Consider the following 72,089-nt stretch of genomic DNA (forward strand, 5'->3'; position numbering starts at 1 on the left):
GTTAGGATCATGAGGTTGCATGTGAAGTAGATTGATGAGGGTTTGTTTGTTTGTCAACCTAGCATAACTGCCCTTCCAATCCTGAGACCAGCAATGCAGCATCCGAAGTGTGGACATTTGGATGCTTATTAATAACCTTCCTAGAAATCGTTTTTAGTCTATTCAGTGTTCTTATTCTTCCGAGTCATTGGTTCTTCCAATATTTAATTTGAGATCTCTTGTATAATCCTTTTTAAGGTCCTTGTTGGCATCCTTGTAAGTTCATTGTTTTGACCTGCTTTCCCATCCATTAGTTTTAGCATATGTTTTAAACCTGACGGTTTGCGAAGTAGTTGGTTCATCTTTTTCTTTATAAGATTTAATTCGGTGCTTTCACTCAAGCACTTATTTATCTACCCTGTTACCTGTCCAATTACTCACTGGGTTCATTAAGTCCAACTGAGACTTACAAGGCTATTAGTATCTTGTTGATGAGCGAATAAAAGTTTGAAGATTAGAGTTTTTTAGGCTTTTATTTTGGATTTATTTTTATGTTTTTGAGCTTATTTTCATGCTTTATTAGTCCATGGTCATAGTATAGATGTTTGAGGGTAGTTTGGTAACTTTAGTACGTCTTTTTATTAAGTTTAATGAGGTTGAAAATTTAGAAGGGATAAAGTTATGAAAATTAGAGAATTTTTGTAATTTATCTTTAAGTTAAGGGTAGTTTAGGTCCTTCCCTTTAGGCTTTTGCTTTAGTATTTAAACACATTTTTATGCTATTTTGTGAGTGCTATCGGTATAAAATTTATAGAATCTTCTGGTTTCTTGTTTGAAAGTTTGTCCATTCAACTTGGTGTTACCATGAAAATCACTGGGGTGACTCCAAGTTAAATCTTTCATGTTTTTTCTCTCTTTAATGTTCTTTCTCTTTTCTTGATTTCTTTTAATTTCCTTGTTCTTGATTTTCTTGAATTCAAGAACTCTTGAATTCTTGATTGTTAAAACCCTTTTTTCTCAATCCTTAACCTACAAATTTTAACCTTTAACTATTTCCTTTACCATATAATCCTAAACTCTTAAACATAATTGCAAAATGCTATGTTTAAACCCCACAACGAAACCCTTATTGGTTCCATCCTAAACCCTTTGGGTAATCCTATCGTAGCACAAATCCTTAGCCTAAATCCCAAACCAGATTCCCAAAACCCCCATATTCATCTTATTCCCTCTTCATCTTGCATCACTTGTGTAGTCAGATTCTTCTACGTAGAGCTCACTGTTGCTTCCAAATTCCAATTCTCAAATTTATGCTCAAAGGGATGGAGTTTGCCTTGTTTGTGCTCCTGTTGTGATAGATCCATGCCTCCCTTGATGGAATTGTGATTTTATCCAACAGCCACACTTAAAATGCTAGATTAAAGCCCATACTATTATCTTCTTCTTCTTTTTATTTTTTTCGGTTTCTATTTCAGATATTAGCTTCGTAGATAAGGCAAGGATCTCTCCATGATGGAATGTTTTCATTATTGTTTTATAGTTCTTGATTTTATTGAATCGATCACCTTAAATATTATATGCTATTTCATCCATATACATATTATGAAATGTGAAAACAATAAGAAATACATGTATATGCTATTTCCCTAGGATCATACACATAAGAAACATGACTTCCAAAAATAAGGCTTCCGCTATGCAAATTTTATTTCATACTCTCCAACATGCGAATTTTATGTCACTCTTCAATATTCTACATAAACTCAGTTGCTTTTTAACACCATGATGCCTATCTACACAATTCCTTTGCAAAAGGATGCATGGTTGGCATAAAATATGGGAACTATGAGAGTAAAGTTCAAGCACAAGAGTCAACTTCTTAAAAATATAAATGTGAAATGAGAATTTATAATTATATATATTTGTTTATTATTAGATATCTTACTGTTCTTTCAAATGTGTGCATAGAAAATATCCTTGCTGAGAATATGCGGGGACCATGGATTTGGTCCATTATTATATCTAAGTGCCAAAGACTGTTAAAGTGTGAAACTAGATATATTTATCTTGCTTTTCTTTGAAATATTTATATTTTAAGAATATATATTAATTTTACTTATGACTTTATCTGTATATTATATTAATAAGAATCTCTATTTGTATTCTATATGTTATGATTGTCATGGTCAATGCCTTATCCCTAAAATATGGAGCTACCTAAATGGATCTTGTTCCTCCATTATAATCTTTCTAAAGCCATGTCTTCTGTTAATTACATGCTGTTCATATCAGATTTCATGATCTCAGTTCAAGTCTGCTTTAGTCTTCCTTTTGCTCCTCAGTGGGCACTTTTCTTTTAACTGGAGCTGTTATCAATCTCAATCGACTTTCCCTTAGTTTATCGCCTATTTGGGCTATTCTATCTTTTTCATGAACTTGATCATTTCTTATTTACTTTTCTTATTCTTTTCACTCATCCATCTCAGCCTTCTTGTCTTTGCTATGTTATGCTAAATTTATGAACATGTTTGTTGGTTACCCAACTTTTGGCTGCATAAAGCACAACAAGTCATACTGCCATCTTATAATTTTTTTTTCAATTTGATGTGGCGTTTCGTTCTCGAAATGTTTCATAAGCACAGTTTGACATTATCCCTTCATTTCTAATTTTTATATGCAATATCCTCACATTCTCTCCATTATGATGGATAATAGAACCCAGGTAATGATAATGGTTGCTTCAGGGGGTTTCTTGATCACTCATTTTTTTTCTAGCCATTCATCTCTGTGTCATTACCAAAGTGGCATCCCGTATGCTGTCTAGGTTCTACTTTTTCTCACCTGTTCTAGTCCCCTACATATACACACACACTCATCATGCGCCTCTGTTAGCTTCACTAACTACTATTTTTTGGCTGCTTCTTCTATTTTTATTTATTTTAGCATTTTATATCTTTTAAATTTTTTTTAATAAGTAATTAATTATTACAATTTTTGTTTCTTGTAATTTCTCAAGAATTTTAATATATCATTTTCCTTTGATGATTTTCTGAACCTCGTCGTTCCACCACCTTGTTTCCTTTTGTGTTTGCATGCATGCATGCAGAAGTATGTGTATGCATCCGTATACCAAACTGACATGCACACTATGTGCTTCCAACCTGTTGAACCTCTGCTTCTGTGTTGCATGTCTTCCAAGTTTTGTACTTATCAAGTTATCATTCTCTCGGGGAAGCAGTGCAGCATCATTTATGAAGAGTATTGCTATGGGTATGGGCTATCAAATGAGCTTGGTAATTTTGCTATGTTATTATTGAAGTTACTTCTTCCTTTTGTACTATCATGGCAGTCAATGTCTAGTGGTCAGATTACATTTCAATTCCATTTTTTAAACTCTCTTGATTTACCTATTTAATTGCTCTTATTCGGATCTTTGTTCAGTTGCTTGAATTACTCTAGTGGCTGCTTTTGTTGACTTTAGTTCAGTTTCAACAGTTAAACTGAGCTATCACTATACCTTCACCTTATGTCTGTCTGTTTTAGAGGTAAATTTGGTTGTCTAAGGGTTTTGCATTCCATTGATCCTAATATGATGCAGCTGTCTTTAGTTATATTTTGTTGCTCTTGCAAGCAACTGTCAGTAAAGGGCCCAGTAGTTACAATTATTGGCATGTATTGGCAACCTGTTATTAGTTTTTGAATGCCAACTCACTAGATTACGGTGTAGAAAGCTGTCATCTGTCTCTAGTTTTAAGTGTCAAGCTAATTAGATTAAGGCATAGGCAGTTGTTAGCTTCTGGTTAAGCTCATTCCATATGTTTAGATTGTCAAATAGTAAAGATAACCAAATGGATGTAACAGCTAATTTTAGTTTTACTGGCTTGAGTGAGCCTTTTTTATCCTTATGTTTTGTTTAGGTTCCTTTCTGGATTATTTTGTGGGGTTGTGGGGGTGATGAGGGGGAGGTTTATTAGGACAATATGAATGTTCAAGTCACGTCCTTCTAGAAGTACAGCAACAAGTAACAAGTGCAATAGTGCATCTTATTGATTGCATTGAGAATGGCTGCTGGTTTGACAAGACAGATTCATCAGTGAAGCCTCAGAATGGGTGTTATGGTCAAGTAAGTGTCTAGCTATCTAAACCTCTTGTATTGTATTACTTAAATTGCATCCCACTTATAGTTCTTCTATGCTTGCTTCAGTGCTTGTCAACGATCTCTTTGGATCTGTTATTACACCTCGAATCTGTAGATAATTTGTTGCTAGTGTCATCTTACCAATGCTGATTGTAAATGACCTCGTTCTAAATTAAGGCACTGGTTCATGATCAGAGAGTAGCGTTTCTGTCTTAGCACGGCCCTTGGATTAGTATTTCGTTTTGGCTGTCTTGAAGATTGTTTGGTTTATCTTGAGTAGAAGTCTATATTGTTGTCATCTGAATTGCATAAAAGATGAGTTGTATCATTATTATCCAAAAATAAAAAAAATGAAAAGAAAAAAGAAATGAGGTGTCATTTCTCAGTTTTTTATTCTTTGCCTAAATTCCATTTAGTTTGTAGTTGATAAATTGTTTGATGGTTTTTCTTTTTATTTAAGCTAGATCCGCTAAGTATTTTTTGTTTGATTTTTTTTTTTTTTTTCGGAAGAAGAAATTGTAGCTGCATGAACTTATGATAGGAAATCCACTCTGGATACTTTCCTGGTACTAAGAGAGAAATTAGCTTGTGATTGACTAGAGTAAATCACTTGATTGTTTGACCTTTTATTCTGCATTTCTTCTGCATTTTAAAATATACAGAGATACAAAAATAGAAACCAAAGCATGGAAAGGTTGGTGAAAAGATGAATGATTACCATACCAAATTTATAATTGGACATAGCAATCGTGTTATGGATTACTTTAAAAACCAGATGAGATTATCTTCTAGATTTGAGAAGGAAATATGAACTTCTTTTCCATCATGATATTGGGCAGAATACTGCCAGAGATTTGCTGATAATTGAGAGCAAGGGAAGGCAACATACCTATCCTAATCGTACGTTGTCTTCCTTAAGTACTACTTAATGAAGGTCGCTCGTTGACTATGCCCTAGATGACCGACGTCCCAAACAACACGCTTGATTGAATTCCCTGTCACTCTTTTTGTTAATTGTGGTCAATCCTGTCTTCCTAAACTTGGGCCCTCTGGATAGGACTCCCAAATTTAACATCGGCTTCTCTAATCTTGCTCCCTAGATTTTTTCTAGGCTCCAGATTCGATCTAAGGCCATCAAATTGTATATCGAAATCAAACTACAGGTCGATTTAGTCTCTCTCCTTACCCTTTTTCACATTGGCATAGGGTTACTATTAAGAGCCCCAATTTCTTGAAATCGCTTACATCCCCTTCATTGGAGTTCTCCGATCTCTCCCCAGTATTGAATTTTCTAGATTTGCACCCCCCCCCGGGTCTAGGACCAAGGCTGTGACAAATTTGGGGGTACAACTCAAAACCAATTGGCAATGAGCTTATAAGGAGAGAGACAAGGCAATGAGTGTCCGATGTGAGACTAAACTCAATAGGCTGGTCATATCCTACATACTTCATACTTCTTGTTCCTTAACTTATCATTGATTGACTAACGATTGTTGTCTGAGTCTAGTAGATTGGGATTGTCAGTCCTCAGAATTCTTACTGCAATTGTAGAACACATTGTAAGGTTCACGCCTTTTGATCACTATTTATGATGTGTTGATTGGGTTTCTTAATTACCTTGGATTGGTTTTTTAGCACATTTTAAGTGGAAATTAATGGTGGATTTCTTTGGTAAGAGTTGTCGACATAAATATCAATTTTTCTATTTTTTTCTTCTTACTTTAATAGACCAATGTTTATGATCCTTTATTCAAATTTTGAGTTGGGAGGCTCCCCTGGCTTTCGTCTCTTGACGTTAGTGTTGGCCTAGCAACAGTTCTTTTGCTGTTAGTGTTTTTTCTAATCTTTGTGTATTTCACTGCTCCACCGGAAATTTTTTCTATTCCTTAGTTTTCAACATGTCCAACATCGCTTATCTCTACCAATGCATAGGACATACATCTGTCCTAACATGTCCACTACACAAGACATAGTAGACTTTCCTTAGGGGCTATGCAGATGATCTTAGATTTAGAATTTTGCCAAACTTGACCTCTCAAATCTAAATTCTGATCTTCCATTGGATTAGGCAGAGTTAAGTTGATGAAGCTTTCTTGTATTCAATGTCAAGAAGTGATCTCACTAGTTTAGGCCCTTCTATTAGTGGTGTTGGGGAAATTGGTTTTGCGACAGAGACAAGGAGATAGTGGGTTCATAGAGCCTATTCGTGATTTGGAACTGCAATGCACTCCAAGAGGGAAGCCAGAGGCTGAGAGACAATCCATAATATTTTTTCGTAAGGTCTCATTGAGCTAGTAGTGTAGTGGACATGTTGGGACAGATGTATGTCCTATGCATTGGTGGAAGTAAGCGATAAGGGAGCAGGTACTGTTTCTACTCTAGGACTAGGTTGCCAAGGCTTTCTGGAGGGAAACATGGGTTGGTTTGTCGACTGAACTTTGATGGGGAGTTTGTTGAATGTAGCCATTGAAGTTAAGAGGAAGATTACTGTCAATCGATGAAACTCTAATTTTGTGTTGGAATGTTAGGGTATTAGATAATTAAGATGGAAATGTGGTGGTTAAAAGCTTGATTGTAAGTTGAGGAGCCACATTGTCATGCCTCGAAAAATTGGAGGATCATATCGATAGTAATCCATGGGGTAATAGAGATTACAGGTTGAATGACTTCTTGGGTTTGGGTACAACATGCATTATCCTCATTCTTTGAGAATAAGACTGTTGAACTACAAAATTTTAGTTGGGGCCTTTTCCATAATGGTTTTTTGCAGTTATGTAGGGTAACAATTCTAATGAGTCCTCAATAGTGTGCTCATCCCCACTAATGGGAATTTTCATTCTTAGTTTTGGAAAGAAGCTGGATGATGTGGTGGGTTATGGGACTTATTTGATGCATTGGTAAGATTTCAAAATGGGAATTTTCATACTCGATTTTGGGAAGAGCTGGATGATGTGGTGGGTTATGGGACTTCGTTTGGTGCATTGGTAGGATTTCAACATTTTTGTGTCTTCTAATGCTAAAAAACAACATATCTAGGTGTGTAAGCGTGAAAGACTTTTGGGAATTTGCTAATAGAAATCTTCTCAAGGATCTTTAGTTGGAAGTAGCAATGTTCATTTGGTAAAATATCGTAGAAAACATTATTATTTGAAGGCTGGATTGATTTCATATATCTAGAAACCGAGAGAAATATTTCTTCAATGTTTCTCATATACCAATTCCTAGACTGACATCAAACCATGTGCTTTTTCCTTTTTGACTAGGGGTGTATTTCTCTCCTTCCTTCTCCCTTTCAGTTGAGAATGTGACTTCAAATCCACAACATTGAAGGATGTGGAGTTATGAAATTCATTCTCTTTTGAGGGAATGCCTTGATATTCTTGTAAAAAATGAAAAAAAGAAAAGAAAAGAAAGGAAAAGAAAAGAAAAAGTGAATGCCTAGATACATGTTTCATAAACAACTTAAAGCTCTAAAGGAAAAAAATCCATGGAGATGGTTGAGTTATATTCTATGTTATACTCTTGAGTCATCTTCCTACTATTGGCGACGAGTTTATGGAGATGGTGTTAGACTTCCAAGTAGATGTTGACCTTAACTATTGTTCTAAAATAGCATCTTCATTTCCTTGATTCCAAAGAGGAAACATATTGGCGTGTAGATTTTAAACCATTAGTTGGTGGGGAGCATGTATAAGATCATTCATTGTCAAGCTTGGTACCAAAATTTGCTCTGTGCTCCCTTCAATGATTTCATTTGTCTTGGTGGATTTTGTTAAGAGTTGGACACGTTCTAGATTGGGTTCTACATTAATGAGTGCAGTGGTTCAAGGGTTCAGTATGGGATTCAGAGATAATGTGCTAAATTCCTATGGAGAAGCTAATGACCTTGTTATTCTTACTTGGGAGGATGGGCTTTTGCTTGAAATGGGTCATGTGGATTTTCAAAGATTGTGTTAGTTCTGCTTCCTTTTTATTTATGGTAAATATCTCTCCAAATTCAGGAGTTTCTAGGGGTTGAGAAAAATGAAATCCCCTCTTTCTGTTCATCTTTGTAATTTTAAGAGAAGCTTTGGGGATAATGGCATCACCAATTGTTGACATTGGCCCTTGTTCATTTTCGAAGGGGACGTTAATACTTGGATTTATTAGGTTCAATTTGCAGGTAATACCTTTGTTTAGTATTAGACATTTCTCACTCTCAAGTACTTGAGGGATCATTTGTTGCTATGAGATGATATCTAGTTTGAGCGTCAATTCAGCTTAAACCGAGTTATGACAACTTGGAGAAATTGGTGGGTATATTGAGATCCAGTATTCGTATTTACCCAATGACATATCTAGGCCAACTATCGTCTTAAGACTTTGTGTGACCCTTTTAAAGTGAGGTTTAAATGGATTGGCCACATGAAAATATAAAAGGCCATTTTTCCCAGTTTTTTTTCTTGAAAATTGACCAACCCCTAGGATCTCTAGAGCGAAGAAACATCCAAAGTTTGTAGAAAAGAAACCAACCAAAATTCTCTTTAAAGAAACCTCAGGAACTAAAATAACGAAAGAATTCCCCAAAAATTATTCAATTTCAAAGTACTACTTGGAAAGCCATTAGTTCCTTGTGAAATTAAATTTATGTTTCATGTGCTCCCTCCAAGGCTGACAACCCTATTTACAATCACAGACCACTTACCGCGGATACAACAGACTTTACATCATCTACATCTATTATTGCTGCATGAAGAAGATACCACGTCAATCGAGACCTTCAACTCATCATCTATGCGTTGCTTGACAATTGGGGTTTCTAAGATGAATCTTTTTTCACCATTCAATTGTATCTTCCATCAAACATTTCGTTGGATAGCTTATTTCTACTTCAATCCATACTAGTTTCTCCTTCCTCTTGCCTTTTTTTTTTTTCTTTTATAATTAAAAGGGACGAATCTGAGGGACATGAGGCTGAATCTCAGTGGATTTTGGTAGCAAGACCATTATGTCCTCTTGCCTTCTTCAACTTGCACCAAAATGCTCATAATTGACGCCTCCATTAATCTTCATTGTATATACCTAAACCTCTTTGTCGACTTTCCTTATTTTATATTTTATTGAGATTTTCCTAAGATTCCCTCAAGCGTACTCATTTATTTTTTACTTTATTGCTTAACCCTATGCTATCTAGTCCATCGTTTGCTCAGTTAAAATTTGGGTTTGCAATTCACCACTCTAGAACAAGCCCAGTTCTTGGGGGTAGTCAGAGACAAATCAATTTTTGGTTCTCTACTTTGGTTTGCTTGTGAAGATATATAATCATATGTAAGTAACAAGTGCATCTACAATGTTAAGAAGTTCTAACGACTGTAATGGTTGGTTTGCAAATTGGTTAGCTTGGGTTTGGTATATTCCACAAACCTGGTGCAAATGGTTTCTCAAACTGGTTCCTTCATACTCGTTCGCAGTTTGGTCTAGTAAGAACGAATCTGGTTACATAGGTTTAACCACTCATTCATCTCAACAGCCCTATCTCTGCTACTCATTTTATGGACATGCTTATTAACTATTGTAGATGCAGGTCTATAAATTATAGTTAGTCTTATTGTTGTACTGTAAAAAAAGTTCTTTTAATTTGACCTGTAAGTGACATAATACACTAAAAGCCCATCTTAAATTTAGCCACCTAATACAAATTCTTTGACATCCCCACCACTATCTTTATGGATTGAACCATAAAGATTTACTAGTAAAAAATCAAAATTTGTTGCTAATGAGTAATAATGTCAGTCAAGAATTGTTTGGACATTGTAAGAGATGTGACAGCACTAGTTGGAGTAGAAATACAAGAAAACCCCTTTATCAAGAATCAAAAAATTACAAAAGAGATAATATGATCCACACTCACGTACATGTGAGCTTGTACTCTAGAGACTTTGGACCTCTCAAATTTAGTGCTCACATGTTTAACATTCCTGCTTTGATATTGGATATTGATTCTGATCCTTGGGTGAGGTATACACATTGGATATTGGCTCATTTCTATACATATCTGTTCGCTTATGTAAGCAAATTGACTTTTTTCTCCATTTGTTTTAGCAATAACAGAAACTTATTCTCATGTATGGTTTGGAATTTTGATTGACAGAACAATTAGATTGGATGCATAATCTATCTTCATTATGTTCACATGTATATCTTACATTAAAATTCCCGGTACTTCCAGGGGATGTCTCATGCTCTGGTGCCCAATTCACTGCTTATCTCATTATGCTGGACTAATGTCAACTCCACGAGGTATTTACTCTTACCATTCATTTAATTTTTTTCATTAACTTCATACAATTTTCACTATTGAGATGCTGTTACTGTCACGTCATATATTGGATGAACAAAGTGAAATTTGGTTATGCCTTACAATGTTAGTTCAATGAATTGGCTCTCAAGTATTTAAGATATGGTCTGTTTTCAGGTTATGATCTCTTATACCTCCCTGGGAAGATTATCAGACCAGGGTGTGTAGGAAAGCTCGATTTCTACTTCGGGGTTCAGTTCGGTGCTAAAGTTTTCATTCTATCTGATGAGCTGTTTTTCTTGATCGTAATACGTTGGTCACTTTGGATGGATGACAAATGTATTTCAAGTTCTCTTGTAAATACCTCAGGTAAGTGTACAGGCTAAATTATTGTCTGTTTCTTTATATGATCAAATTCTTAAAGGTGGGAAGAATGCATGTTGTTAGTTACCCAGTTAGGTTCGATCATGTTGGCACACAATTATACAAATAGATGCACGCTTTAATAAAAATCTTTACTGTTATTATCTGCTCCTCATCCTAGTTATTGGATTGGTTTATTTTATTTTAAAAAAAGGTATAGATGTATTGATGTTAAAATAAATGATCTGACCATCTTAGTACCGTGCTATAATTGTCAAGCCCTCGGGCTTGCATGGTGATTCCCATCTGAATAATAGATCTTCAAAGAACACATTCCTAAATTCCTCAATCAGCTTGCACACACACACACACACAACAAAAAAAGGCTGAACTGATTGCTCCTTCCCATAAAAAAATTTCGTCTATTCTTCTTCCTAAGACCCCGATTGACAGGAAAACAAATTTGATGGCACATCCTCCTCTCTCCCTTGAGATGCCTGTGATTGACAACTTTCAAGCAAAGAACAAATCGAAAAGGGCAGACATCCAAAGTAACAAAGAGAAGAAATGAGACCACACAAAACAAGTAACATTGCAATGAATTAGATTGATGACTCCCCATACAACCTTCACATGGAATAAAAGCTGACTGAACTAATGCCATGAGCCATAATATCATCCACTAAAAGAAATATTCTAGAAAACGGACTGGATGTAGAAAGTTACCCATGACATTGGAAATTTCAACTAACTTGGAACCTGCATAAGGGATTTATTGAAAGATTAGACAAAAACACTGGTGATTTGGTAATATTTGACATTTAACCAGTGAATCCAATTACAATGAGCATCAAAGAGTCTTCTAAAACTGAAATCTAATGTTATCTTATCTCTGGATTGCATCATGAATTTTTCAATAGGTAGTAGAGTTGAAAGAGAGAGAGAGGTTTTAATTGATTAATTACTTAGCCCTAATTAGGCTTTAAATGGATGATTACACATATTGTAGTTAATCATAGTTGACAAATCAAATGTGATTAGTGGCAACATAAACAACTAATAAAATAGTGTTTTATTTCAACACTCCCCCTCAAGTTGATCCGTGGATATCGGCAACACCCAACTTGGACAAGATACCTTCAAACGCGATTTTGCTAACACCTTGGTAAGAATATCGGCAAGTTGTTGAGATATAGGAACAAAAAAGTACAAACCTACCCAGAAACAATCTTTTCTCTAATGAAATGTTGATCAACTCGATATGTTTCATTCTATCATAAGGGACTGGATTTGTTACTATGTTAATAGCTGATTTATTATCATAATATAGTGAAAAAAGGGTTATCACAGGAAGACATAAATCAGTTAGCAAGGTTTTGAGCCACAAGAACACACACTCCAAGTGTCATAGCTCTGTATTTTGACTCAGCACTGGATCGAGAAACCACATCTTGCTTCTTACTACGCTAAGTTACTAATTTGCCACCAACTTTAGTATAGTATCCAGAAGTGGACCATTTATCAATCATTGAACCAGTATAATCTACATCTGTCCATGTCTCAATGCGAAGATGACCATAATTACTGAAGAAAATACCTCGACCAGGATATCCCTTGAGATATCTAAGAATGCGATAGACAATAGTAAGGTGAGATGTGCGAGGGGAGTGCATAAACTGACTTATAGAACTAACAGTATAGGCAATATCAGGACAAGTCATAGACAAATAGATCAATTTTTCTACAAGATACTAATACTAGCCAATATTAGACAAACACTCTTCCTCAGAATCAGCCAACCTATGATTCTGCTCAATAGGAGTATCGGCTGGACGAGAACCAAGCTGACCGGAGTCACGTAGTAAATCAAGAACATATTTACACTGAGAGATAAATAAACTAGAATGGGACCATGCAATCTCAATGCCAAAAAAATAACAAAGATGCCCAAGGTCTTTAATCTCAAATTGACGTCCTAAGTAAGACTTTATCATGATAATGTCATCACAATCATCTTCAGTAAGGACAATATCATCCACATAAACAATTAGAGCGACGATTTTACCTTGGGAGTGACGAAGGAAAAGGATATGATCAACAGAACTCTGATGGAACTCAAATTGATGCATTACTTTAGTAAAACGCTTAAACCATGCGCGAAGAGATTGCTTCAGTCCATCGAGAGAACGACGAAGGCGACAGACATGTCTAGAAGAAGCAGATGCAAGAAAATCAGGAAGTTGGACCATATAGACTTCTTCCTGAAGATCACTATTAAGAAATGTGTTTTTGACATCTATCTGAACGAGGGACTACCCTTAGATAGTAGCAATAGAAAAGAGAACATGAATGGTGGTCATTTGACAATAGGAGCAAATGTTTCCTGGTAATCAATCTCATAAGTTTGAGCATATCCTTTGGCCACCAGACAGGCTTTATACCGAGCAATAGAACCATCAGAATTATGTTTAATGGTGAATATCCAACGACATCTCACAGCCTTCCTTCCAAGTGGAAAAGGAATAAATTCCCAAGAGTTTTCAAGAGTATTCAATTCATCAATCATAGTTGTTCGCCACTCAAGATGTGCAATAACATCTGCAACAATATTAGGAAGAGAAACAACAAAAATAAAAGAAAGAAAATTCTAATAGGAGGGTGAGTACGGAATCAGATACATATTTAGAAATAGGATAGGTATAAGTGTGCTTACCCTTACGAGTGGCAATAGGCTGATCATCACAAGGGTCAATAGGAGGCGGAATTGGATGTGAGAGAGTGAATTGGTCTGGCATAGAAGTGACGGCAGTATTGTGTGCTTACAAGGGAGGAGGAGGAATAAGCATGGGAAGAGGAAGTAATAAAGAAAAAGGGGTCATCATTAGGAGAATCTAGAGGAAATTACTTAGACTGACTCAATGTAGAATGAGGTATGCTCAAAGAAAGAGACATCCCAAGAAATGAAATGCCGTTGAAAGGGAAGATAACATCAGTATTCATTCTGGATAGAAGAATAACCCAAAAAATACATTTGACGGCTTTAGGATCAAGTTTAGTACAAGTTTAATCAAGAATTTGAACAAAACAAACGCACCCAAATACACGAGGAGGAAGTGGAAACAAAAGACAATCTGGATGAAGTTGAGAGGGGGAAGTGGCAAACTAAAGAACCCGAGAGGGTGTCTGATTGATAATGTTAACCGTAATAAGAATTGCATCGGCCTAATAGGATTGTAACACGTTCATGTCAATAGAAATGACACGAGCTAACTCCAAAATATGGTGATTTTTTCTTTCTGATCGGCCATTCTGCTGAGGAGTCTTAATATTGGACATTGATGCTCATTGTCAGACTCTAAATAAATCTTCAAGACTTCACTGTAAGTGTACTCGGTAGCATGATCAAAACGGGAAGTCTTGACAGTACGACCAAACTAAGTATGAACCATAACAAGAAATTGCTTGAAAATCCCATAAACTTAACTCTTATGTTTCATAAGATAAACCCGAGTGGTACGACTATGATCATCGATAAACAAAACAAAATAGCGAAAACCAAGAATGTATGTGACGGGGAAGGAGTCCTACACATCAAAGTGAATTAAGTCGAGAGGAGCAGGTACAGTAGTATTCACATTAATAGGTTAATGAGAACGAATATGTTTAGCTAACTGACAAGTTTCACAAGAAAAATCAATCAAATTTATATTATTAAATAAAGCAGCGAACATGTGTTTCAAATATCTAAAGGAAATATGGCCTTAATGTAAGTGCCAACGCATCACAAGGGCCTTATTAGATTGATTACTATTACTAAACTGAGAAATAGTATAAGAGTTAGGTGACACAGGTGTGTTCAAGAGATATAAGCCATTCACTTCACGCCCAGTGCCAATCGTCATCTTCAATTCCAGATCCTGAAAGACATAGTGAGAGGGAAAAAAAGTTACAATTCAAATGTTTGGTAATGCTACTAACAAAGATAAGATTAATAGTAAGTTGAGGAACATGCAATGTATTAGTTAAGGATAAATGTGTAACAGAAAAATAACCTTGACTAGCTATAAAAGGCAAAAAATCATCAGTAAGGTGAATCTTGCGATAACCAGAACAAACACTATAGGTTTTGAACAGGAAGGACATATTGGTCATGTTATCTGAGGCACCATAATCAATAATCTATGGTGAGGATGTGGTGGAAACATTATGTGCAGATGCAAAGGTACCTAAATGAGCGAAAGTAGAGATCGGTTGATACGAAGTCTCCATCTGATTGAAAAATTGTCAGAACTTGTCAAATTCAACCTGGGACATAGGTACCGAATTTCAAGAAAAGGTAGTAATTGAAGGAGGTGCATGATCAGTAGTCGACTGAGAGACTGCATGAGTTGAAGATCGGTGAGACTATTGATATTGTTGATTAGGTCGATCATGAAGTACATAGCAGTGGGCTTTTACATGACCCAACTTTCCATAATGATCGCACTTAGGTAGTTGGCATGTAGGTAGAGATCTACTAGGAGGCTGTGGAGAGGGCGTGCAAGCAAGCATAGTAGAGTGGTCTCTAGAAGAGTGAGGTAGTACAGCTGTGCGATGACTCTCATCCGTTAAGACATAAGAGCACGTAGTCTGTAGGGACGAAAAATTATCCATACCCAATAAATGATCTCTCGTATAGTCAAACTCATTCCGAAAATTAGCTAGAAACTGGAAAACTCGATTCTTATCTAGAATCGACATATATAATCCTTCATAAAAAAGGTCCTTCCAAACATAGGAATAGCAATAAAAGGTCAATTCTTCCCATTGAGCATGTAGTTGTGATATATATGTGGTGACTAAAGAGTCACCTTGCGCAAAGCGGGAAATCTCACTCTCTAAGTTGAGGATCTAAACATTGTTTTGACGTTGAGAGTAGATGCTTTTTGCGAAATCCCAAATTTGTTTTGCGGTCTTGGAGAACATAAAACCAACCGCAATGTGGTTGCATTGTTGTAACTAGCAAAGAACAAACCATAAAATCATTCACAAATCATTGGGGGTAAAAAGTATCAGTTGGTGCAGGTTGTTTGTCCGCCATTGTTAGGTGACCGATCTTTCCTTTTGTACCAATAAACATCTCAGCCGATCATGCCTAAAGTAAATAATTGTGACCATCTAATTTCAAGGTGATAATTTAGATGCTTGAAAACGGTCGAATGAGAGGGAATACCACCCAATTCATCACTATGATTGGTGACCGAGGAAGAAGATGTCCCGGAGGCCATCAAAAAATTGATGTGTTTTGGGTGGAAGAGAGTTTAAATAAGAAAATGAGAAGATTCACAAGGAGAAACTGATCGTAGCACCCTAAAACTGGCAATACCGATTGGAAGAGGTGTGGAAGGTGATCAAACACTCTTATAGGTGACACGAACAGCCATCAACTCAATTGTAGGGCACTAAGGAGCAGTTTTGCAATTGTTGTAAACCTCAAACAGGGGTTTAGTGGCTGTCACGTGCCCCAAAAATTCTCGAACAGCAGCTTCTTGTTGTTGCAACCATCAAACAGCAAGTCTGTTGTGAATGCAGCCCTTTAGGGTGGTTACAAGACCCTATCACATGATGCAATTAGGGTGTGGAGCACTAAAATAATTGAAGGCGAGGTTTTGGAGTTGTAGCAAGGTGGGTGAGGGGGGGGGGGGGGGGGGGGGGGGGTTGATACCAAGTTGAGAGAGAGAGAAGTTTTAATTGTAATTTAATTGTGTAATTACTTTACCCTAATTAGGCTTTAAATAGCTGATTACACAGACCGTAGTCAACCATAGTTGACAAATCAAATGTGAGAACAACTAAGAAAATAGTGTTTTATTTCAACAAGTAGTTTTTATTATATGATAAAATACAAAGCAGGAACCTGCATTTGCCAAGGGAGACATGCCACACCATTTATTCTCCCTAAAGCAGACTTTATTCCCCTTTTCAATCTTTTCTTTTTCTGATAACATTAACAAAACGGCGGGGGAGTTTTGTCAAGGAGATCACCCATCCAAATAAAAAAAACAAAAGAAAATTGCAATAATTACACCAATCTCAAGCATCACATATAACATTCAATTTAAACAAAAAAGTCCTTGAAAGATATTCCTCTGAATTCCTTGAAATTCTTTCTCCAAAAGAAGATACGCCCCCATTACAAATGAAGTTATTTTCTTTAAAAAATCATGTCGCTATGCCCCAACCATGTACCCCTATTTACAACAAATGTGGTCAATCTTGAAAGATATCTTTTTTTGAAATTTTGGTAAGATAGTAGTGATATCCTTCCATACTCCAATCCTGAATGACAATCTAACCTTGCAAATCCCACAATCTGGATTTGACTCTCCAAAATTGGCCTTACTGACCACCCTTATTCACGTACACTGGTTTTTCACCCCAAACCTTCATAGTCATTTTCTCAACTGAGCATTCATTTCATTTAATCTACATGGATGCTCAAATACCCTTGCTCTTTAGGCTTATTCATAGCTTTTTTCCTTGTGCTTCTAATCTTGTTTTGTCATTTAACTAACCATGTATCGTACTTCTAGTCAAGAAAGTTCACATCTTTTCGTATGATCTCCGTCAAATGACATTTTCGGTTTTCCTTTTTTAAAGAGTCCTTGACTTGTTCTAAATATGTTCCTCTCTGCTATTGTTATTGCTCTTTCAAATATATATATATAGTGTTCGGTTGCCAAAGTCCTGTCCTACATGAGCTAAAATTTTCTAAATGAGCTGATTTTATTTTTTTATTTAGATCTTCTCAAAAAATCAGCTAATTTTGGAACTTTAACCCCAGCTTATAAGTTGAAGAGTCGTGGACCATCAGTTTATGAACCACTTTTGATGGGATTTCAAAATGGGCTGATTTTTTGTGAGGATGATCTCTCACCATAAAGATCACCCGCACAAAATATCAGCTCATTCCGAAACTTTTAGCCCATATAAGATAACTTTGACTGTTGAACCCGACCCATATATATATATATATATATATAGGGGGCAGTTCATGGGACATACGTAAAAACAATGGTTTTTCAAAATATGGGTTAGAGGTTTTGGATTGAGCTGATTTTTTGCGAGGATGGTCACTATGATGAGAAGATCATCCTCACAAAAAATCAGCTCAATTTAATACTTCTAAATCCATCAAAAGTGATTTACAAATTATTAGTAAAAATTGACGGTCCACATTCTAAATCACTTTTAATGGGGTTAGAAATTTTAGATTGGACTGATTTTTTTTTTCCAGATGATCTTCCCATCATAGAGATCATCCTCACAAAAAATCAGCTCAATCCGAAACTTCTAACCCTTATTTTGAAATTTTATTGATGTTACATAGTTTTTTCATGTCCCTTGATCCGTTCCCATATATATAGCAAACGGATCAAGGGACACATGTAAAAATCATGTAACATTAATAAATTTTCAAAATAGGGGTTAGAAATTTCGGATTGAGCTGATTTTTTGTGAGGATGATCTCTATGATGGGAAGATCATCCGAAAAAACAAATCAGTCCAATCTGAAACTTCTAACCCCATTAAAAGTGATTTAGAATGTGGACCATTGATTTTTTGCCAATAATTTGTAAATCACTTTTGATGGATTTAGAAGTTTCAGATTGAGATGATTTTTTTGTGAGGATAATCTTCTCATCATAGTGACCATTCTCGCAAAAAAAGTCAGCTCAATCCAAAACCTCTAACCCATATTTTGAAAAACCATTGTTTTTACATATGTCTCATGAACCGCCCCTACCCACATATATATATATATGAGTAGGATCAAGAGCCAACCATTTGGTCAAAAAATCCGCCACATTCCGAAATTCCTAACCCATATTGGATAAAACACGTTTGCCAAATAGTTGGCTCTTGATCCTAATATATATATATATATATATTAGCCCATTTTGAAACTTCTAACCTCTGGTTACAAGTTGAGGAAGTGTGGGCTGTCAATTTGTAGACCACTCTTGATGGGGTTAGAAGTTTGAGATTATCCTTAAAAAAAATCAGCCCATTCCAAAACATCTATAACCCATATAAGATGAAACACATTGGCAAACTGTGTATATATATAGAAATAGCATTCCGTAGACAACGTTTGTCCTATATGACTTGAAAGTTTTGGATTGGACTGACTTTGTGAGGATCTCTATGATCATCCTCTAAAAAATTCAGTCCACTTTGAAACTTCTAACCCTATCAAAAGTGGTTTAGAATTGTGAATCGTAGATTTTTTAACTGTAATTTTATAAATTACTTTTGATGGGGTTAGAAGTTTCAGATTGGGTTGAGTATTTTTTTAGGATAATCTGCTCACCCTAGTAATCCTCATAAAAAAATCAGCCCAATCTCAATCCAAAACTTTTAAGCCATATAAAGACAAATTGTCTCCCAACGTTGTATGTAATACAAGACCATATATATATATATATATATATATATAGGGAAATGTTCAACACCCTACACTTTACCCTATGCTTTACCAAACGTGTTTTGTCCTACATGGGTTAGAAGTTTTGGAATTGGCTGATTTTTGGTGAGGATGATCTCTATGGTTAGAAGATCCTCCTCACCAAAAATCAGCCCATTCCGAAATTTCTAGTCCCGTGTTTACAAGTTAAAAAATCGTGGACCGTCCATTTTTTGTAAATCATTTTTTATGGGGTTAGAAGTTTTAGAATGGGTTGATTTTTGGTGAGGATGATCTTCTCACCAAAAATCAGCATATTCCAAAACTTCTAACCCATGTAGGACAAAAACTTCTAACCCATGTAGGACAAAACACGTAGGGTAAAGTGTAGGGTGTTGAACGGGACCTATATATATATAGGGAAATGTCAACACTCAACATTTTGCCCAACAATTTACCCAACACGTTTTGTCCTACATGGGTTAGAAGTTTTGGGATGGGCTGATTTTTTATGAGGATGATCTCAATTTACCCAACATGTTTTGTCCTACATGGGTTAGGTTAGAAGTTTTGGAATGAGGAGATCATCCTCATAATAAATCAGCCCATTCCAAAACTTCTAACCCCATGTTTACAAGTTGAAAAATCGTAGACCGTCTATTTTTTGTAAATCATTTGTGATGGGGTTAGAAGTTTTGGAATGAGCTGATTTTTGATGGGGATGATCTCCTCCTCACCAAAAATCAGTTTATTCCAAAACTTCTAACCCATGTAGGACAAAACATATTGGGCAAATTGTTGGGTGCCAAACAGGACCCATATATATATATATAATTTGAATCCGTGTACACACATATCTACTCATATATGTACAATGTGTTTTGTCTTAGGTGGGCTAAAAGTTTTTGATTGAACTGATTTTTAGTGAGGATGATCTCATCATAGAAATCATCCTCACCAAAAATCAGTTCAATGCAAAACTTTTAGCCACTACAACCAAACGCGTTGTAGATATGCTAGTGGATATGTGTGTACATGGAACCCGACCCCCATATATATATATATATATATATGGGTGACGTTCAATAGTCAATGTTAGGGAGTCAATTTTGTCTCATATTGCTTAAAAGTTACGGATTGAGCTGATTATCACAAAAAATCAGCCCAATCAGAAACTTTTATTTAAATCCATCAAAAGTAAACACATATTATTGATAAAAATTGACGCTCCACAATTCTAATTACTTTTGATGGGGTTAGAAGGTTTAAATTAGGATGTGGAGATCATTCTCACAAAGAATCAGCTCAATCTGAAACTTTAAACCCATGTAGGACAAATTGTTGGCTCTCTAACGCATTTGTTCTATATGACTTAAAAGTTTTGGATTAAGCTGATTTTTTGTGAGGATGATCTCTAAGGTGAGTAGATGATCCTCACAAAAAATCAGCCCAATTTGAAATTTTTAATCCATTAAAAGTGATTTACAAATTATTAATAAAAAATCGACGGTCCACAATGCCAAACCACTTTTGATGGGGTTAGAAGTTTCAGATTGGGCTGATTTTTTGTGAGGATCATCTCCTAATTATTTAGATCAGCCCAATCCGAACTTGGACTTAATCCATGACCTCGAAGGTGCCTTGAAATGTGTCAAACCAACCGAGCTATGTGTCTCTAAGACCCTATTTCAAATATAAAGTAAATACGAACTGGTTTCAACTTCTCATTACCCCTTCAAATTGTCACACTTGAACCAAGAATCACATTTCAAATCCTCAGTAGCCTTTTAGAGAAAGTTATGTCAGGCAGTCCAATGGCGAGGGGTTTTCAGTGTACAATCTATTACTAACTGTGTTTTCTTCCATCTTTAATTAAATTCAGGGTTTCTCCTATTCGTAGTTTGACTTAAAACTCTTACTGATACGCGTTTGGTCTATCTTGTATTCTGTCTTGCAGAAACCAAGTGCCATCCCTCACAATGGTTACTTGATTAATCAAAATCAAACTTGAACCAAAATTTATTATTGGAATTACAGGTCTTTGTTTCAGTACAATAACCAGAATTATTATTAAATATAGTAAGTTTTGGCCCTTCTAATATTGGTTCCTAAATTTAATTGGACCAAGACATATGATCAGAACCCCTCACACGATTCAGGCGCTTTTTGTTTGGTGTGCATGGTTGATGAAGACAGAATTTAGCAGATTTGGTCTTTTTTGGATCCACTCTTGTATTTTTTTTTAAAAATATTTTTAATTGAGAGATTCCATTGTCACACAAACATTTGCTAACGCCACCCCAATTCATATGTAAATGGGATTTTCCCCAAAACGTGTGCAACTTATATCCAAATTCCAGTTTTGGTACACTGTTCATTTTAATTCCAAAAACATGCATTGCGAGTGAATTCATCGTTTTTAAAAGTAATGAATCTGTCTCGTCATTTTTATAAGCAATGAAAATGAATTTGCCAGTATATCTACAAATTCGTATATGTTAAAAGTAACAAACTCACAAGTTTGTAGGTTATTAAAATGGCAAATTCATGTTTTGGGAGTTAAAATGAGCAATGTACTGAATTAGGATTTTTGTCATATTCAGTAGGGCTGCAACCTGTGCGGGTTGGAGGGTAAACTTGGGCTCAACCCAAGTAGCAAAACCCTCAAAGCTGAGCTTGATATTCCAAAGTCAGGTTGAGCTCAAGTTAGGTAATTTTATATTTTAGAAAAGGAATAAAACATAAAAAATAAAACCTATTGACCATTAATAGACATGTATATGCCCAAACAGAAAGAAAGGTCAGAACAATGTACACTTATTTTCCTTAGTTACTACAAATATATGTAAAAGGGAATAAATAAATATAAATAACAAAATTAAAAATATATAAATATTTATATGTTAGTATATAGCATCAGGTTTGGGTCGAGTTGGATTACTCAAACCTTCAACCCTAATTGAGGTCAGGTTGAGATTTTCCAACCTAAGCTCAATTCACGTTCTACATAACTCAGCCTAGGTTCACCCATCAATTGTGTTGAGTTCGGGCCAGCCCACCCTGGTTGCAGCTCTAATATTCAGGGTACGAAATGGAGATTTGTCCCGTTTAATTTTAATTCCATGTTTAATATATAACACAAAACTAATTACCCGACGATTGACAATCTGATAATTGGAATTGACAAGAAATAAATACTACATCAAAATTTTCATTTTTGTGCTGATTTCTATATTAGAAAAGAAAAAATGTGGTTTGGGACTAAGGCTGCCTTACTTGGCTAAATGCATGTGCAGTTTCACATATTTTTGTTTGATATTAATTTTATGGATGATCAATCGTATATTCTTTTGAAGTTTATAAGTTTGCATGTGTTTTAAGTAATAATTTTTCTAAGGATTATAAAAATGAGATCTCTAGTCTAGGCAATATTTAGGTTGGAGAAAATCATTGAAACAATTTCAGACATCACAAAATATTTGATATGTTTCAAGATCAATGTTTTGTTTTGGTCTTCAATGAACCAATCGTTTAAGAAACTATGCCCTGTAGTCAGACATTGTCGATGTAGGATCTACAAATCTCCATTTTGTCCATCTTATTGGATTAAATTGGCATAAATGATGGAAATCAGATGTGAACATAAAAGTACTTTTTTCGTAAGTCTGTCATTCTCGACCTGTACATAATTGGTGATAAGTAACTTGCCAATAACAACAACAATTAATTAAAGGGATAGAGTTAAACTTTCTGCTCCATTGACGCCTAACTATTTTTGAAGCATTGGTTTGGGTCTTAACATTTGGTATTAAAGCCAACTCACATCAAGGGTTTGAATCATGGGGAGGCGATTATGGAGGGAAAAAAAACAGAAGAAGAAAGGGCTTTTTTAAAGTATGGGATATGGAAGGGGTTCTAAAAAAATGGACTTTTCTATAATATGGGATATGAAAGGGGTTAAAAAAAAAAAGAGGGGGGGGGGGGGGGGGGGGGGCTCGGGGATATAGAAGGGTCCACTATAGTAGGCCACTGTGATTAGTCAACGAGCGACCTATGAAAAAGGTGAAAATGGTACTTATACTTGGAAAGGTCAAAGGGTTGGGGGGGCTCGTCATAAAGTGGGCTAAAGAGGGCGTCTGCCTTGAAGCAATGGGGTATGTTATGATCCTTAAGTTAAGACTTAAACCTTACGCTTCATTGATGCCTAATCGTTCTAAGAACAAAATAAAACGATGGAACTTATTAGAGATTCAAGTAATTTAGAACAACAGCATCAACATCTCGTTAAAATGTACTGCTACATCATCTAATCCATCTAATAAGATCCAAAGTTATAAGTGGTACCTACCAAATGGCAGAGCCTGTATTCCTACAATCTCATACAAAAGTTGGGATTGGGTCTGTAAAAAATTGGTTGGGCTAAACTATGAATTAGTGGGTGCAATTATAATCATGATTTTAAATCTTGTCTGACATGTCTAGTTATCCTCCACCAACGAGATGGATAGACAAGTCAAACATATCAGATGAGATTTAAAATCATAATTCATTTATCTCATTGTTGATCGAGACGATTCAAACGAATTGGAAAACTTGTCCGTGATGACTCAGTCTTGTTCATGGACGAAATGAGACGTCAAAACGAGTTTTTTTAACCATGATTATAATCTCAACAACTGAGAAATCAATAACTTTATAATCAACCCTGCAATTGTAGTAGTCATATCTTGGAATCTCTTATTTTGATCTTCGTGCTTCATAGTGTATCTTATGTGATATCTTCCTTTCTTAATACCTGACCCAATAGATTAAAAAATAAATAAAAAATTATTTTTCTATAATGCATCTCCCAATAATGGTTGGGAGATGTGAGCGATTTCACATCAAAATAGAATAAATTTCGGTCCACTGCAACTACCACCACATGGAGAGAAATTTATTAAATATATTCAAATCATATAAATCAAACCTTGATCAACATTAGGAATGCTCTTCGTATCATTGATAGTTCTTTTTTTTTTTTCAAATAATTTAAATCACACACACTTGACAACAATAAATTCAAATCTAGTACTGTATGATCACATCATACGTTGATGTAGGATTAGGATTTTCTTACGCTATTTTTTTTTCCATAAGCAAGCGAATTAGTGATTAGTCGATGGAGGTAGGTTTTGAACCTATGTTGTGATATTAGAACTCTTAAGCTTTAAATAACTTAGCAAGTTAGCATCTCCAGTACAAATAAAATATGATTATCTCTTTTGTGTATGTTAAACCGAACACAAGTTCAAATTTGGCTCATTCTAAACAAATACACACCAAATCCTAAACTTTTTTTTTTTTTTTTTCCAAAGTCCAAAGAGAACGACGGAAAATGCTGAAGTAACTGCGAAATTCACCACATTTCACACTGTTATGAGTCATAGATGTTTTTCATCAAGATACGACCGAAAATATCTACGGTTCTGTGCGTACCTTATCATCTGCACGGTGTGAACCGCAATGAATTTCGTAGTAACTCCAGCACGACTCTAGAACTATAGGTCATCCCTTCGAATTTAAGTCATTTTGAGGAATGGGGGTATAGATCATGATACCTATCTGATGTGATTGTATTAGGTTATGACATTTGGATTAAAAACTTCGAACTTGTTAGGATGGGGACCCAGTCTGCTAATAGAATACATTCGAGTACATGATATATGGTGTTTATAAGTAAAATTATTTGTTGAGGTCATAATAAGACAATAATCAACCAGGCCCATACACTGATTAAAAGAACACATGATCTGATATGACATCATATCATCTATGTGATAGGAAAAAATTCTACACTGCCATGTGTTGTTCTAAACAACATATTTTACAATTAAGGACCTCAAGTCTATAAGTAACTAGCAATCGAAGGTATGTATGCAATCTTTATGAATCTAAGCCAAAATTATGTCAAATTATCTTGATTGATCATAGGGATCACAAAGAGTTCAGTAGTCTAAGTGTTGTCTCCAAAAGAAAGGATGGAGTAGGAGGGATCGAATCATCGAAAGGACCCATGATGATTAAATATGATCTCATATATCAGTAAGGCTCTGAAATTTTTATGAATTATCTTGGGTTGAGTTGAGCGGTTTGGTGGGTAAACCCTAGCTCAACTTAAGTGGTAGAGCCCCCAACCCTAACTCAACTCAACCCAAGCATTCAACTTGATGTCGTCAATCCAAGCTCAACCCGAGCTTGAGATTCTACACTCGGGTTAAGTATGGATTAGTCTGAGTTAAGTAGTTTTGGATGGGTTGGGTTGGTTGAACAAGCTTCATTTTATTTTGATTAATTTTAAAAAAAAAAAATCTTAAAAAAGATATAAAAATAAATAAATATGTATAGTATATTTTATAGCCTCAGGTACAAAGGTTGAGATATTGTAATCCAAGCTCAACTCATGGTCTAGATAACTTGAACCAAGCTATCCCATTGAGCTTGAGCCAGCTCACCCAAGTTGCAGCCCTATAAGAAGTGGAACCCTTTTGGAATATTTGGTCAAACTTAAGGGTAACATTTAGATAATTACCCAAAATAACCAGGATTTATGAACATGTAGGTGTGGTATCACTAGTTAGGAATTCAAAGTGATTGACACTTCTACATAATGAAAGCAAAACATCTTTTGAGAAAATTGATAATAAGAAAAAACATTTTTCAAAGATGATACACTATGTGAAAATTGAAAATTTTAACAAGAATACTTAACACACCAAAGCCCAGAAAGCAAATTTTGATGGTTTATAGCAGTTAAAAATTTTTATGATCCTCAATTCAACGGCTTAGAGCCATCAAATTTCTCCCATCCTCCATTAATTTAACAGTTTTGGTCTGTCAAAAAAAAAAAATTATAATACAAATTTTGACACGTTGGTCCATCAAATTTTATGAAATTCGACGGTCTTAGGCCATCAAATATAGGCTTTTTTCCACGTTGTGATAATCCTCCTATTTGATGGAAACTCTATATACATTGTCAACATTAGTAAAATGCTCAGTGTGACATTCAATTGTGACCACTCAAGATTTTCAAGCAATTGAAAAAATATGTCTAATGTGTTTGAAAATTTGAAGTTTTAACACCATTGGTATAATTGGGTTGTTCAAAAAATGGTATGTTTTTTTTAATCTTTTCTTAACCCTTTTTTTTAAAGAAGTTTTTTAACTTGCCCCCCTTTGTTAACCATTTTTTTAAAGACTTGTCTATTTAAATGAATTTGTTGTCTCTCATTTGCAAGCACTTCAATCATACAAATCAATAGAAAAAATCTGTAATTTTCTTCCCATCAAGTTCTTCTTTGTCAAAGTGTTCTTGATATTTTGACGTTCGGTAGAGCATGATTAGATTATAGAAATCAATCACAAGAACTCTGATTCGATCCGTTATATCTTAGACTCAATTTTATCGTTAATCTATTACTGATCATGTTTAATGTGTTGGGAATAAGTATCGTTTTAGAGATGATGATATTTTATCGTGCCTCACATTGACTTTTTGCATTTCCTAATCTTTATTTCTTATTCGCTTTTCAAATTTTCCAACATAATGCACACATTCAAAAGTTTAATGCTTGGTGACCTACAATATTACATGTAAACCTCACCTATCCAAAAACATATAGTACATGTGAACCTTAATTCATCTATGAACATAACAAGAACATTTCATACCATCATATAATTATATGTGTAGAATATATAACTTGAACTTTTTTTATTTTTACGTTTTTTTATATGTTATGGATACCTTAAGAGAGATTCTATTGCAACACTAACTTTTGCTAACATCACCCCAATTTTAAATGAAAATTTTCTCAAAAGTGATCAACTTTTGACGAAATTTCGATTCTGGCTCACTGTTCATTTCAATTCCCAAAAGATGAAGAGTAGGATCGCATGTTTTTCAAAGTGACAATCTCACTAATTTAAAGTAGTGAAATTGCTGATTTCTTTTTTCAAAGTGACAATCTCATTGGTTATAAATGTGACGATCTTGTATGTTCACAATGATCTCGTTACTTTAAACCAACAATATCGTCATTCTGAAAAATCTGTGATCTGACTTTTTATGTTTTGAAGATTAAAATGAACAGTGAGCCCGAATTGTAATTTCATCATATTCAGCTCATGAAATGGTAAATCACCATATAATTAGCATACATCTTCGGGTGCCATTAGTAAAAGTTGGTAAGGCAATGGAAGCTCTCCAAAATAATCATGATAGAGAGTTACCATTTTAAGGTGTAGAGGTCACTGAGAATTATCATGAAAGCTTTTTCATATCCCATTAGGGCTCGTTTGGATAGAAAGTAACTTTGAGAAAAAATAATTTTTAGAAAATAGAAAATAATTTTCTTTTATCTTTAAAATATTAGGATTTTTATTTTATAAAAGTAATTTTGTAAATTAAATGCAAACAAACTTCATAACCTTTAAAAATAAAAAAATTACTTTTCTGTGTTTCCAAACAGGTTCCAAGTCAAGTGGTCAAGTGTCCAACTCGTTTCCCCCTCATCCCAAGCACCTCTCCATTGGATTACACGTGGCATTTTAAGGAGGTATTTCAAATTTTGGGATAAATGTCGGGGCGTGAAATAAATTCTAAAAAACCACGTGTCTAGTAATCTAAAGGGTTCCTTCAAAATTTGAAACGGGCTGCCCGCTTTGGAGTCAGACTCATCCCCAAGGCCAAGTGGGAACACTGTCACTGTAGAGAGAGAGAGAGAGAGAGAGAGAGAGAGAGATGCAGTCCTCTCTGTTTAACGTGAGAGGTGTGATTCAATTTGAAGCAAAACCAAACACAACCCATTCAAGAACTAAAACATTTCTCTCCAATTTCAAACCCTATTCTACTTTGATCTTCCCAACTCACTCTTCATCTCTACTCAGATCAACATCTCTAATACTACCCACTAAACACAATCTCTTTTGTAAAACTTCAACAAATTCAAACCCATCATCATCTCTCCCACTTCACTCCGCCAATTCAACTCCCACCACTAGTGGCAAAGACCGTAGTCTTCTCGGTTGGATCGAATTGGTGGGAGAAGTGTTATCTACAGCATTTCCAATATGGGTGGCATTGGGATGTCTTCTTGGCCTCATTAAACCAAATTCCTTCAATTGGATTCAACCCAAATGGACTATTATGGGTATTACACTCACTATGCTTGGTATGGGTATGACCCTTACTTTCGACGATCTTCGAGGCGCTCTAGCTATGCCCAAGGAGTTACTCTCTGGCTTCGTTCTACAATACTCGGTTTGCCCATACATTCTACTCTCTTGTTTTTTTTATGTCAATTGAGATTTAGTTACACTTTGCTTGACATTAAATTGATGTTTAGTTGGCTAAAATGATGAATGAGTATTACTTGTTTTTGAGATTGAACTATAGAACACTATTTAAAAAATCTGTTTTAGAAATTGCTTAAATGGTATAAGATGCTAGTAGGGAACTCCAAAAATTTGCTTGGATTGGTGTTTTTGGGCCCAACAATATTCTTTGTTGGTTAAGTTGAATGAATCTTGTTTTAGGGCGTGTTCGGACTTTGGGTACTGTTCTTTTGATGCCCTTGTCCAATTTTGTGTCTAGACTTAATCGCGTGATGGTAGACCATCGTTTATAGGAATCCAATATTTAAAAATAGTATCTAGAAGAACTGGAAAAGTGTAAACAAGAACAGATATAATTTGATCATTATGGGCAAATCCAAATCTTTGTAGATAGAGCCAATCATTAGTTCCCAACCATGGGGCGAGTGGAATTCAATATATAAATCAGTTGATAAAATGATAGAAAAAGCAGAATTAAGAATGACAATAGCGCAAAAGGTGGCAAAAGTGAGTTGAGTGTGGCCAACTTGCTGACCTCTACAACGCCAAATTTGCAAACACAAAATTGTGAAAGCGGTTTTTGATCCCAGGTCTGAGGTATCATCTCCATCTAAATAGCCAGATATAGCTCCCTATTCTCTTAAATATAGGCTTTTGAGTCTCCATTTTGTCCGTCTACGTCTTCAGCATTTGTCAATGACAATTGGGTGTTATGAACACATTTTTGAGCTCATAGTTCCATCCTCTCAAAACGACCTTTTGTTATTTCAACTAGCACATCATATGACGGTTTAATGGATTACAACATTACAACTGAACTACCGACACATGGTGACCATGCACAAGAAATTTTAGATGCAGATTTGACATTTCATCCACTCCCATGTATTATGAATAAGGACTAGATCTCATTGTAAGGGGGAGAGTAGGAGGACTTTTCTAACTTGTAACAACAGTCTTTGTACTGAAATTGGCCCTCAAAGCCCAGGGATGTAGTTGATGAATCTAATGACAAACCCTGTAAGAATTCAGCATGTCTTTTCTTCTTAAAGTTTTGTAATGCACATTGGATTATGGTTGTTCATTAAAGCCGGGAATTTGATCCAATAATTGTTTGTTATAAATTATCGTTATCGAGGTAAATCTCAAGGCATGAATGACTACTCAGATTTTTATCCCGATAGTGCTTATTGATATAAACCTGAACTTCTCAATCAATGGACCCCATGGAGACCTTTTTGTCATAAACAAGCTTTTTCAATTGATTTACCACCTAATAAGTGCATCTTTTCTCGAGTTCTCTGGCCTTTATATTTCTGGCAATCCAAACCATCGTTTGGATGGTTGGGATGATCCAGTAGGGCTGAATATAAGTCCATAAATCTTCTGGATCAGGCCACAATTTCGACTGTTTTGGTTGGTTAGAAATTAAGAATATTGGCCCCTTGAATCGGGGCTATAGTTGATATTAAAATGATGATAGTAAAGAGAAATGTTAGGCTTCAGTTTGTTTGGCCTAAATATGCATCTAAAAGAAAGCGTGACTGGTCGCAGATAATGCCATTATCGGGATTCTTTGTGAGCAAACTCTTAAAGCTTCCTTCCTGTTATGCAGCTGGTTTGATATTAGTTGGTTGCTACCCTGGAGGTATGTTTGTGTTTGTAATGTATTTACGTTTTTTATCCCATTTCTTCCCCCTTTTATTAGTTTTCTGGTTAATTATGGTGCAGGAACCGCAAGTAATATTGTCACATATATAGCTTGGTATGTGAATTCTAAAAAGTTTCATAATCCATTTTACTTACAATGTTACCAGAGAAATCCTAATGTGTTTGTTGCATTTCAGAGGAAATGTGGCTCTCTCGGTCTTGATGACAGCAGCAAGCACGCTATCTGCTGTGGTATTGAAACCATCACCACTTTTATCATATATTCTTCTTTTCAAGTAGCTCGGTTTTCTTCCATGGTTTTTGGAGGAGTCCTGATTTTCTGACACCCCCTCTCACACACACCCCTTGACGTGCCATGGGTTAGAACCATAGATTTTTTCCCTCGGGATACACAACTCCACATATTTATGGGGATGTACAGTTGTGTATCCCGAGGAAAGAATCTATGGTTCTAGCACATGCCACGTCATGGGGCATATGGGGGCGTCAGAAAATCATTAATCTTTTTCGAGAGCTTACATTGCCACACCAATTTTTTTGTAGTACTCCAAATGATGAAATTAAATGCGGTGTTTGGGGTGCGGATAACCATTCTTCCTATGAATAATGCATCCGGTTTTCATCTCTTCGTCTCCAAATAAGCTCTTCGATTTGAGATTCTACTCATGTGTGTAAAAAGATCTTTGAGCTCTAAAGGGACTAGTTATGAGAGTAATCATGGCTGCTGTCGGATGTCCATCGCAGCTGCTCCCTTCTTCTTTTTTATCCTTTTTTTCTTTTAGGACACCTTTTACAGTCTATATCCTTATTTGATGTTATCTACTTATATATAATTTCATTAATAGGTCAACCATAACAAAAAAATTGGTGTGGAAATATAAGCCCTCAGTTTAAATGACACTTTTAACTGTTTGGTTTGCTATTGCAGGTGATGACCCCTTTTCTCACAGCCAAACTTGCTGGGCAATTTGTCACAGTAGATGCGGCTGGCCTTCTTATCTCCACATTACAGGTTGGTGGGTTGTTTTTCCTTGGTACCCTTCCGTCTACATTTTTTCATGTTTGACATGTGCCATGCACAACAGGTCGTGCTTCTCCCTGTAGTGGTTGGTGCTCTACTAAACCAATATTGCCGAAGTGTGGTTAAGGTAGTGTCTCCTTTCATGCCACCCATTGCCGTGTTAACTGTAGCTGTTTTATGTGGTAATGCAATTGCCCAAAATGCTTCTGCGATCCTTATGTCCGGTCGACAAGTTGTTCTTGCTACATGTCTCCTCCATGCGTCTGGCTTTCTATTCGGTTATATACTTTCAAGGATGCTTGGGCTTGATGTGTCATCCTCGCGCACCATCTCCATTGAGGTTGGCATGCAGGTAAGTAACGCATTCCATCCAAGGGTGTGTATGTTAGAGAAAATGTTTTCCCGATAAAATGGATTTTGTAAGAAAATGCTTGATTGTAGCTGGGAAAATGGCAAAAAGGGAGGTGGTTTGGTCATTTCCCACTGACGAGAAAATCATTTTCCAAGAGGTTTCCAGTTGGAGAATATAGTATAACCCCAAGGAGTTGGCCTAGTGGCAAGCCGAGCCTTGATAAGCTCCCAAGGAAGGGTAGGTCAAGTGTTCGAAACCCCACGAAGCAATGAATTCCTTGGGACCGCCCTCCAGGGTCCGGTTGACCTTCGACTCAGCCAGTTGGACGCCATGTAGGACTTTCTGAGGGGGTGTTGCGTGTGACCGTGGGATTAGTCTCACCCGAAGAGTGGGGATACCCACTATAAGTGAGAAAAAAACAGGTCGGAGAATATTTTTCCCACCAAGACCGGATGTGAGTTTCCAATGGAAATGCATAATATAATACCTGCAAATAACATTTTTCCGCACAATCATAAATTCCCTAGGGGATTTTTTACCTCTGAATTTCTTCATTTTTACTTCAAGTATACTTGACTTTTAACGTCTACCTTTCAGAACTCGGTGCTTGGAGTGGTTCTTGCTGGTCAGCATTTCGGAAATCCCTTGACGGCAGTACCTTGTGCAGTTTCCAGTGTTTGCCACTCAATTTTCGGCAGTGTGCTAGCTGGAATCTGGAGATGCACTACACCGACCCATAAGCAGGATTAGCACCGAAACAAATTCATATACGTTCGATAAGGATTAGAATCGGTATGCTTGTGTTCTTGCTTCTCTAATTTTATTGCCCAAGCATTGGAGTAAATCATAATTGATTATTTCATCATTTGTTGTTGAAATTAAGAGGGATTTAGTTGTTCCTTTTCCTAACTTGAATTTTTTTTAATAAGAATTTTCATCAACAATGCCAGTTTTATAGTATGGATGGTTCACGATTTTGATTCATTTCAGCTCACATACGGCCTTGGTATCTATCTATATATTATAACCAAGCTGAGATGCCTGAGTTGCAATTTTTATGCTTAAAACAGTGCTGCCGTTTGACTATGTACTATTGTAGTTTAAATTTGTGTGTTTCAAATTGTTATTAAAGATTTGATTCTTCAAAAATCTAAGGTTGTGTTGTTTTCTGTCTATAAAAAGCACGTTTGAGAGTCAAAAATCTTGGTGCTCATATGGCTTTCGGATTCCCACAAAAGCTAGAAGCCAAAAGTGGGTTGGAGCCAGTTAATTCATCATAAATTTACCCAAAAATCAATAATCAAAAGCCAAACTTTACCTACACAAACCCACGTGAGAGAAGGGGCCCAAAAGATTTTGTCCAACAGCCAAGGCATCCCGGCCTCTTAAAGCCCCCGACAAATCCTCGGGCACCATCCCTCCCCCAACACATACCAAGTAATTTTTGGGATAAATCCTTGAGGATGGCTTCCAAGGAGCAATTCAACATCAAGACCTTTGTTTCTTGAGGCATGGTCCTGGTCATTGCTCCAACTTTCATTATCAAGCTTAGATTAAACCCATCTTCCCCTCTTGACCCAGACCCTATCTTTTGTGTACATCATTGTTACTCAAAAAAATAATAATAATAATAAATAACAATGTTCATAGGAATTTTTTATAATAATTTTATAGAATAATGCTGAAGTGACCTAAAGATTAGACCTCACATCGCACACCCCCATCCTAAAGTGAAAGTGTATGGGAACCATAGATGCTTTTCCTCGAGATATAAGTGATATAAGTGAAAAAGCTTAAAAAACCAATCGAGCTTCTATTGGCACCCCAACTTTTACTTATTCTCAAACATTCACTTATGATTGTGTTTCAAGTGTGGAATCTATAGTGCCCATTCATGCATTGGCATAATCAAGCAACATCATATTGTGATCCTTTAGGGTTTCACATAATGAAAGGTGCGCTGATAGTAAAATAGGTTCAAAAAATTGATTTTATTTTAATTGTTTCTGTCACTTAATCATTTGACATCTCTCATCTTCATTGCCACTAAGGTTTAAAATGCCTCTAGGCAAGGAGAAAAATCACGATGGTCAATATTTTGTTCCGGTCTTGGTTGAAACCAGAATGTCGTAAACGAAACATTTTGAAATGGTACGAAACCCAAACATGGTTTTAAATCTCGGCCTCATTCAGAAACGATACGGATACAGGTTCTCTCAACATTCACATCATCTAACGAGATAAACAAGATGTCTCAAACGATATTTTGAAAATCTCAGCCAAGTCATTAAAACTCGACTAAGTCAACCAGGATTTTGTAGAATTTGATTAACATAATTGATTTTTTTTTTTTTAGAATTTAAATATTTATTATAACTAAAACATGGTTTAATGACTAAATGCTTTCTAATATACCTTATTTTATTAAAATATTTTCATTTAAATATATGTAAAACAATTATTATAAATAGAGTTAAATGGATTGTCTCAACCCAAGTTTTGAAACCATGAATCCAAACCTTGATGACCGCCACCCCCACTGCCACCATGGAGTATTATTCAAGTACAAGATCTAGGTGGGGTAGTAGCTAGAATTTGAGTAGAAATGCCTTTGCGGAAGTCCTATTGGGAAAGATGTCATGGTATTAGATTTGACAATAAATGAAATATTTATCTAATTTGTGGCTTCAGATCTTTGGTTCGAAAAGACTTTTTTTTTTTTGGGACCAACATCTGCATTATATGATGTAAATGTTGCTTGTGAACATCTCCCCAATAGAACTCTTTGTTGACAACAGTGTTTTAAAACTCGGTTTCGCGTCTCGTCTCATCCAAGTCTAATACTGAGTTGTCTCAGATGAGTTTTCCAATATGTTTGAGATGTCTCGTTCAAAAAATCAAAAAATTGAATGTGAGGTATTAAATCTCAGTCAAAAAAGTGACTTGTGCATTTGTATCGTTCAGCCTTGATACCGAGTTAACTCAGATGATACATCTCAGTCTCAGACGAGTTTTGAAACCATGGTTGACAGCCGAATGTTGGAAGTTCATTTTGGGTTTTGCTACCAATTCTCAATACTACAAGACCAATCTCCACAACCCCACCTTCCAAACACATGTTTAAAGATAATGGTACCAATACATAGGTTAAGAAGTAGGAAACTCTAGTAAGCAAACTTGAAACGATGATATGTCAGACAAAACTAATGGTCAAGTAGGGTTATAGAGCAACAACCACTTATTGTTTCTGTTATCCATTAAAAGATTGAAAGAAAAAAAATGAACATTGGTGGGATGATACCCAAGTAGCATTAATCTTCTATTAAGAATGATGCTTCCCCCTCTGATCATAAAGTGGTTCAATTTCATACTTTCGATCAAATTCCCACTCTCAATATAGAACCTTTTCCTAGCATTTCCTATAACTAAGAACACAAATTTTTTTATCACTAACAAAAATTAACTAAACATAGATGTGGATATTGCGATGACGAGAGATAACACAAGGACATATAAAATTAAAATGAATAAACGTGAGGGGATTCACGAGTCAAGCAGAATTTTATGAAGTACAATGAAGGCCAATGATGGTACCAATGAAAATGAGCATTTAAGTATAAGTTGAAAGACTCTAAAAAGGTGATAGGAAAGCCAAAAACAAAGCTAATTGAGATTAGGAAAAGTATATTCGAAAAGACATACCTTGGTAGAAGAAAAATCTCCAGGCAATGGGGGTTTTTGTGGGGGTAAGTTAGACTTGTACCCACGAACTCAAAATTGCATTGCAATGTCTCAACAAATCGAGCCATGTGATATCATCCCAAAACTCTTAAACTCATGATCAAAATTAATTAAACTCATGTGATGTTGCGTATGCGCCCGTGGGATGCCCATAAATAAACAATCGTGGTGTCATCATAGTCACCAAAGTCTCTGACTTCTTGAAAAAGTCGCGATTAGATTGTGAATATTTTCCTTCACTGATTTAATCACGTCTTTTTAATAATACATGACTTTTACGAACTTTGCAATTAAATCACGAATAATACATAAAATAATGAGAATGACATTGATTTGATGTTTTTGATCTGTTAATGAATCCTAATCCGGACTCATGATTGTGGTATATTTTATATTGTGAATAATATAAACCTTGAATCTGTGATTACTTGTTGTGGAACATGAGAATTCTTGATTTATCATTCTAGTTAATATGGAACTTGATGATATAATATGAAAACACCCGCTCATTGGAACAATTACATAGCCCTATCCTAGCTCGATTTTTTCCCGACTTTTTTCCGATGTTTCCCGATTTTGCCCAATTTTCCCATGCCGACTTATTCCTGAACCCCGACTTGGTAACTATGGGTGTCATAAGAAAACTTTCACTAATCTATCAACATGACAACTCATTTACATTAATATGTAATAACGTTTCTTACAGATATTGTGGAACCTTCACACACTGCATGGCTTCTGGCATGAGGCTGTGATCGGTGGGTTTCAACCCTCTCTGATGCCAATAGTTTAAGAGAGAAGCTTCCAATTTCCTAACCTGAATTTTTTTACATTAGCAGTACTCACCAAGTTCTAGCAACAACAAAGAAATATATCCCTAGAGAGCTCCATCACCTTGATTTCTACTACAATCCAAAGAAGTTATAAAACAAGGAAATGAAAGTGAAGGAAAACTAACCTGCTTAACGACAAAAGGCTCCTCAAGACTAAAGGGTTCGGTTAAAATAGTCAGAAACCCATTTTGATTTCCATAAACAATGTCTGTAAAAGGCCGATCACCAACCTGGCGTGCAGAAATTGGCCACATAAGTAAATAGAAATGATATTGAACCACTGAACGTGTACAGATATCTACCATGACAAGTAGTGAGGATGCACAACCAAAATATTTTTCAATGTCCTCGGCTGTTCCAGCTGGCTTCTTCACCCCTGAAGTTTAACATACATAAGTTAATTAAGTAGTACAAATTAACATAAAGTGATAACTTGGGTAAAATATCCTCCCAAATGGTTAAGACATGGAAGCATTTGCTTGTGGAGTTTTCGAAATTTATTCTCAAAATTTTACCTAAATTCTACAGTAGGATGGTTTCCAAGGTAGGGATTCCTTTCTAGGAGGATCACTAGTGTCTCACATTGCCTCTTAAAATGCAATTTCCAAATTGTTTTCTATTTTCATTAAAAATAAAAAATAAAAAGCAATTCAAAATTATAGTTTCCTTCTATCAATTACTTTTCCTAAATGATACTAAACTCTCAACTTTTAATCATTGTCTTCCACCTCTTCGTGCAAACATCCATAGCAATTCACCTATGTTGTATAGTTAAACTCTCTCTTGGAATAATATTACAATCTTTGCATATAAAGTTTTCCTTACTTCTTAAAAGGAGAAAAGTTGATATGCCTTTTGATTGTTCCAATTGTAAAAGGAATTTTAGAATTGGTATTTGCTAAATTAGGTTGTTGTGACAAAGTCAAGGATTCTAACTACTATCTCAGTTCTCACACCAAACATTGTCCTCCATGGACTATTTCATATCTATATTGGCTTTCCTTATATGCACATTTAGGTCCCTTACTATCGAAATACTTTCTACATCTAGAATTTTTCATTTTATTGATAGGTAAAGGCAACATATATTAAAAGGTGGTCGAGGAGACCAACAAGAAAAGAAAAAGAAAAAGAAAAAAAAACAAACAAACCAACCCAGCGATTTAGACAATCTACATTTTAAATCCCATCTCCCCATAAAGTCTTCAAGGAAGACACCTCTAAACTCAACAAAGGCCTTACACCAAGAATAGAGAGAACCTTTAATAGAAACAAAATTTTCCTCTAAGGGTATGTTTGATTGCATGGAAAGTCACTTTCCATGGAATTTGAAATCCATGGAAAATTAGTTGTGGAAAATAGGTATGGTTGGAAAATCAAATTCCATTGTTTGATTTCACTTGGATAAAATCATGGAAAATTATGAGAAAAAAGAAGAAGAGGAGAAGGAGGAAGAAGATGAGAGGAGGGGGAGAGGAAGAAGAAGATGACGAGGAAGAGGGAGGGGGGAGGATGTGGTGACGGTGGCAACGAAGGTGGTGGCGGCACAACGGCGACGGTGGCGGTGGCGGCGATGACGGCGACAACGGAGATAAGCAAGGAAGATGGGGGGAGAACGTGGTGGTGGTAGTGGTGGTGGTGGCGGAAGAGGTGAGGGATGAAGAAGAAGGAGAAGAAGAAAAAGAAGAAGAGAGAGAGATAAAGTGGTCGGAGACGGAGCCGACGGCAATGACGACGATGGCGAGGTTAGTGTAATGGTGGTGGTGGTGGTGGTGGTGGTAGTGGTGGTGGTAGGGAAGAATTGAGAATGGAAAATATGGGTGGATTTCATTTTCCCACCCATATGGGTGGGAAAGTGAAATCCATGATTTAGTGGATTTTTTGAATGGGGTGGAAAATGAATTTCCATTTCCATGTGCAATCAAACACTTGAAAAATGTCATTTTCCATGGAAATTGATTTTCCACCCTATTTTCCATGTGCAATCAAACATACCCTAAGGTCATTTCTAACCTATTGAAGACTCGGTGATTTCTTTCTTTCCACACCCCCCAACACATCACAAATGGAATAATGGACCACACAATTTGTTTTGCCGCTGTGAAAGATGCACCCATACTCGGCCAAGACTCGAAAAGGGAATTCATCGACCGAGGAAGACAGTCCACAACCCAAATAAGCCCACGTGCAATGAAGCAAAAGGTGGCTAGTAGTCTCCCCACCCCTTTTACTCATGATGCAATAACTCGGAGAGCAAAACCCCCTTCAAATCAAATCGTCCATGGTGAGGATACTATACCAAGTCGCATACCAAATAAAATAAAATAAAAAAGCAATCTTAGACGGGACTTTTGGACCCCAAATAGCCACAGAAGGAAAATTCCCTGCCCCATTAGAAATGAGGGAACGATAAAACGATCTAACCGAAAAAAACGCCATCCTTGTACTCTTTCCAAATACTTGTATCCGTTGAGTCCCGGACACGGGAGTATCTACTAGCCATCTCGTCAACAACGATATCTCATCCACCTCCCTATCATTAAAAGCCCGTCCAAAACCAAAATCCCAACCAATCATTCCAACACTAACCACCAAAAAATCAGAAAATGTAGCCCCTTTCTTGGAAGACAACTGAAAAAGGAGAGGAAAACTATTTTCAACAACGTATCCCCACACCATAAATCCTCCCAAAAATGCACCCGCCTACGATCCCCCCACCTTAAACCTTGCTCTTTGATGAAAGAACTGAGACATCTTTAACATACTCTTCCATACCACACAACCAAAAATTACCCCTCCCTATCCCGCTGTTCCACCCAATCTCCCCAAATTTTGCAACCACCACTCTCCTCCAAAGATTATCACTTTCCACCCTGAACCTCCAAAGCCATTTACCTAACAATGATTTATTCATAAGGCCCAAGCTATGCACACCCAAACCACCTTTACATTTCGAGATACACACCCTTTTCCACCCAACCAAATGGAATTTCGTCTTCCCCTTGTCGTGCCACAAGAACTCCATAAACAATCTCTCTAGGTTGCTTAACCCCCTCTGGATAGCAGTTTCGCCTTACAACTATTCAACCTCCTTCCAACCCTTTCAACCACAGAATACCACATGGCCTTACTAGTCAAAGGTGCCCCTAAGGGAAGCCCCAGATAAGATGAAGACAGTGAGCCAACCTGAAAACCAGCCGCCGCCGCTAACCACTCCAGATTCGACACATCCGCAACACCAAACAACTTGCTCTTCATGAAATTAACAGTCAAACCCAAAACTGCACCAAAGTAGCAAAAAACAGCACTCAAGAAGCACTAATTGAAATATTGAAGCCTCCAAAAACACCAAGGTGTCATAAGCAAACTGTAAATGCGAAACCAAGGAACCATTCTGGCCAACTGAAAAGCCGGATAACTCCCCACATTCCACACTTTTTGATATCATCCTCCTTAGAGCCTCCACAACCATGAAAAAGAGAAAAGGTAAGAGGGGGTTACCCTATCTAAGACCCCTTGAGCTTCTAAAAAATACATGCAGAGAGCCATTAATGAGAATAGAAAAAGAAGGAGAACTAACACATTTCAAAATCCACCCAATCCATTTCTGACCAAACCCCATCCTTCCTTACATGTATTCAAAGAAGTTTCAGCTCACATGATCATAAGTCTTTTCCAAATCAACTTTATAGATCACACCAGGGGCCTTAGCGTTTACCCTCGAATCGATGCACTCGTTCACAACCAACACACTCCATCGAGGATCTGTCTACCTCTCAAAAAATCACCCTGAGCTGAATCAATAATGCTCGAACAATTTGGAAATAATCTTATAAGTAGCTCCATCTAGAATTTTTCCATTAGAGTACTCCATCTTTTTACAAATTAATCACTCAGTATTCTCATCTAGTCCTACTTAAGGTGCATAAGTGCTAATTAACTTCTCTCATAAGACTAGTCAAGTTCACAAAAACTTGTCACTTACTCTAGCATTCCTATATCCTACATATTGAAGAAGTTTGTAGTCATTCCCACCAAGATTCCAATTTTTAACAGATGCCCTAACCAACCATTCCTTAATTGAGACAACACCAGGTACCGTGTAGTGTGAATTTTATTCTAAAATTAAATGGATAATGTAGCAGTTAATTTCATCAAATAGGCAATATAAAGGTTTACCAAATTAACAGCATGAAGCATGGTTTAAAAAAATGCCTGAGTTATCTAGGTATGGTTCATTAACGAAACGAGATGCCATGGCCAAATTCCCCCATTTTCTCCCTCTCCTCCTTCGATTTCTCCTTCTTTTTGGTTCCGAAACCCAGGCAAAAATTTCCATCATGTCCAAGATGTCTTGCGAGTCATCTCGGTATCATTGATGAACAAGATGAGATGAAAATCCAAGATTAAAAAACCATGATATAGAGTTTAAAGTTGTACAAAGAATTGCATCAAATTAAATGGGGTACTCAAATTTCCATTAATTGTTGCAACCCATTAGACCATTTTACAATCTATGCTAATTCAATTTGGAACTAAAGATGAAAAAAAAAAATACAGAAAATTACCATGTCTTATAACATGAACTCCAACAAACTCCTCAAGAGCTCTTGCTTTGGACCCATCAGCATCATATTGATAAAGCCCTAATATACCAAATCAAGAACATGAAAAACCAAACAAGCAAACAAAAAATTGAAGGAAAAAATTGGTGAAAAAGCAAAACGAATTACCAGCAGAGTTACTAAAAACAACAACATTATCACCAAAGACAGATTTACAGTTATCCAAAGAAGGAACCAAACGTGGCCACAATGTGAGAGAGTAAGGAGGGGTAAGGGTATTATCTTTATCAAACACAACCCCTTGAAAACCTATCTGCTTCAGCTCCACCCAATCGATCCACGTTATATCTGGCACTCTGAGGTGTGGGAGAGCCAGGTGTGAGTCTTTGGTCACCACTGACACCGAAGAGGAGACACCCTCGAAGTTGAAACGCTGCCCTAATGAAGCTTTTAGATTCGACCACCACATGTTTGTAGAAATGTCTCTCTGAATCTTGTTGTTGTCTATACCTACAGAGAAGGAATGAGTTTCCTCTGATAATAACAGGTTATTTGTGAGAGGTTTTTTTTGCTGAGTTTGATTCTTGTTGTGATGAGAACATAGAATGGTTCTTCTTCCAGTCTTTGTTGTTTTTGTTGTTGTTGGAGTGGCGATCTGGGAATTATGAGCAGAGTTGAGTTGCTTATGGACATGGGGATAACAATAAGTGGGCACTGGAGAAACGAAGGTTGCTTGCATTTCGGCTTATTTTATTTTATTTAGGGGCTGTTTGTTTGGGCTTATTTTCAGCACTTAATGCTGAAAAAAAAAAAAAAAAAAACAGTACTTTTTATCAAATCAACATATTTGTTTATTTCATAATTTTAATATTTATGATTAAAAAAATAAGTGAAAAAAATTTAGTGAAATTGGGTCTCTTTTTGTTTTTATCCCAAAGAGATGAGAATATCTTCTCTACCCTATCAAGTATGTTATATGGTCCCATAAGACAATTTCTACTAGTCCATTAATATTGCCACTCCAACTATTTTATAATATACACAAAATAATTAATAAAGGACAAATTAGACTTTTACTCTCTACGGTATAACATAATTCCACATAACCTGTTAGCTTTCTGGTAATTGCACTTATCTCCCTTGTCGAAAATGATTCTCTCTATTAATTTGTATTTTTTATTGTTAAAATAAATAAAATTTAATAAAACAAAAATACACCCATCTTAATTGGACTTGGTTTTGTCTCCATCTCTCCTTCATTCTCTTTACATCTCCTATTAGGGTTTTTCTCAATGATCGACTCAGCAACCTCTGAGGATTGTTTTAAAAATCGAATCGGGCCAATGGTGTGATCATGTCTGATCGGACTTTTAAAAATAATTGGTTCAATTATCCTTGAACCAATATTTTATAAAGAATCATTTGTTTTTCAAAACCAATGGTTCAACTGTACAACCATTAATTCTCATGAACTGGTTCTTGAAATTTAAAAAATTATTATTTAAAAAAATCATTTTTATTATGATTTTTTTCAAGAAAGGAAGCTGAAAACTTTGTAAATTTGAAGAATTCCAAGGAAATCTAAATCCCTTGTGTGATTTTTAATCAATTTGTGAATGATTTCATAAATTTTCTTTTTCTATTTTTAATTTTTATATATAAAAAATTAGTTAATAAATACAAATCAGTCTGATTGTATTAAACCTCAATCGAACCCCGATCAGACCATTTGAACTAATTTTCGATTTGGTTATCAATCTGGTTCTTAAAACATTGCCTCCAGGTAATGTTTCTTTCTCTTCTCTCTTGTTCAAATTTAATCTTTTAATTATTGAAAAACTCTAATCCCAAAATTCTCAATCAATTGAGAATTTGTTATCTAAGTGTGTGAGTATTTGAACTACAATTTTGCATCCTTACCCTGTATTTGATATCTATATCTGATTTTGCTAAGAATATCGGTATCCAACTATTTATCCCATAGACACCCCAATTTGAATGGGCCCCCATGCAAAAATGTCCAAAAAGATATTCTAAAAATAAAAATGGGCTTAAAGGCCCAAACCAAAAAAATGCTTACTTTATTACAAATAATGCCTTGGGACCTCTTTGCTTGGCCTATGGGCTAGAAATGTGTCACTCCTCACTACCTCACCTCTCAATCCAACCCAATCCTATACTAATCAAACCCAACCTAACCCCTAAGCCCATTGAACCTAAAACAACCCTAAGTCCAATCCAACCCAAATCATTACCCTATCCTAATCCCAAACCTCTACCAAAGTCCAATACCCATGATCACTACAAAGATCAATAATTATCAAAATGGGACACATGTCACCATCACAACCCATCTCCCTAATTCATCTACCCAATCCCATCATCATTTTCAAAAAACTAACAAACTCACACCCATGTCATAACCTATCCCTATCATTCTCTCCAAACCCCTCATCATAAGTCATCCCATAGCCCTTCTCCTTAATTAACTCACTTAACACACACCCCCACAACTTTTTGACACTTGTTATCGTCTTCTTCACCCTCTCAAAAATAGTTTTCTTCACCCTCTCAAAAATATCAACAACCATCCCTTTACACCATCAATTTTTAATCAAAACCAACTCTTTTAATCTCGCTTGATACTCAACCCATATGGGTTGAAAAAACCCACTTACACCACTTTCCACATATACCCTCCCTTTAACCTTAAATTTTATATACCTCATGTCATTTTCCACATTTTCACATTTTCACCCCATTCTACTCCTAAAAGTCACCTTCAAAATCTTATAATCCCCCTCTCTCTCATAAAACCCCTAATAATTGAATCCCTCTATCAAGCTTCAACTCCCATCACTCAACTCTCTCACCACTCAACCTTCATCTCTTTCAATTCTAAAGCATCTTCAACTCTCTCATCACTCAATTCTCATCTATGCATCAACTCATTACTTCAATTCTCAAGATCTATAATTCAAGTCATTCAAGTCAAAGATAAAACACACTTCAAGAAGACTTAGAATAAAAACTCAAAAAAGAAGAATAAGAACAAGGTAGGGTAGGGACAATGAGAAAAAAAAATAACATTCCCCCTTCTTTCCCCTCCATATTTTCCTTTTTTTTACTTCTCCTTTATCTCTTTTGTTCTTAGTTTTCTTGCAACTTGATAAGAAAATATCTTATCACGATTAAGGTAAAGATTTGCACATCATGATCAAAAGATCCAATCGGGAAATTAAGATCCATTCTTCATCAAGATCAGATTGGAAAATCTATCTTACAAGCGTTGACTTTGGGGGTAACCTCCAATCCTTGATGAAAATTTTAATCATTCTACGTGGTGTCTTGATCCAAATCTCACTATTGTGATTTTTGTTTGTATTTTCAAAATCGATTCCCACAGACGAAGCCAATTTGTAGAGGTAAAATCTCGGATGTTGTCGATTCCTCGAGATTTACCTATAACAATCAATCATCGGTGTTCTTGATGCATACAAATGATAAAAAATCACCCATAAAAATAATCAAAGAAAAAGGAAAAAAAAGAGAAGACAAGAAGCAAGATTCATCCTAAAGTCGAATTACGTCCCGGAACTCCGAATAACTTTTCCTCTATTCTTCAAACCATTATAAGATTTACAAAACCTAGCCTCCTATTTTTTTCCCTCCCCTGAGCCCTCTTCTTCTACCTAATAGCTCTCCTTATATAGATAAAAAATCAAACCCTAAAAGGAAAATAAAACAATTCAAGATTCTCTATAAATAAATATTCTCTAGTCAATTAGGAGACTTTCTATTTCTAGATAAGATTACAATCTTAATCAAATAAAATCTAATCCAAGATATATCAATCAATGCCTCAAGATATGTATTAATTGTTGTGTGATTGATCATCGATATTCGCCTTATTTACGTCAGGTGTTTAATATCGATTTTACCCTCTACAATAATTAAGTGTTTCAATTAATTAGGGAAACCTCTATTTTTTAATCGATTAGAATCCTTTGATGGGTTGAATTCTAATTCAATCCCAAAAATTGTATATGCATTAACTGAGCTATTGTAGTATAGTACGTGAGGTGATAAACATTGCATTAGGTATCCATCAATCATAGATTTGTGAAGCAGTTGAAAGCATAACTTCTTCTTAGAAATATAATGCAAATTTAACAAACTGTCATATTAATAAAAATCACCATTAATGCACCTCAAAACTATTATTATAAATTCAGCAAATTATGTTTATGTAAGTACTATATATTCAGCAAACTCGTTTAGGATTTTTATTAGAGATTTTTAGTTTTTATGAAAATATGAGATTTTAACCTTGATTTTCACAAATATATTGAAAGGATTTTATAGCCTTGATTTTCAATAAACTCCATGTGCACAGACCATAAAACTGAACAGAAAAATATTTAGCACTCAAAAGATTTTTTAAGTCTAAAAGGTTTCTACGAGAAGAGGTAAAATGTGATTCAAATTATGCTTCAAAACCAAATAGGTCAAATGTAAATGGACAACAAGATTTATTAAGAGATCCAAAGATTCCATCTTACAACTCCTCCAAAGCTAAGAAAAAGATTTATTAAGAGAAGGCATACAAATTACCTTAATTAATCAGGGCTTCAACTCAAATTGATCTACTAGGACTTGATCTTCGAGTGGATGAGAGACTTGTAGCTAGGGCAAACAATTGAGAGAGAAAGATAACCCCATGAAAAGTGATTACAAACTAATGGTTCACGATTCTTCATCTTATAAACTTGGGTTAGAAATTTCAGAATTAACTGATTTTTTGTGAGGATGATTATCTCACCATAGAGATCATCCTCATAAAAAAAAAAATTAGCCCATTCTAAATTTTTTAGCCCATATAAGATAAAAATGCTTCGTCTAGAATGTTATCTAGGATTTTGTCAAAGGAACGCCACTCAAATATATATATATATATATATATATTTGATGGCGTTCATATACCCTAAATAGAGCCAAACATTGTGGCAATGTATAGGTTAGAAGTTTTGGAATGGGCTGATGTTTTGTGAGGATGATCTTTATGACAAGGAGGTCATCCTCACAAAAAATCAGCCCATTCCGAAACTTCTAACCACATCAAAAGTGGTTTACAAAAACATGATGATCCCACAATTTTTCAACTTGTAAATTAGGGTTAGAAATTTCGAAATGAGCTGATTTCAGGTGAGGATGATCTCTTCACCATATAGACCATCCTCACAAAAAATCAGCCCATGTTGAAACTTCTAACCCCTATTTTGAAAAATGTTTAGTTCTCTTTAGGGCATCCAAACACTTCCTTATGTATAGAGAGAAAAGGATGGGGGGTGGGGGAGAGAGTGAGCACATGTGAATTTATAGAGGGGCACTTGGCCTACAAACTTAAAAAAAAAATTACATTATCTTTTTGAGAATTTGATATATTTTGAATTTGCCCTTACCCCAACTCAAGTTTTTGTGATTATTAAAACCCTTATGTTTGGATCATATTTGGTAATTGCTGCCACCCCCACTGATTACATTGCCCCTTGACTTAGGTCTTCTCTCATAGACAAATAAGACATGACCTAAATGGTTTTTTTTTTTTAAACCTCTAACAAAAAACCCATGAATTTTCGCCTAAAAAGCACTAGTCTTCATGTTCTTTAACCTTATCAGGCAACTATAATTTGCCCCCACTACAAAAACTCCTAGCTTCGTCCCCTTGTGTGTGAGAGAGATATTAGGGTAACATGTGAAAATCTGACACAAAAAAGCAATTGATATTCCCGAAAAAAATGGTGTCAAAACCCATCTCAACAAACATAATCACAGGCGGTGTATCCAGAGCCGCCCCTAATAAAATCTTATTGTCGACATTATAACATAATCGCCTCTATTTATACGTATTTTTGGGTGGTTTCACAAAACCACCTGCTGCTAATTTGCCACTAATTAGCAATGTTTTTGTAGTGTGTGTTTGCAAATAGAACCCGACGAATGGTTTGGTATTTAGAATTCAAAACATTATATTTGAGAACGCCATTATTTCGATGACTAGTTTAAAATCTTTCTACCTCCCAAGATGAATCATGATACTTTACATTGAGTCTATTTGATGAATAAATCACAACTATTTGATGAATGGATCACAACCATTATTATTTTTCCTTACAGTTTGAATAAATATGATGATCAATTTAGTAGTGAATTCATAGGACCCACCTAACTATACAATGAAAAAGAAAGTGTCAGGCTAGCCTGACTAACTTCGTAACATTTCAAATACTAAGAGAAACTCCAACGCACTTGGGTTTAGGTTAGGCATCCCCTCCCAAATGCCATTTTGTAGAACTAGAGCTTCAAGAAGGGACTCCAATGCACTCTATATTTAGAGAGCCATTTTGAAAATTTTTAGAGAGAGAGAAAGAGAAAGAGAGAAGAAGAGAGTGAGATTCTCTCTCTACTTGTTGGTGGTAAAAAAAATGATGCAGTTGGGAGTTATTTTATTGTAGATGAATTAAAAAATTTGTGGAGAGCTATTTTGTTGATACGATTGGAGTGCAAATCCCTTGAATAGAAAATATGCCTCTTCGTGTTAAAATGCCTACCAATTATGCCTAGCCGTTATGGATCTACGTTGGAGTTGCTCTAAGGGTCATGAACTCAAATTGTGGCCTTTCAAAACATGTTTTCATGTTATAAGGGGATTAGATGACAAAATTTTAAGAACTATTAATTTTTTATTTTAAAAAAAGTTAATTTTCACTGTTGAATTTTAATTATAAATTTGGAGTTTGGTAGTCATCAATTTTCAACACCTTGGATGAAGTTCAGAACAAATATATATATAGGGGGCGGTTCATGAGACATATGTAAAAACAATGGTTTTTCAAAATATGGGGTAGAGGTTTTGGATTGAGCTGATTTTTTGTGAGGATGGTCACTATGATGATAAGATCATCCTCACAAAAAATCAACTCAATTTGAAAATTCTAAATCCATCAAAAATGATTTACAAATTATTGGCAAAAAATCAGCAATCCACATTTTAAATAACTTTTAATGGGGTTAGAAGTTTCAGATTGGACTGATTTTTTTTCCGGATGATTTTCCTATCATAGAGATCATCCTCACAAAAAATCAGCTCAATTCAAAACTTCTAACCCATATTTTGAAAATTTATTAACGTTACATTATTTTTACATATATATATATATATATATATATATATAATATATATATATATATATATATATATATATATTATATATATATATATATATATGCGTGTGTGTGTGTATGTGTGGGTGACGTTCGGAAGCCTTAAAGAGAGTCAAACATTGTGCCAAACTTTTTTCCACATATGGCTCACAAAAAATCAGTCCATTCCAAAACATCTAACCCGATTAAAATTAATTTACAAAAATCGACGGTGCACAATTCTTCAACTTGTAAACTAGGGTTAGAAGTTTTGGAATGAGCTGATTTTTAGTGAGGATAATCTATTCACCATAGAGATCATCCTCACATAAAATCAGTCCATTCTGAAACATCTAACCTCTACTTTGAAAAATGTTTGGCTCTTTAGGGCCTCCGAACACTTCCCTACATATATTCATTTTTTTTATTATAAATTTTTTGTTTTAGTTATGAATTTTTCCTTGAAATTTAGAAGGCTATGGAGTTGGATTGACACTGTGATAATCCATGTAGGCTAAAAGACCCTTAGCAAGATTTGAAACCTTATTAAGTTAGTAAGGAAAGTGTGTTTAAAAAAGAAAACCAAATAAACATCAGCGGCTAAAATCAATTCCAACAAAATTCAAATAAAAGAGCCAACTTGAACCCCGCCAAATTTAAACGACAGAAACTCACTTTTTAAATATATGTTCCCGGGTTTTTTTTTTCCTTCCCACCGCTTCTGTGTTCTTTTAGATACACAGAATCTTTCAAAACCTCTCTCTCTGCAATCAAATCAGAAGAAGTAGAAATGGGGAGCAGATTTCATGGCCTCCACCCTCTAAAGAGATTCAAACTTCAGCAACAAAATGAAACTGAAGAGAATCCAAACTCACCACCTCTTCCAGCCAAGAAGAGAAAGGAATCTTGGAACCCTCTCCCCACCACCACCACCACCACCACCACCACTTATTGCTTACCTGCCAAGAAAAGAGTCTTGGCTCTACAACCTCTCTGCAACAGCCCACAAAAGCCCATTTCATCCTTCGATCTCAACGTCGAATACCAACAATCCCCCGAAAAAGAATCACCCATTTTACACAAAAACCAATCTGAGATCAAAGAAGGAAAAAAAGTAATTGAGGGATTTAAGTCCCACAAAGATGAAGAAGAAGTAGAAGAAGAAGAAGAAGATGATGGGATTGTTTGTGTAGTTTGCAATAGCACTGATGGAGATCCATCAGACCCCATTGTATTCTGCGATGGATGTGATCTGATGGTCCACGCCACCTGTTACGGCGATCCTCTCATCCATAGAATCCCCGAAGGCGATTGGTTCTGTACCAATTGCCAAATCTCTTCACCTTCTCCAAAAATTTGCTGTCTTTGCCCGGTAAAGGGAGGAGCCATGAAACCCACTACAGATGATCGGTGGGCCCACATCTTGTGCGCTTTACTCGTACCGGAAGTCTTTTTTAAGGATCCCGACGGTAGAGAAGGGATCGATTGTTCACGGGTTCCTCTCAAAAGATTTGAAGATGTTTGTTATATTTGTAATTCGACAAATGGGTGTTCGATCGAATGCTCCGAACCCAAATGCTCATTAGCATTCCATGTTACTTGTGGGTTGAATGAGGAACTCTGTATTGAGTACAGAGAAGGGAGAAGTGGTAGAGGAGGAGCAATTGTTGCTGGATTCTGCAAAACCCACACTGAGCTTTGGAAAAAGGTGATCTTTCTTATTTCAAAATTTAATTTCAATTTAAGTCAAAATCTGATTTTAATGGATAATTTGATGTGATTTTATTCTTGTTTTTCTTTGTTTGCAGCAACAACAAACTGGAAAGTTCAAAATTGTGGCCAGGGAGGATCATAAGAAGTAAATCAATCACTGATAATTGTTCTCCTAGACAAATGTTAATTTCTTTTATTTAAACTTGCTTGCATTTGGAATTTGTAGTGTTAACTTGCGAAATTTAGTGATTTTACATGATTTATTGACTGGTTTTTACCCAAAAACATCATATTGTATTACAATTTATTAGCCAATATGCATTGGTATCGGTTGAGACCAAAACGAAACCGACTCTGAAACATTAATTGTTTCGGGAATTTATCAATTGATACAATATCAATTTTTCTCTTGACTGAGACATTGTGTTTTGACGAAATTTTAACCTTCGTTATCAATATATTATTGGTCTTGATCTATTAATCTAGTTTTTGGTTAAAGAATCTTTTTCTAGTTGCTCTGAAATAATTAGGAGATTCTCTAGAAGAATTTGAGAATGAAAAGTTTCGGTGCAATAATGGAGGTAGAGTGTAATACAACAATGTTGTTACATACACTACCAGAGTCCTAACAACTTGGCTATGGCATTAAGTTGAACCGATATACTCTTCATCTTGATTCAGTTTGTAGTGCATTGCTTACGACCAAACTTCTTGTTGATTTGGATTCACTTTCGGTTACTCAATGTTATGGATAAAATGATGGATTTTTCAATCCACTTTACTAGGATTTAGGCATCAAGCTCTAATCAAATTAACAATTAAATTAATGTGATTCATGAAACTAAATCTACATACTTTGAATCATGAATAATAATATAACAATCAATGAGGTGATTTTCTTGATGCCTCTAACACCAATTTATAACAATCGTAAAAAGCAAAATCGTGTTGATAGTTCTATCCCAATCTCTATTAGGTAGTCAAATAGATGGGAATTCATTGTAATGCTTATGGGATAGTGACGGCTTCTTATTTATAGGATTTGTTTATTCCTCATATTTATGCCCATCATAAAGTGGGGAAATGGATAGGTGATTACTCTTGCGTTGAGGGAAAACCACGACTCACGTTTTGAATTGGAGATCATTAGATTGCACGATGGTTTTTCATTTCTAACCTTAGTTAATAAGTTAAGCAATTAATTAACCCATTAAAAATAATGTTATGTGTCGGATCAAAATAGTTTTCAAAAGATAATAATGTTGTTAATTTAGAAATTGCATGTTTAAAATAAAACACTAGTTAAAACTTATTAATTTTGAAAATGTTTCAACATATAAATCACCAATAAATCATATTTTTCTTGTACATGTGCATTGAGAGATGTCGAAATGTTCATAAATCAATGGACCTACACAAAAAAGATATGAGGAAATTTTTAGGGGCTATGAAATCAAGCTTTTTATACCATGGGCCTTTTTTAACGCAAATTTTTGCCTTGAGAGACTAGTTGAAACTTCAAATGTTTTTTTAGAGGGTATTGGGCTTTTAAAGACATGCTTGTGGGCCTACTTGGAAGGAGAATGTGTAATGAACTTAATAAATACGGATGTGGAAAGAGTTTTCTCAATTTCAATTCAAGAAAGAATAATGTACATGTAAATAGGAAAATGCTGGAGTGATATTAAAATTGACATTGTTTCGCACATTGTTGATGTGGAGGTGTATATTGAACCATAGATGCATTTTGTCAAGATACAAGTGAACATCATCTATGGTTCTGTGTGCACCTCTACATCAGCAATGTGTGAAATGATGTCAAGTTCAATGTCACTCCAGCACTACTCATGTAAATAATACCAAGTTTAGGGTTTGCCTATGCTAGAAAAAGGTTCCATAAAATTTAGTTTTTCACCTTAGGATTTGTTTGTTTTAAATAGAAAGTTTAAAGTTGCCATCACATAAATATAAAACTAAATGCCAAACAATAGAAAAAGAAATATATAATATGATTGTTGCACTATATTATACATTTTTAGCTTCAATGTTGTATTGGGTCTTATAATTTGCATGGTATTATGATTGCCCATCTCGATTGGTGTCCAACACTTGTCTTCTAGATAAGGCCTATTGAATGGTGTATCTAAAATGATGTAAGACCATCTTGCTCTAGCCTTGGGCTATGTTTGGATTGAGAGAAGTGGAGAGTAGAGAAGAGAAACTCAATTTCACAAGAGAGAACTTGGGACAACATTGGAATTTTAAAATATCATAAAAGAGATCTAAGGGCAGAGTTAGAATTGTAAAATATTTTCTCTCCATTTCTCTACTCTTCTCTCCACTTTTGGAGAGAAAGAAAACTAACATTTTTTTCTCTCCTCTTCTCTCCAATTCTTTTTTCTTCTCTCCCACTTAACAATCTAAACAAGAGAAATTCATTTATTTTTTCTTCTCTTCTCTCCATTTCTCTCAATCCAAACATAGCATTTAGGTTCCTTTGATATCTTCAAAACAAAAATGACATAAAAGAAATTTAATGTTGAATAGTGGCCTTTTCAATTTTACAAAATTTGAGTATTTTTTGGGCCTTTAACTATGGCTTTCAATGTATAAGATTCATCTCACATTAAAGACCATGATGCGATGAAGCAAAAGAGTCGGTGCCTAGGTAGTGTACTAGGCCAAAGTAGTTATCGATTTTTGAGGAAGTTAGAAAGCATATATCAGTTGTGAAGGAAGTGGTTGACGAGCTCACATCCATGATTGGAAACTTCTTATATAAGCATTGGTTATAGAGGCAAGAAAGGTATTGTGGAACCCACTTCATTGTAGTTGGATTCATAGGGATTTTTATCCCTCACAAAATTATAGCAAAGTAGGATAGAGCGTTGTGTTTTATTATATACTAGAGCTTTTCCGTGCCTATGATGTGGGAATCCTCTTTAGGGTTAAAGGGGTAAAATGGGAAAGATAGTAAAGTCAAAGGGGTACAAAGTTGGTTGAATATATATCATTGAAGGAAGTAAGGGGGAGAGATAATAAAGTTAAAGGGGAAGTAGGGTCGACCCCACTTCATTGTAGTTGGATTGAGAGGGATATTTATTGCCTCACAAAACTGTTCCATGTGGTAACCAACTTTTTGATCAATACATTTTGTCCTATATGTGTTAGAAGTTTCAGAATGGGTTGATTTTTGGTGATGATGATTTTTATGGCGAGGAGATCATCCTTACTAGAAATCTGCCCATTGCAAATGTAAATGCTAAAAATCGATTCTCTAAAAATGCAAAAATAAATATTAAGAATTGAAATATGAAAAATGCCCAAAAATTATATAAAAAAACATACCTTCAACCATTGATTTTCACACTCTTTCACTGTACTTTTTCTGTCTCAATTGGCATTTCCAAAACTCAGATTCATTCTAATAGATGGTATAGATTGAAGGAGAGATTGAGAGAGTGAGAAGTTAGAGGACCAAACGGATCTAAATATAACCAAATCAGCCAATTGCTAATCCATATAAGATAAAATATGTTAGTCAAATAGCTAGTTGTCGAACAGAATAGGTTCTCTTATATGACTTAAAAGTTTCGAATTGATTTTTTGTGAGAATGATCTCTATGGTGAGGAGATCATCCTTACAAAAAAAATAAAATAAAAAAAGCCCAATCTGAAATTACTAACCACATCAAAAGTGGTTTAGAATTGTGGATCGTCGATTTTTTACCGTTAATCTGCAAATCACTTTTGATGGGATTAGAAGTTTTAGATTGAGTTGATTTTTTGTGAGAATGATCTCCCCACCAAAGAGATCATCTTCACTAAAAAAGGCCCAATCCAAATCCTTAAGTCACACACACACACACACACACACACACACACACACACACACACACATATATATAGAAAGAGAGAGAGAGAGAGGGATCACAAAAGAGGGGGGATCATACTTCAGAAAAATTACTTTCAAGTTTAACTACTTTAACAATCACATGATGACTTAGGTGTTGTTTGTTAAACTGAAAAAAAAAGTGTTGAATAGCATTAAGTGCTGAAACTTATAAGCGTTGAATTTAAGTGCAAAAAAAGTTGTTTGTTTATATGCCGAATCATGTTTGTTACACATTGCTGAAATTGATAAATTGTCTTTTTTACCTTTACAATCATATTATACATTATTTGCATGTTTCAAATGCCTATTTCTTATCAAATATAATAAAATATATTATTTTTCATAAAATTAAAATACAATTCATTTTTAAATAAGAAGTAATACTCAAAATTTCAATTTGTAAATAATAATTTTTATTTCTAAAAGTCCACAAATTTCAAATTAAAAATAATAATGTCATACAAGTCATTAAAATTTGAAATCAACATTAAAAGAACTTAATTTTGAATGAATAATTTTTGATGGAAATGAAGGATGTGTAATTATAAAAACACCCTATGAATTAATAAGAGCAATCCACACCATAGCCAATTTTTTTTTGTCTTATATGAGTTAAAGTTTTTGGAATGAGCAAATTTTTGGTGATGATGATCTAAATGGTCTAGAGATCATCCTCACCAAAATTCTGCCCATTCCGAAATTTCTAATCACGTCAAAAATGGTTTCCAAAGAAAAAATGGATGATTTATGATTTTTGAACTTGTTTTGAAGGAATAAGAAGTTTTGGGATGGGCTAATTTTTGATGAGGATGATCTCTTCATTGTATAGATCATCTTCACCAAAAATCAACTCATTCCAAAACTTTTAATTTATATAAGACAAAATAATTTGGCCATGGTGTGAGTTTATTAATTTGAAAGATGCTTATATACTTATCCATGGGATATAAGAGGTAATATCCTTTGAAGTATAAGGGCATACTTGTCCGTGCCCAAAAAAATGAAAGGCATATATGTCCGTTCCAAAAAAGTAAAGTGCTTACCGCTTCAACACTTTTTTCAACATTAAAATAGTGTTGAATTTTTGTCACTTATTTTTAACAATAAGCGCTGGAGATATAAAGTAAACAAACATGCTATTTTGACAAAAAGTGTTGAATTTTTTTTTTTCCAGCAATAAACGCTGAAAAATAGCACAAACAAACACCAACTTAGTAACTAGTCTTTTGCTAATTTTTAAGATGGATGATTATACAAGAGAGATTCTATTGACACACCAACTTATACTTACAACACATCGATCCTTTTGAAATTTACATTAGAATGGTGTGTTATGAGTAAAAGTTGGTGTGTTAATTAAAGTTTTCTTATATAAAACACTACAATAAACACATAAATCAATTAGAGTTTAACATGCACAATCTCAATAAAAATTTGGATGGCATATTAAATCAATTATGAAATTTAATACTAATTTTGAATTGTTCGGTACAAGATCACATACAATATTAAATTTCTACTAAAAAATTCAAGTGAAACATTTGCAATACAAAACACAACACACGTACTTTACATAATTCAATGAAAAACTAATTAATAAACCTAAAAAAATTATTAATTTGCATAGTTTAAAAGTTCATAGAAAAGAAATATTATAATTTGAGCCAAACCTTTGTAATGTTTGAAGAGTATGTTTTAAATCATTTTTTTGAAGAGTGTGGATATCTAAATTAACTTATAAAATTGTATTTGCCCAAAGGGTAAATACGAAGTTTAAGAATATAGGAGTATCTCTAATATTGATCAAAATGTGCACTGGGTTCCAAATTACCCTTAAAAAATTGTAAATGTAGAGAATAAAAAATTTCTTTTGATTTTTAAGGAGGTGGAGGATAAGAGAATAACGTTAAAAATGAAAAAAAAAAAAAAAAAACTCATTTTGCCAGAGAGGGATAGAAATTCATTTTCCCTCTTAGGGTGGAACATCAACTAAGATTGAACATCCAATTAGGACTAATATTTTACAACAATATTTTGAAGATGAGTGTATAGATATAAATTTAAATATAACTTGACACGTGAATGTGATTATAAATGGTTCTTTCAAAATTTTGGAAAGTCGGAATCTAAAAGGGAAGACTCGGGATCCAATATGGTGCTCGTTCCTAGGAATGGTGTCTATTTGCAGGGTCAACTCAATATAAGTTGAAGCCTAAAGCGAAAGTTTGAAATGAGGCTTTTTATTTTATATATATTTTTATATATCTTTAATATATTATACAAATAATATTAATTAACTTTTTATAATAAGATGAAAATTTTATTTAAAATCCGCTCTTCTCCTTTTTTGAGATGCAAATGTAGATCTTTAGAAATTTTTATTTTTTAACTTCCACGGTGCAAACTTCCAACATGGACATGCCTCGATGTTTTGGTGAACATATGGGATGCCCCCAGTGTTTTGAAATTGATGAGATGCAGCCATTGAACTCAACCTTCTTAATAGATTAATGGAAATTATGACCCATATGCACTCGTCTTTAACATCAAGCTTTATCTACACTTTCTTTTGGTAAAAAAAAATTAATCCTCAACTTGAACTTTGGATTGTATCTATTTTTACCTTCAATTCTTAAATTTGAGAGTTTGAGAGCCTCCATTTTTAACACCTTGGATGAAGTTTAAAGCAGTTCTTGTTGTTGTTATTTTTATTTTTATTTTTTTTTAAATAAATTTTTTCTATGAAATCTAGAAGGTTGTGATGTTGGATTGCCAATGTGATAACCCAAGTGGGCCCAACAATCCTAAATAAGATTTGATATCTTTTGAAGTTAATAAGGGAAGTCTTTTTCTAAACTTAATATAATGAGTTCCTTACTACTTAGGTCTTTGAGATTAAATGGATTACCACATACTCCACATCCCTCAAGATTTCATAGAAATAGATAAATTTTTTTTAAAAAAATCTTGACTTGATCCAAGGTTTTGAAAATGGATGGCAACCGAAACCCCAAACTTAAAACTAAAATTGGACTTGAAAAATAAGTTACATATGAAAAAACATATGTAAAAACAATGTAACATTAATAAATTTTCAAAATATGGGTTATAAGTTTCGGATTGAGTTGATTTTTTGTGAGGATGATCTCTATGATGGGAAGATCATCCGAAAAAAAAAAAAAAATCAGTCCAATCTGAAACTTCTAACCTTATTATAAGTGATTTAGAATGTGGACCGTCGATTTTTTTGTTAATTTTTATCAATAATTTATAAATCACTTTTGATGGGTTTAAAAGTTTCAGATTGAGCTGATTTTTTGTGAGGATGATCTTCTCATCATAGTGACCATCCTCGCAAAAAATCAGCTCAATCCAAAACCTCTAACCCATATTTTGAAAAATTCATTGTTTTTACATATGTCCCTTGAACCGCCTTATATATATTTTAAATTATAAGTAATTCTTTTTGATGCATGTGGGCTTGCACATCCCACGTTCTATATATCTTAAGAGATATTTTCTTTTGAGAAGCTTGACATTTTGTTGAAAGAGTTTCTTTTTTAATCTTTTTTTTTTTCTTTTGAAAGTCTCAACCGACCATAATTAAAGGATGTATAAAGGGTTTTTTTTTTTTTTTTTTTTTTTTTTTTGGGGGGGGGGGGGGGGGGGGGGGGGTTAGCTAGAGAGGGCAGCCGTCTATTTGGCATAATTTAGTTGGTGTTTAAAACACCTCGGCTCCTACCCTAGCTGTCCACGCAGCTCTATATGTATTTGTTTTCCAATCAAATTGTGCCATATAGACACCATTTTAATAACAAGTGATCATTTTGGATCACGATTCAAGAGGAAAATTATGTCTATATCTTCTATTCTTTTATTAAGCTTTTGACGTTGCTATATTTGGGGGTGCAACTTGATTCGGTTTGATTCGATTTGAGATCAAATTAGAATCAAACCAACATAAGTCAGTTCCACTAAATAAAAATCAGAATCAGAATCAAATCAAATTTCATTGGAACTAAATCAACCCAAATTAAATTAAAGTCGGTTTGGTTTGGTTTAGTTCTATTGGTTGTTAATGTTATATAAATTATAACATTTTTTAAAGAAAAAAACAAATATATAATAAAAATAAAATTTCATACAATAAATCATTAATCTGTCCATATAAAATCATTTGTTTATCCATGAAAGATCATTAATCTACGTCCTAACAACTCAAATAATTCATAATAATAATTATTATACATGGATATGTATTTATTTATTTATTACATAAGGGTCTGTTTCTCGATTCGATACGACTGTATACAAGCTTGATCTGAGAACCGAACCAAACCACTCCAAAAGCTATCTATGTGGTTCGGTTCTCAGTTTGAACCGGACCAAGTTGCACCCCTAGCCATATTAATGTTTTAAAAGTGATTTTGAATTAATTTTTTTTTACCAAAATAAGTAAGAAAAATAATTTTCTTTTTAACGACATAAAGGATAGTAGTGGGAAACATTCAAAAGTTAATTATGTAAGGACAAACTAGTGGCACAGCACCCATGATCAATTGCACCCCATCACTTAAAAATTCCCCTTTGCACTCTATTTGGATTATTAATCTCCAAAAATAATAGAAAAAAAATATTTCACTCATTTTCTTCTTCTTCCTCCCCCACCATGCCCACCTAAATAAGTGTTGGTTCAATCATTTTTGTAGAATCTAATATATGTGCAAACATCACAAATCACCATGTATCCAAATTGACCGGCTTTGATGATTTTAGACTCATTGTGAGACTTATGGAACTTGTTGGAATCCATGTCAAAACTTCAGGTTAATCTTCAATCACAAAATCCAAGAGTTAAGATTCAAGCCTTTATCAATTTCTAAACAAAGCCTATATAGATATTAGAAAGCCAATACCTTCAATTAGTGCCAAAGAGAAAATGAACAAAATCAAACACAAGAAAAAATAGAGCACAAACTTATAATAAGCCATTAGAAGATGAATACGACCCTAACTCATAAGATTACCATAAAGAAATGCAATTAGTATGACAAAATTGAGGTTCAGAAAAAAGCAATTTTTTAATGTTAGCGCAACCAAGACTAGTGGTGTGCAACTAGTTGGTCCCTTATATGTATTATCCATAGTTTTAAAACTATAAAACTTGCTAGTCGAATTGGATGAGTCAACTAAAAGTAAATTATTAACTTATAAATATTTAAATATTATTTAATACTTTAAAATAAATAAAAATATTTATTTTTATCTACAAAAAATATTAGAGTAATGATTTTTTGACTCCCCGCGTGACATACTCAAAATACTCTCTTGATGCGGCACTTGTTAGCACCATAGATCTTTTCCCCTCGGGATACACAACTGCACATATTTATGGGGATGTTTAGATGTAATGCCGAGGCATAAAATCTATGGTCCTAGAACATGCCACATCAGGTGAGTATTTTGAGTATGCCATGTGGGGGAGTTAGGTTCTCACGACTCAAAATATCATATGTAACAAAAAAAAAATCGGTTATATTTCTAATTTGACTGGGTGCATTTTCAAGCTGTCTCAGATGAGTTTGACTCAAAAATGTGCTGAGTTTACTTGGAGAATTGGTTCCATCAAGTTAGGGGCCGTCAGCTCGAAATTCAATCGTGTCAAATTGATTCGGATGAGTGAGTTTTGAATCGACTCAATGAGTTTTAAAACTAGGATCTTATAATCACATCCAATTGAAATTTTAATATGATGATGAAATACATTGAAAACCTTGTAAGACAGCTTGCTTGCATAGCATCATTGACGCCCCACCTTTATGTTATGCCTTTAATAGGCTTAAGACTAGCAAGCTTCCTCACTTTCAATCTGCTTCATTATAATATAAATAAGAATAAAAATAAAAGAGATTGAAGGAGGATTTGCGACCCAGCTAAGACTAAAGTCATTCCATGGAAACCAACCACTTATTTATATAATATGGAATCTTCTTCCAAATGATGGGTTTCATATATAATTTATGCTTCAAATGAAAAGGAATTCTAAATAATTAAGGAACGAATAGATCCTTAAAATAAACAATGAAATAAAGACAAATAACCAACCCATTATGGGGACAATGAAGAAGATATCCATGGATTTCAATTAAACAAAGTCTACCAAATCATGGTTTAAAAAGCTCCTCGAGTTGACTCACTGATCAATTTGATTTCTAGGTGACGCAGTCATAAAATATTGGTAGAACTAGTTTGATCCATATGTTTAATATATGAATAATGTTGAAGTGACCTCAAGATTGACCTCATATCACACTTTCTTGATATTGGAAATGTACAGGAGCCATAGATGCTTTTCATCAAGATAAGATTGCAAAGCATTTATGGTTCTGTGCGCACCTCCACGTCAAGAAAGCGCGATATGAGATCACTCCAACATGACTCTTAGGTATTTTAGTTGAGGAGCAAAAAATAAATATTAGAATTTAGAGAATAATGTTAAAGTGATCTCATGCTAGAACCACATATCTCACTTCTTGACGTGAAAGTAAATGTGAATCATAGTTGATTTTCATCGAGATAGGAATGAAAAAGCATCTATGGTTCCTATCCACTTTCACGTCAAGAAGTGCAATACAAGGTTCTAGGTTGAGGTCACTCCAACATGACTCTAATTTAAAATGTATAAGTTATTTTTCACTATTTATTAATTATTATATATTTTTTGATTCATCCAAGTCGACCCGTAATTTGTCCACTTGAGATTTGATGAACATTCAAATTGAATTGAGTACTCGACTTTTAAAACCATGTACCAAACATGGTGGGATACAGTGTTTTTAGTGAATTAAACCCTAAAGATTTCTTGATGGAAATCTCATGCTATGATTAGTCACGCATGCCAAAAGCATATATAGAAAATTAGCCTACTTAGTAGTTTAGACTACTTATTCTAATCAATAATTATCCACTTTGTGGACAGACTAGCTGTCATACATTAGTGCTTATTTGAATTATATATTTGACCCACACATTCGAGTCCCAGGCCCCACAAATAGCAATAAGCTGATACTTGATCTTGGTGGGTGGTACTTCTATCAAAGTGTTTTTATAAAAGTATTTCAATAAAAATTGAGAGACAATGCATTTTCTAATTGAAATAATTAACATTTTATAGTTTAAATGTTTATTATCTAAGAAAAATATGATTTTATTGTTGAGAAAACATGAGCAATCAAATTAAGAAACGAATCGAAACAATTGCAAATAACATAAAAAAACACAAAGATGTCCACTGATCACACCAATTCCAATATGAAGAGAAAATTTGCAATTATGGATTACACCCTTATATATACCCCATGAAACATAACTAGGATTTTGCATAATATAGCTCGACCAACGGGATGCGTGGCTTGATTAACAATACCTCCTTCTTGACTAGTATTATTAGGTTTTATAAACCACAACACTTATGACTAAGCATCTTCTAATCTATCTTATTTTATAAAAATTATATATTTAAAAAAAAAAAAAAATTATATATACATAAATTTCATAAATCAAGATAAATAATTGCATAATGATTTTCCAACTAGAAAGTCTTCACTCTGTCAATCCTCTGTTGACGTGTTATAGACACAAAACCATGGATCTATTTTCTAGGAATACAAAAATTCAAATCCTCATAAAAGATGATGTCGGAAAGAGAGATGAAAATCAAATTAGGATAGAAAAAAACATACAACTCACCACCGTTGGAATCCACCATCAGTTAAGAACTTAACAGACATATAATTCACACAAAATTAAAGAAATGAAGAAATTGTTCTTCAAAAGCTTAAAGCTCGAAATTCATTTTCACCCACCAATTACAAAGTTATGAACTTAAATAAATACGTGGAACACCCCTTAGTTATAAAAGCTATTACAATTTCAATAAAATTCTTGAGGACCAAGTAAACTTAATAGGAACTAATCAAGACCCAAAACATTGGAAAGTACAAAAATTAACTTACAATAAAATGTGTTGGACCGAAAATTGAAAGGTAGCAAAATGTTGATTTTCACGGATTCCACAGTCATCCAGACACCATCTAACAAAATGGCCATAACTTTCTATGGGGAAGTCCAAATGATGCACTGTTTGATCCGTTGGAAAATAAGTAAAATTATCTTTCCAACCATATATGATTTGTTGTATTAAATGTAGATATTATTTCCATAAATTAACTGTAAAATCACCTTAGAATTATAGAGGTAGACCCACATGTATTCGTGTACACATAATTGGGTTAGGCATGCACACAAGCTCCTGCATCATACACTTCCAGTTGCGTACAAACTTTTCTCTGAGTTGTCACTATCTTCATTTTCATGGTAAGGAGAAATGTCAGCTATATTGAAGGTTGCCGACATACCGTAATCTCCTGGAAGCTCAATCTTGTAGGTGTTGTCACTAATGCGCTAGATAACTTTAAAAGGACATCAGCTTGGGCCTTTAGTTTGCTATGACGACCAAGGAGAAATGTTCTTTGTTGAGATTTATCCATACCAGATTGCCTTTTTTAAAACTTGTGTGTATGAGATTCTTGTTAGCACGTTTCTGATAGATAGTGGTTTGCTTCAAAATACATTGCCTAACCTCCTCATGTAGCTTCTTTATGTATTTTGCATGTGCCTCAACATCACTATTGAATTTGTGTGATGTAGGGAGTGAAGCTAAGTTCAGAGGACTGTGAGAATTCTTGCCATAGACAATCTCAAATGGACTTGTTCCGAGGTCTAACTAGTAAACCTATTGTAAGCAAACTTTGCATGAGGTAGGACAATGTCCCATTAACGAACATTATTACGAACCAAGCTACGAAGTAAATTTCCCAAACTCCGATTATCCAATTTAGTCTGCCCATTCATTTGAGGATGATGAGAGGTACTAAACTGAAGAGACGTCTCGAGTCTGCACTACAAAGTATGCCAGAAATGGCTCATAAACTTAGGATCTTGGTCAAAAGTTGTAAATGGTAAAATCAGAATTGGACACATGGCGTAAATAAGACGAATATCGATGACCGATCACATGACAATTGATGCATATCTCAAGGCATTGATATATCCTTGAGTAGATTTTTGGTTAAGATTGTAATTTTATTCAAAAACAGAAAGTCTCCTCATTGATTAGAGAATATTTATTTCTAGATAAGGAGAAATTTTGGAAAAGATCCTGATTGGATTTGATTTTTCTTTTAAGGTTTGTTTCTCTATCTAGATAAGGAGTGAATAAGTAGAGGAAAATTGGGGGGGGGGGCTCGAAAGAAAAAGGAAGAGGAGAGAAGGCTAGGGCTTGTAAATCTTGTAATAACTTGAAGAATAGTAAAATAGCTCTTCGAGGCTCGGGGACGTAGTCCAATTTTGAAACTTGCTTCTTGTCCTCTCTCTCTTTCCCTTTTCTTTGATCATTTGTCTGTGTGATTTTCGATCATTTTCTAGTGCATTAAGAACCATGAAGATCAATTGTTAGGGGTAATCAAGGAACCGACACCATCCGAGATTTTGCCTCTACAAATTGGCATCGTCTGTAGGAACTAATGAAGAGCACTCACGAAAACCACAAGGTAGGGTGGATCAATAAACAGTGAGGGGATTTTGGGCACTCCATTGGGTTTTGATTTAGTTGTTAAACCCTTTAATCGGTAAGGGTTTAATTAGATCCAAAGTAGTGGCATATCAAGAAATCGCAAGTAGCGATTTAATTGTGTCGTTACAATGGCAACAATCAGTTGTACAAGATGATAAGCTAGAGTTGGTCTGGAGTAACAGCCATTGGAAGATGCATGAGAGAAAAAAATGTGCAGATTACAAAACTCTAAATATGGTGTTGCATCAACATCAAGAAAAAAAAAGTAAATACAAAAGGTAAAAAGGTATAAAATAAGCGATAGGTTGCAAAGTCTTCGCGACTCTATTCTGACATGATGGACAGATCATAGAGTTGAGCGCGACCGCTTGGTTCCATTAGGGTTGCAAAGTCTTCACGACTCTACTTTAACCTAATTGACGGAGTATAGAGTTGGACGTGACTTTTCTTTATCATGTGCAGTAGAGTAGAGTAGAACATGATTGTACAGGTAGAGTAAAGCATGATTGTGCAGGTAGAGCAGAACAAGATTGTGCAGGTAGAGCAGAGAAAGACTGTGTAAGCAGAGTAAAGCATGACTGTGCAGGTAAAACAAAGCATGACTGTACAGGCAGAGCAGAGTAGACTGTACAAGCAGGGCTGTGCAGGTATAGTAGAGCATGTCTGTGTAGGCAGAGTAAAGTAGAACTATGTAGGTAGAACATAATTAGCAGAACAAGACTGTGTAGGTAGAGCAGGGTAGACTGTACAGGTAGGGCAGAGCAGGGTAGACAGAGTTATCTTGCGTGAAAGAGCAGCCTTGAGTGGTTTAAGGATCTTGAATGGCTAATGTTCTTAGTGACAGTTATATAGTGAGAGGATGATGGCTGAACAACCAAGACATTTTGAGTAACCACCAGGTTTCAAGGGGCCATTGTTTCTTTAGAGAAAGAACAGGGAATACTATTTTCATAAAACAAAGTAAAGGCACGAGAGTAGTATAATATTCTCGTAAGTGGATCTCGACCTCACCAATCTCCACTGGCGATAATGGGACTAACTATAAAGGGTAAAATCGATATTGGATACGTGGCGTAAATAAGACGAATATTAATGACCGATCACATGATAATTAATGCATATCTCAAGCATTGATATATCCTTGAGTAGATTTTTGGTTAAAATTGTAATCTTACTCAGAAAAATAAAAAGTCTCCTCAATGACTAGAGAATATCTATTTCTAGATAAGGAGAGATTTTGGAGAAGATCCTAATTGGATTTGACTTTTCTTTTAGGGTTTGTTTCTCTATCTATATAAGGAGTGAATAAGTAGAGAAAAGGGAGGGGGACTCGGAGGAGAAAAGAAGAAAGGAAGCTAGGGCTTGTAAATCTTGTAATGGCTTAAAGAATAGTGGAATAACTTTTCGGAGCTCGGGGACATAGTTCAATTTTGGGACGAACTCCGTAAATAAATCTTGCTTCTTGTTATCTCTCTCTTTCCCTTCTCTTTGATCATTTGTCTATGTGATTTTTGATCATTTTCTAGTGCATCAAGAACCATGAAGATCGATTGTTAGGGGTAAATCTTGAGAATCCAACACCATCCGAGGTTTTGTCTCTACAAAAGTCATTGTCCTTGGAATTCCATGGAGCTTGACTATCTCACGGAAGTATAATTCAACAATATGTGATGCATCTAAAGTCTTAGCACAAGATACAAAATGTGTTATTTTGGAGAAACGTTCTACCATCACCATAATCAAATCTTTTTGTTGTTGTGTTCTTGGTAGGCCTAGAATGAAGTCCAAACTACCATCTTCCCATGGAGCTTTTGGTACAGGTAGAGGTGTGTATTAACCTATGTTTTGACCATGGCTCTTTGCAATATGACAAGTACGATAACGTTTCGCATGCCTTGTTATATCTCTATCCATTCAATGCCAATAAAAGTTTTCTCGAACAAGAGTAAGTATCTTATCCCTACTAAAATGCCCTGCCAATCTTCCCTCATGGGCTTCTTTTATGATTGTGACACGAAAGGAACTTCTAGAATGCTCAATTGGTTTTCTTGAAAGAGATAGCCATCTTGTATGAGGAATTGATTTGTAGCTCCCTTCTCACAAGATTTCCAAATGAGATCGAAGTAAACATCATCCTTGTATTATTCTTTCAAAATTTCAAAGCCCAATATCCCTACTTGCAAATAGGAGACAAGGGAGTAGCGACGACTCAACGCATTAGCAACCCAATTTTGTTTTCTTGATTTATGCTTGATGTGAAAAGTATAGGCTTCAAAAAATTCTTCATGGCACCCCATCTCTTTATTCATTCCTAAGAGTTTTTGGGTGTCTCTATTATGCCAAAAATATGAACTTACTACATAAATTCGATCAACGGGCCAAACACGACATTTTTACCAGATACCTTACAATCAAATGGGTTATTGTGTATTTGATTTTGAAACTCAAAAAATATAAACATCTCGTGATGTCATTTTCCATGAAACCTCATTTTCATATCATAATATTTTTCGTCCTTGGTCAAAGAAAAAGTCTATATCATGCCTCTACATGATGAACCTTCTTTTCATTTTATTGGGGATCAACCCAAATAATCAACAACAATAGATCCAGCACCACAGACCATCTCCACTAGTGACACATTATTGCCACTTATGGACATAACTTCTAATAGTACTGAGTCAACTCAGGTTATGCCTATGGACTCTATTCCCAAAGGTGTAAACCTTGTTGACCCAATATTAGATGCCTCCATAAATCCAACTATGTCACTGTAGACATCCATTTTTGCATTCGCCTGATTAATCAACTCGTCAACCTGATTGCGACAGTTCCCAATGATGGATGATATTTCAATGCTCTATTTTGTTCCTAGATATGTTTCAGAAATTCAGATGAGGTATCTCAAACAAATAAAACTGTAGAAATCACGTTACGATAGTAAAATATGACCCCAAAAACATAGAGGTCATCATTTTCAGACAAAAAAAAGTTTTACGATAAAAATATCTAAAAAAGATCAAATTATCAAAATATCCCTAACATCAAAACATCCTTAGATCCCACATCACGCTTAGGAAAACCCTTTCGAATATATAAAACAACAAAGTAAAACCAAATAAATCATTCTACCAATTTTCATCAAATTCAATAAAATTACGAAAATGCCCCTCATAGGGTTCATAATCATTTCATACCAAAAAATTCATAAATGACACAAACTAATAATCCCATCGAATTCCTTACAAAAAATTGATTTTAAAACATCGAAAAACGACTCCTCAACACAAAAGTCCCCTTCAGGGGCAAAATGGTAATTTTCCAATATTAAAATTTTAAAATTCTGAAATTAATAAATTAAATATTAATTAATGTAAAATGAAATCTTAATAAAATTAAATTAAAATTTTGAACAAAGAAAATCAATCAATTAAACCCTCAAGAAAAATTTTAAGTGGTTGCCCACTTATTTAAGTGGAGCCCCCTTGATATTTATTAAAGGACCTTTCCATCTGAGGGCTCAAAGAATTAAAGATATAATTAGAGGGTTTTCCAAAAAATTTAAAAATATATTCTTTCATTGTACGCAAGATTAAAAATCCTAAATTCAAAATCCTAATTTAAAACTCTAATTCAAAAATCCTAATTCACCTTATCCTAAGAGACCTAATCCAACACCAATTCTACCCAAAAAACTCTATAAATATAGAGCTTCCACAATCTAATTTCGGAGGAAAAAGAAAATCCTAGGAAAAGAATGTCAAAAAGTCTCCCTAGCCTTCTCCAAACCCTGATTTTGAAGCCTTAACCCTATCATCCAAATCCAAGTTTTTGTTAAAAAAACTCCCAGAAACCTTTCAAAAACACCAGAAAACCTTCGAAAAACATAGAAAATACTCAGATCTAGAAAAAAAATACTTCAACTTGGAGATCAGAAATAGATCTAGTGACGGAGGAATATCAAGAAAACTCATACAAGGGCACTTTCCGTCAGTACTGAGGGAACCGTCGTAATCCGTTAGGTAATTATTTTTATTTCTTTTTTATTAATTTTTAGGTTTATTTTACAATGTAGTGTTATTTGGAGTATAATAAAGACCGGCATTCGTCGGGTAGGGTTGGTGCTTAACACCTTCTAACCCTGTAACGTGATCCCCGGACCCGTAGTTTTTTTTTTGTAGATTAGTGTCATTTATCTGTTTAGAGTCATGATTAGATTCCTAGACCATAATAACTAGGTGGCGACTCCGTAACCCAAAAAAGCAGATCCGCACCCCTACGGATTGATGGCGTTTTCAGTCACCTTCTAATAATAATCCTCCTACATATAGTCCTACTCGAGATCGACATCTCCCAGCTCATTTAAAAATTTTCATTTTCTTATCAATTTTTACAACTACAAAGTTTCACATCTCCAATTACTTACGTTTTACCAAACTCTCTATGCCCCATAAAGTGTTTCTCATTAAAATTTTAACTCAAAATGAATTGTCATCTTTTACCCAAGCCATTAAATTTTTTGTTTGGCCTGACGCCATGACAAAATAAATCAACACTCTTGAGGTCAATAACACATGGACTCTCACTCCATTGCCTAATACAAAATATCCTATTGGTTGCAAATGGATTTAAAAAATAAAATACTGCTCTGACGGCTCAATTGAACGATACAAAAATCCTTTTGGTGGTTAAAGATTTCAATCAAGTTCAGGGCATTGACTATTAAACTCAGTCGATATTTTACAATGCTAGGCTCTAGTCCTATCTTTTGGAAAACCAAGAAACAACCGACTGTCTCATGCTCTTCTGTTGAAGTCGAATATCAAGCATTGGAAAATGTTTCATGTGAATTACAATGCTTAAATCCATCTGGCAAGAATTTGGTATTTCCCATCCAACACCTATTTATGTATTCTACGACAATCAAACCGCCATTCATATCACAAAGAACTTGGTTTTTCATGAACGAACTATCACTTTGTTCGAGAGAAGATCATTGCGAACATCATTCAGCTTCGCTTCATTCACTCTCATGATCAACTTGCAGACTTATTTACAAAGCCACTTGGTGCAGAGGCATTTCAACAACTCACTTGCAAGTTAGGTGTGGTCGACATTACCAACCTCACTCCCACTTGAGGGGAAGTATTAGGATTCATATCTTCTAGATATGTTGAGATTCTCCTACAAATCCTCTATTACGTTGAAGACTCCAACAAATCCTCTTTTAGTTGAAGAAACTCACTTCCTACAAATCCTCCATTACATTGAAGACTCCAACAAATCATTCTTTAGTTGAAGAAACACATATTTTAATTATTCTTTCCCTATTGTAAATCCTTATTTTTAGTCAGAAATTTAGGATTAGTTATTTAGTATATTTTATCTTCCATATCTAGAAGATTTATTCAAATCTTCTATTCTTGTTAAATCTGTAATCTATATATACAATATATGATTCATTCATCTTTTACAAGAGAAGATAAACAAAACATATGTGTTCCAATTTTACAATTGCTCATATTAAACGGTCCAAGGTCATTGAATTTCATAAAATTTCATGGACCAAGGCATCGAAATTTTCATTGTCGAATCTTTTTTCGACTGGCCAAAACTGTCAAACTAATGGAGAATGGGAGAAATTTGACGACTCTAAGCCTTTGAATATGGGGAACATAAATAATTTCAATGGCCCTGGGCCGTCGAAATTCGGTTTCTAAAATTCATATAAGCTTTGGCACATCGAATTTTCTACTTTTCACATAGTGTCACTGGCATCAAATTAATCAGATTGCTAGTCTTCATCCAGTTATTCTTCAATTCGTGTAAGCATTTTTGAGATGTTTCTTATAACCAACCTTTTACACCAACATACGCCTCCAAAGATGGCATCATTTCGGGCAAGTCAGACTTCCCACACCAAAATCTATGGAATTAATTTATAATTCCAAGAAAATGTAGACTTGCGCACCAATTTAGAAGGTAAGATAACGAGCTTGGAGCAGTAAAACCAGTTTTCATGCAAAACAATTTCCATAATTTTGATGATATATTGATAAGAATAATAATAATAAAAAATAGAAGATAATTTTTCACAATTGGAATTGATTTTTAAATTTGGGTATTCAATGACCTTTAATTTTTGAAGCCTTCAATCGAGGAAAAAATTTATTATTATTATTATTTTTTAAATAATCTAATCTAGATCATGAACTGGGGAGTCCATTGGGGATCCATGTAAGTTAGTATGGTTGATATAAGTATGGATTGGTGATAATCTGATTCCCCCACATGGCATAGTCAAAATACTCTCTTGACGTGGTATGTGCTAGAACCATAGATTTTATGCCTCAGGATATACATCTGCAAAAAATCTATGGGGATGTGCAGATGTGTATCTCGAGATATAAAATTTATGGTTCTAGCACATGCCACATCAAGAGAGTATTTTGAGTACGCCTTGCGGGGGAGTCAGAAAATCATTACTCATAAGTATATTAGGAAGAGTGATTTTTTTCTCACAACTCAACATCTCTTTGACATGTGGCTTAAATGCTATAAACAATAAGAGAGTAAATTTCTCTCTCTTGACCATAGTGAAAATAGGAAATTTCCTTCTTGTATAACCTTGTGACATTCAAAAACATGATTTGGTGCCATGAGATCTTAGAGTAGGGAGTTCTATAAATTTTAAAAACCATTAATTTTCACCGTTGAATTTTAATTTTAATTTTGAGTGATCTATAACCATCCATTTTCAACACCTTAGATCAAGTTCAGTTTTTTTTTTCCAAATATCAATTTTAATCTAGAAGACTATGGCGTTTGATTGTGAATGTGATAATTCATGTGGGCCTAACAATCCTTTTTAAGATTTTAAATCTTAAAATTAAAATTTATGAGCTGAGGATGTGAGGCAAGAGAGAGAAATTTTCTCCACATTGCTTATGCCCTTTGCCGACATGTCAAACAGCTTTTGGGCTGTGAGCAAAAAAATCACTCAAGTAGTAGGAAAATATGTTTGTTAAATTTGAACATTTAGTGCTGTCCAATTTAAAAATATTTAATTACTTGAAACAAATTTTTTTATTTTTTATTTTTTTTTTAATTTTAAAATTTTTAAATCTAATCAAAGTCATGAAGGCTAGAGAGCCCAGGTGTAATTTTATTTTCAACGTTTCTGTGTGCGGAAAAGGTGCTACAAGACATGTTAGTCAGGCTAGCCTAACTCCTTCCTTTACTGAAATACAATTGGTGCTGACATGGACACTTACAATTCACGTAGGTCCCTCACCACCAGCTTCTCGAACTGATCAAAACCAAGAGAATCAAAAGGAAGGACCACCCTACCCAAACATTATTCTTATATGAGAAACATTAAAAACCAAAAAAATAAAAACAATCTTTCCAGCTATGAAATAATTAAGCTGTGCCCTCTCCCTTTCTGCTTCACGGGCAACCTCCTCTATAAATACTTCACTACCCCATCTCTACCCTTCACTCAATAACGAACCTCTTTCTCTCCCTCTATCTCTCTCTCAACATGACATCTTCTTCATGTTATGGGTTTTCAGTATTCTTATTGTTTTCTCTATTGTTAAGCTCTTTTATGGCTACTTCTGCTGGTAATTTCTACCAAGACGTCGATGTAACTTGGGGCGATCATCGCGCTAAGTTTTTCAATGGTGGCCAACTCCTCACACTATCTCTTGACAAGGTCTCTGGTTCTGGCTTCCAATCCAAGAGAGAATATCTCTTTGGAAGGATTGATATGCAGCTAAAACTAGTCTCTGGAAACTCTGCCGGCACCGTCACCGCTTACTATGTAACTATACTCACATCCCTCTACTTCCCTTCTTTTCATCATCCTCGTCGTCATCGAAGTTATATTAAAAAGTTGGAATCAAGTGAACTAATCATGCTCTTCCATTCAATTTTGTCTAGAACCACATATTCTAATATTGCAATTGTGATCATATCCACTCTCACTATCTCAATCTACTTTTTTTTTTAAAGTTCTTTCTCTCATTCTTTTATAACCTTCAACTTGCATATTCCTTTCTGAGTTAGACTGTGGTCGGTCTTCGTTACACATGATTGAGGCATCTCAATCAACTATCCCTTAATTTATCATATATTAGAACTTATTACAATATTTTCAATTAATGTTGGGGTTCGTTTCTATGTTATTAACGTTGTTTATAATGCAGTTATCTTCTCAAGGTCCAACCCACGACGAGATTGACTTTGAGTTCTTGGGGAACCTTAGTGGAGACCCTTATATCCTCCACACTAATGTGTTCACCCAAGGAAAAGGTAACAGAGAGCAACAGTTCTATCTCTGGTTCGACCCCACAAGAAACTTCCACACTTACTCCATCATCTGGAATCCCCGGCACATAGTGTAAGAAACCTCACTCTGATAGATTCTTCTTTAATCTTGCATATATTATTTTCATGCTTTTTGGGATATTCCTCCCCTTAGTAATGAGCTTATTATAAAAAACACCCTTATTTTAGAAAATAATAATTGTTTCCTTTGAAAGTTTGAACTTGACTGGGTCAAGGTCAAAATTCCAAGGGGGCAACTCAATTTTATTTTTCAAATCAAAAGAGGTATTTGTAATTTATTTCATTTTGAGAAACAGAAATAAAAAATTATAAATTTCATTCAATAGTTATAGTTTATATACTTCACTTTATCATCATCTTAATTGTTATATGAAATGTTTCCTTTTCTTTTCCCTCAATTCTCAGCTTCTTAGTAGATAACACTCCCATAAGAGAATTCAAGAATGCAGAATCAATAGGTGTTTCTTTCCCAAAGAACCAACCCATGAGGATCTACTCAAGCCTCTGGAGTGCCGATGATTGGGCCAC

General features: G+C 34.9%; 4 protein-coding genes and 1 pseudogene across 6 annotated transcripts in view; 4 read left to right on the forward strand and 1 right to left on the reverse strand.

The window, feature by feature from the left end:
* Positions 1-3,255: 3,255 nt before the first annotated feature.
* On the forward strand, positions 3,256-22,379 carry LOC147387859 (uncharacterized). Of its 2 annotated transcripts, XM_086420093.1 has the most exons (4): positions 3,256-4,102; positions 10,326-10,396; positions 10,572-10,763; positions 21,161-22,379. In XM_086420093.1, exons 1-4 carry the CDS (start codon positions 4,086-4,088, stop codon positions 21,196-21,198), a joined length of 318 nt encoding a protein of 105 aa, XP_086276219.1. In that variant the 5' UTR covers positions 3,256-4,085; the 3' UTR covers positions 21,199-22,379. The 2 variants fall into 2 exon arrangements, with proteins under 2 accessions (XP_086276219.1, XP_086276220.1); XM_086420094.1 differs by lacking the exon at positions 21,161-22,379 and having other exon boundaries at positions 10,572-10,919.
* Positions 22,380-27,944: 5,565 nt separating this feature from the next.
* LOC147387860 (putative sodium/metabolite cotransporter BASS1, chloroplastic) lies at positions 27,945-32,578 on the forward strand (annotated as a pseudogene). The gene is made up of 7 exons (XR_015171281.1): positions 27,945-28,507; positions 30,136-30,229; positions 30,313-30,346; positions 30,429-30,483; positions 31,181-31,264; positions 31,338-31,625; positions 32,223-32,578. The product of XR_015171281.1 is annotated as a putative sodium/metabolite cotransporter BASS1, chloroplastic (transcript).
* Positions 32,579-36,017: 3,439 nt separating this feature from the next.
* Positions 36,018-41,555, reverse strand: LOC147387861 (phosphatidylglycerophosphate phosphatase 1, chloroplastic/mitochondrial-like). The gene is made up of 5 exons (XM_086420761.1): positions 40,933-41,555; positions 40,768-40,845; positions 36,502-36,575; positions 36,325-36,429; positions 36,018-36,183 (listed from the first exon to the last, which is right to left on the reverse strand). The coding sequence occupies exons 1-5, from the start codon at positions 41,501-41,503 to the stop codon at positions 36,067-36,069; spliced, it is 945 nt and encodes a 314-aa protein (XP_086276887.1). The 5' UTR covers positions 41,504-41,555; the 3' UTR covers positions 36,018-36,066.
* A 7,136-nt stretch (positions 41,556-48,691) lies between these two features.
* Positions 48,692-50,027, forward strand: LOC147387862 (uncharacterized). Its single transcript, XM_086421381.1, has 2 exons — positions 48,692-49,675; positions 49,776-50,027. Exons 1-2 carry the CDS (start codon positions 48,758-48,760, stop codon positions 49,827-49,829), a joined length of 972 nt encoding a protein of 323 aa, XP_086277507.1. The 5' UTR covers positions 48,692-48,757; the 3' UTR covers positions 49,830-50,027.
* A 13,756-nt stretch (positions 50,028-63,783) lies between these two features.
* The window catches only part of LOC147387863 (xyloglucan endotransglucosylase protein 1-like), an 8,641-nt gene continuing 335 nt past the window's right edge, over positions 63,784-72,089 (forward strand). Inside the window, exons 1-4 of the mRNA XM_086420241.1 lie at positions 63,784-63,856; positions 70,784-71,034; positions 71,420-71,613; positions 71,967-72,089. The exon at positions 71,967-72,089 is cut by the window's right edge and continues 335 nt beyond it. Of these exons, the coding sequence (XP_086276367.1) occupies positions 63,784-63,856; positions 70,784-71,034; positions 71,420-71,613; positions 71,967-72,089 (641 nt within the window). The remainder of the gene's footprint in view (positions 63,857-70,783; positions 71,035-71,419; positions 71,614-71,966) is intronic.

This window comes from Akebia trifoliata, chromosome 13 (genome assembly GCF_017979445.1).
Source record: "Akebia trifoliata isolate Shusen 1 chromosome 13, ASM1797944v1, whole genome shotgun sequence".
Taxonomy (NCBI): domain Eukaryota; kingdom Viridiplantae; phylum Streptophyta; class Magnoliopsida; order Ranunculales; family Lardizabalaceae; genus Akebia; species Akebia trifoliata.

Bases quoted from the DNA above. Each gene is read 5' to 3' on its own strand.
- LOC147387859 (XM_086420093.1), top strand. The intron at 10,397-10,571 runs GTATTTACTCTT...GTCTGTTTTCAG, and splicing joins ACTAATGTCAACTCCACGAG to GTTATGATCTCTTATACCTC. The intron at 10,764-21,160 runs GTAAGTGTACAG...TCTGTCTTGCAG, and splicing joins TTCTCTTGTAAATACCTCAG to AAACCAAGTGCCATCCCTCA.
- LOC147387861 (XM_086420761.1), bottom strand. From the start codon at position 41,503: ATGCAAGCAACCTTCGTTTCTCCAGTGCCCACTTATTGTTATCCCCAT. The intron at 40,846-40,932 runs GTAATTCGTTTT...TTGGTATATTAG, and splicing joins TGTTTTTAGTAACTCTGCTG to GGCTTTATCAATATGATGCT. The intron at 36,576-40,767 runs GTAATTTTCTGT...GTTAAACTTCAG, and splicing joins AGTTCATGTTATAAGACATG to GGGTGAAGAAGCCAGCTGGA.
- LOC147387862 (XM_086421381.1), top strand. From the start codon at position 48,758: ATGGGGAGCAGATTTCATGGCCTCCACCCTCTAAAGAGATTCAAACTT. The intron at 49,676-49,775 runs GTGATCTTTCTT...CTTTGTTTGCAG, and splicing joins ACACTGAGCTTTGGAAAAAG to CAACAACAAACTGGAAAGTT.